Source organism: Melanotaenia boesemani, chromosome 22 (genome assembly GCF_017639745.1).
Source record: "Melanotaenia boesemani isolate fMelBoe1 chromosome 22, fMelBoe1.pri, whole genome shotgun sequence".
Lineage (NCBI taxonomy): Eukaryota > Metazoa > Chordata > Actinopteri > Atheriniformes > Melanotaeniidae > Melanotaenia > Melanotaenia boesemani.
In genome coordinates, this window is record NC_055703.1 from 1,179,967 (window position 1) to 1,252,055 (window position 72,089).

Here is a 72,089-nt window from a genome sequence, read left to right on the forward strand (position 1 = left end):
TAAGAGCTGTCCCTTTAAGTAAGCATTCTTGCTTCTACCTTTTAAAAAAACTCTGTTCTTAACAGTAAAAAATAACTAAAGTGCAAATCAGTTTTACTGTTTATGTGGGTCATGAATAAAATTTTGATTACTTATTTATTAAAATTACATTGAAAAGAGAAATGTTTGATGGGTAATCATGTTACATGGCTTTGTGATTGTACGGTAGCCTACATCATGTATCAAACCAACAGGATCAGTTTTTTTTAAAAAACAACCAACAAAATATCGAAAAAAAAAAAAAAAGTCTATCATTGTGGAACTAAACAACCGAGAATTGAAGCAAATGAAGGCAGTGGAGATACTACTGAAGCAAGTGCGAGTTGTGTGGGTAAGTGCCAAGCTAATCAGGCTGTCCTACCAGGGAAGGGGCCCACAGCAAGCTGCAATGAATGCCTGAGGAGGCGCCTGGGGTTGTGCATGTGGAAAAAGACAACTACAAAGAGGAGGGTGAATTCAGCGGAGACGAATCGGGATCAGAACTGTCAGGGGAGGGATGCCCAACAATCCGGACAGTTTCACACTTCAAGGCCAAGCAGACCTAATGTGCATGGCTTGTAATAGAAAACTCAGGTTGGGTTGGTCTGCATGCAAGCCAGGTGGGACTTTAGGACCAGGGAGGACTGGTGAAATGAGACTGGCTAAAGAATGAGGCTGTGACGCGGGTCACACCCACTGTGTACTGCTCAGGGCAAAGCAGATAGAGGCGGTGATTTTGAGGAAAATCCCATATAAAAGAGAGAATTTGTTTAACTTCAGCAGAACAAGCCCTGATTTCAATCAGGGTGGGTACAGTCAGTTCGGTGAGTTTACTGCTTGAGTTTCTGTCTTTGTTTCGGGTTATTGTTTACATTCCTAGTGTGGGGCTCTGTCGTTAGCACCTTTTCTCTACAACCAGTTGAGGCCTTGACGTGAGTCACACCCACTGTGTACTGCTCAGGTAAAGCAGATACAGGTGGTTTTAGCCAGTTGCAATCAAGCAAAGTGAGATCAGCTGTGTTGGCTCCAGGTACTTTACCACACATGGTGCGCTGAAGCGTCAGTGAGGCGTCAGCCATTGTATTAGCCCATGGTGGATTAAGACCACAAAGGGTAAAGACCTGCGAGTCTACCTGCGCGAGTCCACCAAACAAGGGCACAAGCTTACACCTCCTCACAATCAATCAACGCACAATGTGCTTCAAACCCATCCCTGTCAGATGTGGGTACAGACCAAGACGTGTCACCCATAGACACTTACTGTCTGTTAATGAGGCTACAGAAACACTCTGCTCCTCTCTCGCCTCCTCTCTGGACAAACTCTGTCCTCTGGTGTCCAAACCAGCTAGACAAAATCTTCACAGTCCATGGCTCACAGAGGTTCTTTAGAATCACAGAGCCAGACTCAGGGCTGCAGAAAGAAAGTGGCGCAAATCAAAAGAGCACACTGACTTGTCTGAGTACCAGCAAAAATTTGAAACTTTCACATCCAGCCTAAAGGCGGCTAAGATAACCTTTTATCAGAACAAGATCCGCAATGCTCCCAACACACGACATGTTCATGGTGTTTAACTCTCTTCTATCTCCACCACCTGCTCAGCCTCCCACTGTGCTGACTGCAGAAATGTTTGCTTCCTACTTCACTGAAAAGGTCGCTACCATCAGTAACCAATTCACTGAGCCTGACCAACTCAGCCTTACCAAACCAGCTACTGGTGCCTCACTCTGCTCCTTCTGCTCTCTAAATGAGGACCAAGTCTCTAAACTTCTAGTCAACTCAAAACCCACGACCTGTCCTCTTGATCCTGTTCCCTCTGACATCCTGCAGAGGATTTTACATACAAATCAAACCTGCAGAAACCCATATTATCACCTCCTCTCTTAAATCATGTGTCTTTCCTTCTGCCTTCAAACAAGCTCGGGTTACCTGCTGCTGAAGAAACCCACACTCAACCCAGCCCAGGTTGGAAACTACCGGCCAGTCTCACTGCTTCCATTCATGTCTAAACTACTAGAGCGTGCCGTCTTCAGTCAGGTCTCACAGTTCCTCCAAGACAACAACCTGTTAGATCCATATCAGTCTGGCTATAGGCAAGGCCGCTCTACTGAAACTGCTCTCCTGTCAGTTACTGATTCCCTACGGGTTGCCAGATCCGCTGGTCAATCCTCAGTCCTTATACTGCTGGACCTGTCTGCTGCCTTTGACACGGTCAACCATATATATACTGTTCTCCAAACTCTTGGAGCTTGGCATCTCAGGATCTGTCCTCTTGTGGTTTATGTCCTACCTCACAGGAAGATCCTTCAAAGTATCTTGGTGAGGGGGAGTGTCCAGATCACATGACCTGACAACAGGGGTGCCTCAGGGCTTGATGCTTGGCCCTCTTCTCTTTTCACTATACACCTCCTCACTCGGTGCAGTCATTAACTTTCAAGGTTTCTCCTACCACTGCTATGCAGATGACACTCAGCTTTTCCTTTCTTTCCCATCTGACGACACAACGTCTCAATGTGAATATCAGCATGTTGCTGATATCTCCGCATGGATGAAGGATCGCCACCTTCAGCTAAATCTGTCCAAGACGAGCTTATTGTCTGTCCAGCCAATCCTTCCTTACCGCCACAGATAAGCGTGCAGCTTGAATCCATCACGCTTGTGCCTACGTCTTCTACCAGGAATCTTGGTGTCATGGTAGACAACCAGCTGACCTTTATGGACCATGTTGCCTTGGTTGCTGGTCTTGCCGATTTGCTCTCTACAACATCAGGAGGATCAGACCCTACCTGACTGAACACACGGCCCAGCTCCTGGTCCAGACTCTGGTCATTTCACGCATTGACTACTGCAACTCCTTACTGGCTGGCCTGGCTGTATGCTCAGTTAAACCTCTGCAGATGATCCAGAACGCAGCAGCACGTCTGGTCTTCAACCAGCCCAAAAGAGCTCATGTCACTCCGCTGCTAATCGCTCTCTACTGGCTTCCAGTTGCAGCGCGTCAGATTCAAAGCTCTGCTTCTGGCTTACAAAACAATAACCCAAACGGCTCCGGTCTACCTCCACTCCTTAATCCAGAGCTACACTCCCTCTCCACAGTTACGCTCTGCCAGTGAAAGACGCCTAGTGCTCCCACCACAAGGTGGCGCCACATCAGTAGCTACACTCTTCTCCTCTGTTGTTCCCCGGTGGTGGAACGATCTACCAAACTACCTCTGATCTGCAGAGTCCTTATCCACTTTCAAAAGCAAGCTAAAGACTCAGCTGTTTAAGGAGCATTTCCACACTTAGCTTAACTCTTCTACTCAGAATGAGTTAAAAAGATTTGTCCAGCTCTTTGGCTCAACTAAGAACTGAATAAGTGTTGTTTAATAACTTCATCTGCCTCTGACATAACAAAGCAGCAACAAGCACGTTGTAAAATAATATTTGAACATGCTCAAACCAGGAGTCACATAGCAGCAACAACATACTTACAAAAGAGAAAGAAGACACTTTGGGACAGGCTTTAGTCAGTGCTCAGTCTGAACAAATAACCACATTCTTTATTCCACTGCATATAAAGAATCTAAATGCAGGGCAGCACATGGATTTGAAAGTGAAATTAACCTCGTTTCCACTGAGCAGTTCAGTTCAGGCCTGTACGGGTGTTTCCATTATGAAATGGGCCTATACAACCAAACCATACTGGACCATTTATGGACCTTCAGTTTTAGGCCCATAGGAAAATTTCTATGCTACAGTTAAGGCAGAGCTACTGGCATCACCGATAAAATCCACTGACTGGTGGACAGAAAAAAGTCACTGCTCATGACAAAAGCAAGCGCATTACAAACAATGCTGCTGTTCAGTTCATGGTTCAGTTGCACGTTGTATTTGGATGTTGGAGAGATAATAGGAAAAGGATGCCTGCAAACAACAGAAAGTTCTGATCGGTTCTGGAACTACAAACTTTCATGGCTACTAGTGATGTGCCATGCGCGAAAGTTTTTTGCTTTTGCTGTGTGCTTAGCTCTGTGCTCAGCCCCAGCTCTTCCCACGGCACTGCTTTGTTTGGATTGGCCGCATGGACAGGCGGCCAATCACATGTGAGGATATAGGATCATACCACTAGAGTATGTGAGTGAGTGCCCACCCTACTCACAGAGAGGAGAAACCGGATAGGCCATCCAAGATGAGGCATCTTATTTTTCTGAATGCCGACCTGCACTGAGGACATTAATGCTGCTTTCTTGAGTTTGGTTCTCGTTCTGTTTTGTGGATTTGTTTGCTGTTTTCTGTTCATTTGTGCAATGTAAGATTTTTGTTGAAATAGTAAACAAAAGTAAGTGGTTTTGTATCAGAATAAATGCAAAAAAGGAGGCAAATATAAGGCTTCTTGTAACAATGCTGAACACAAAAGGGTTTTCAAAACACAATTCGATCATTTTTGAGAGGTTAAGATAAATTATGGGGCTAAAAAAGCTAAATGCTAAATTAAGAGCCAAAAGTGCCGACTCTCTGAAGAGCGCCGAACATCCCATCACTTCTGGCTATAGTTTGGGTTTTTTAGATAAAAGTTGTTTGACTAGTACCTCTTTTGTGCATTTCTTATTTCTAGTAAGTAAAAAATTAAATCAATTGTGAATTTAATATTTTTACAATAATTTGTAATTATATATATATTGTAAAACATAAAATATAAACATTTTATTATATTTATAGAGCAAGTTATTGACTTTGCTATTGCTAAAATAACACAAGGTTCTGTCTAATCATTCCAGTTCCATTAAAGAAAGACTGTATTGCCCTGTAGAAGCAACAGTTCTGCATCTGCTAAGCTGATGTTTCGCATTCAAAAGGTTTATTAAAAATGCAAAGAAATCAACAAGGTAACAGAATTTATTAAAACAAATGATCACTTAACAGGATCTGTAGAGTCTGTGGGTGTGTCAGCTTATATGTAACACTGAAAAAGCTCATTAAGTGTTGAGGTGCTGCATCAGACCTACTTCATTCCCCTCTTCTTCAGCATCCTGGCTGTTAGCAGAACTAGCTCTTCTGCAGACATGTCCCAGTCCTGCTGCTAGTCTCCTCCATGACTTTCACAGAGATTGTGAAGAGCACAGTAAGTAAGCACCATGGATTTGACAAGTTCAATGTCACTGTCATTCCTCTTAAAAAGACATTGCCACCGACCCTTAAGTCTCCAAAATGCAACTACGACCCGGGCCCTGGATGCTTTTTCATTGTTCTGCTGTCAAGCGGGCATTTTCAGGAAATGGTTTAAAGGGCAGGCAGAGTCTCCCAGCACATAGTAGCCAACATTCACCCCCCCCCCCAGTGTTCTTTGTACAGGCCTCCCAGCCCAACCAAGTTCCACAATGTGGAAAATCGCAGAACCCGAGTCATGCAAACTCCCAGGCTTTACTGCAGTCACACAGAGCTGTCCTTTTCCATCACCAACTCCCTGGATGATGGAATGCCAGCCTTTCCTGTTAAAATAGTCGGTGTGACTCTCTTGTGGTGCTATTATTGCTATGTTTGAGCCATCAATAGCACCACCTGTGGAAGGCCCCACCTGTTTTTAAAGTACTCAGCCATGTCTTCAAACTTTTCCTGGTCTGGAAAACAATAGGTGGGTGGATGAGGTCCGCCCAGAGTTCCTTAAGGCTCTGGATTCCGTAGGGCTGTCTTGGTTGACACGCCTCTGCGGCATCGCGTGGACATCGGGGGCAGTCCCCCTGGACTGGCAGACTGGGGTGGTGGTACCCCTCTTCAAAAAGGGGGACCGGAGGGTGTGCTCCAACTACAGGGGGATCACACTCCTCAGCCTCCCCGGTAAGGTCTATTCAGGGGTGCTGCAGAGGAGGGTCCGTCGGATAGTCGAACCTCGAATTGAGGAGGAGCAGTGTGGTTTTCGTCCCGGTCGTGGAACAGTGGACCAGCTCTACACCCTCTTTGGGGTCCTCGAGGGGGCATGGGAGTTTGCCCAACCAATCTACATGTGTTTTGTGGATTTGGAGAAGGCATTTGACCGTGTTCCCCGGGGACTCCTGTGGGGGGTACTCCGGGAGTATGGAGTGCCGGACTCGCTTGTAAGAGCTGTCCGGTCCCTGTACGACCGGTGTCAGAGCTTGGTCCGCATTGCCGGCAGTAAATCAGAATCGTTTCCATTGCGGGTTGGACTCCGCCAAGGCTGTCCTTTGTCACCGATTCTGTTCATAACTTTTATGGATAGAATTTCTAGGCGCAGCCGAGGTGTCGAGGGGATCCGGTTCGGTGGCCTCAGGATTGGGTCTCTGCTCTTTGCAGATGACGTGGTTCTGTTGGCTTCATCGGAACGTGATCTTCAGCTCGCACTGGAGCGATTCGGAGCCGAGTGTGAAGCGGCTGGGATGAGAATCAGCACCTCCAAATCCGAGACCATGGTCCTCAGCTGGAAAAGGGTGGAGTGCTCTCTCCGGGTCTGCGATGGGGTCCTGCCCCAAGTGGAGGAGTTTACATATCTCGGGGTCTTGTTCACGAGTGAGGGAAGGATGGAGCGAGAGATCGACAGGCGGATCGGTGCGGCGTCCGCAGTGATGCGGGCTCTGCATCGGTCTGTCGTGGTGAAGAGAGAGCTGAGCCGAAAGGCAAAGCTCTCGATTTACCGGTCGATCTACGTTCCTACCCTCACCTATGGTCATGAGCTGTGGGTAATGACTTAAAGAACGAGATCTCGAATACAAGCGGCCAAAATGAGTTTCCTCCGCAGGGTGGCCGGGCTCTCCCTTAGAGATAGGGTGAGAAGCTCGGTGATCCGGGAGGGGCTCAGAGTAGAGCCGCTTCTCCTCCACATCGAGAGGAGCCAGATGAGGTGGCTCGGGCATCTGGTTAGGATGCCTCCTGGACGCCTCCCTGGTGAGGTGTTCCGGGCACGTCCCACCGGAAGGAGGCCCCGGGGCAGACCCAGGACACGCTGGACAGACTACATCTCTCGGCTGGCCTGGGAACGCCTCGGGATCTCTTCGGATGAGCTGGTGAATGTGGCCGGGGAGAGGGAAGTCTGGGTTTCCCTGCTTAGGCAGCTGCCCCCGCGACCCGACTCCGGATAAGCGGAAGAGAATGGATGGATGGATGGATGGAAAACAATAATTTCAGAAACTAACAATGTGCAGGCAGCCTTGCAAAAGTCTTGTACACCAACACACTGATGATTTACTGACACCAAAAAGATGACTATACCTCTGTATTCATGGTTGGTCACCAGCTTCCACAGTGCAATGGCAACTTGTTTCCTCAGGGGCAAACAGGCTCTGAAGTTGGTGTTTTGCTTCTCCATCGCTGGACGTAGCTGTGCACAAAGTATGAAACTGCATGTGTGTGAACCCGGGACTGTCCAATCCCACCACTTAGTGACCCGGCTGAGAGCCCAAATGATTGGTCGGCGGCGCTGCTTCAACAAAAGGAGAAGCATCTAAAAGAAGAAAAAAGAAAAAGAAACACAACTTAATACACTATTAAGTCAAATGTAATACAGCATAATATACTTTACACAAACAAATAGCATCATGTATAAAAGGGAGCAACATAAATGTGCTATTTAACATAGATATATGTGCATCGTGTATCTATGTGAAATCATGTATATCCTTCCCAACTTATATTCTTTTGCTTTTATTGTTTTTATTTTTTTTATATATCTTATGTTTTTATAAATATGAGAAGTAAACAAAAGACTGCAGCACTGAAAACAGAGGAGTTGGAGAACATGTCCAGGGACACGTACGTCTTCTTTTCATTAAAGCGCTGCAGTGCAGTTCATATTTTAGTTACCTGTGTAATATTTTTGGGGTTCAGAGGTCACTTTGTACAAGTTAGATGAGTACAGCTTCATGACAAACATGATAACATGGCAAAAGTTGCTTACCTTTGCCACACAAAGGCGTATCTCTCATTCAGACTCAAGACCCAAGCCAGAAGTTTTCTTCTCTTTTCTGCTGTGTTTCTCTCTGCCACCCACAACCTTCTCTCGTACGATGTGGTGTGTAAGGTTTGTACAAAGAACCACACTCTAAGCAGAACGAAAAAAAAACTGCTGAATGGCCTCCACTGTAGCATCACATTTGTTGTTGGCATTTGGTCTAAATCCCGCCTCTCCAGTGGCCGTCCGACTTGCAGTAGCAATGCTCACATGATTTATCTGGACCATTCAACAGCATACCGGCCCAAACCGGCCTGAGCCGAACCGCTCAGTGGAAACGAGGCAATTGATTGCCAGGTGTGAAACGGACTTGATATGGGCAGAGTACTGCATTCTAATGTTGCATATGCAAACATACAAAAGCACATTTCAGTAGAAATGAAAAGAAAAGCGAATTTGACCGAACTGTGGAGTGTGCACCAAATCTTAGCCTTTTGCTGGACGAGTCTACTAGTTTAAATAAGAAAAGCACACCTAACATTTACATCTACCAATGTGGACAAAGCAAGTAACATAGTTACTGAACTGGTTGAAATATATAATTTCTTTTCAGAAGCCATTGTTCGTGATTTGTCATCTACACTGGAGCGCGTGCATTTGATCAAGGAGTTTTTGTTTAAAACTCAGTGGACTTACATGTGATGATGCGTCTGTTAAGTTAGGATGAAAAACAGTAGACCTGAGGCCAATTTGCCTCACATTATGATGTGGTACTGCTCAGCCCACAGTCTTGAGCTTGCGGTAAATGATGTAGTGAAAGAGATGAGGACAGTCAATCATTTTAAAATACTAATGGACAAGCTGTATTCTCTTTATAACACATCGAACAAGAACCACATGGGGGGTGGAGATGAGGGCCTGTATATTTAACAAGAGCTTGCTGGTTGGTGTGCATTCCCTCGGTTCTGGGTGGCCCTGGTGGACCTCTAGCCGTCATGGCATTCATCATTTTCTCTGTTGCGTTAAAATCGAAACCGCCACAGCCTTGCCACCTTGCCACACAAAGTTGGTTGGATATTAGACACAAGGTGGGTGGCCTCCTGTTTTAAGGCAGTGGAAGCAGTTTGGAACAACTACCCAGCACTTCATAGGCATTTTAAGTCTGCATCAGAAGATCCCACCCATGATGGCATGACTAAGCAAACGTACAATGGTCTTGCGCTACGCCTGAGTTCCCGTGTTCTTTTGAACAATCTGGGTGTGTGTGACGCACTGCAGGAGTTATCTGAACTATCACTGGAGCTGCAAAAAAGAAACACTACAATAATTTCGGCTCATGAAACTATTTGTCGTGCAGTCAGAGTATTTGAAGCAACATTGGAGTAACTTTGCACATTTCTGAACTGAATGAGAGGAACTCAGACCTAGAAAAGAACAACTCTTTTTACGCTTACTGAGACAAAGCGTTAAATATTAGGCCGTTTTTTCTAAGTGTGGCCAAAGACTTAGAGCAGTGCTTGTGCCATGGGGGTGCCTGTCCGACATGAGTAGCTCTGATCAGTTTATCGAGGAGCTGCAGGGGCTTTATCCATAGTACTGGCCTGAAGACGGAGGTGTACTCTATGGACAGTTGCTCTGTCTGCACTTCAACATAGACTGTTTCTGTGCAGTGATCCGTGCCCATAGAGAATGCTTGGAATCAGGAGGAAAAGATATTTGTGATGAACTGAAAGAACTGTGAATGCCATCCCCACGTCAAACACAGAATGTCAACAGGGCTTTTTCCAGATGAATCTGATATAAAACCCCAAACCAAGCTTCTTTACCAACTACCAGCATCTCTGACCTGCTCTTTCTCCATATTGTCGGACCTCCTTTGACCAAGTTCAGTTTGGTCCCTTATGTGAGGTTGTGGGTGGCTAAACGAAACTGGACTGCTACTGAGTCACGTATGAAGAGGATGAGGAGATGCACCTGGCCATGGTTGGGATATACTAAACAACTAGTAAGGTAAGAAATGATCCTGCTCTTATAACTCACACGTAAGCGTTTAAAAGTTATATATAAATGTGAATTAGCTTGGTAATTTGATATTTGTGTGCCTAAGCGTTGCGTTGTGGTATTGGTGTTGGCCTCAGTGAACTCTGCTCTCCTTTGATTTACACTGAGCATGACTGGCCTCTACTTTGTAAAACAATTAATACTCATAATTCTTTTCTTTTTTTTGTAATTAAAAATCATAAACAGTCATAAGTTAGTCAAGTAATGGCTGTTTTTGGCAGGAACTTGCTGAGTAATCAGTTTGGAACAGGACACAATGAGAGGCAGCGAACAACTCATCTGACATTATCTCATGCAGCTGCTTCGACATGAAGAGGAGATGACTGTTTCTGTTCCTACGGGATCCATGACAACAAGAATTCAGCCTGTCTGAGAGCAGCAGGGACCTTCCAAAGGGACAGTGCTTTTCTAATAAAATCAAGAATATTTGGGAGTGTTTGGCATTTTAATTACACAGTAGAGATGGATCTTTATCCCTGAAGTTGTTACCATCCATACTTTCATTAAAAATCCTCATATTATTGGTTGTGTATGAAGATGTCAGTCAGTGTGTGTTTGATAACAAGTAATCCTGTTAGAGCTGCGTCATTTTCAGGGCAAAGAAGGAATTCATTAAAAACTTTTAATAACAGCTTATTTGTTACATGGATTAGAGTTTAGCTGAAACTAACAGGATTTAGTCATAATGCTTCTAGTTTCTGCTCAGTTGAATGCCAGGGAAGGTCTCTGGGGAACAACCAGTTCTTAATGAAGTCGTGTTCTCATTCAGCTTCATTTTCCATGGGTCACTCCTGGTGCGATGCAGTTGCATACTGGAATCTCTTCTCACAAGTTCATACTTTGAATAGATATTTTATTGCTTGGACATTTATTTATTATCTGCTTGCTGGACATTTTCTCTTCTTTAGATCATTCTCTGGAGACCCTGGAAATACTCAGACCAACAACCATGTCACGTTCAAAGTCTCTTAAATCCTCTTTTTTCCTCATTCTGATGCTCAGTTTGAACTTCAGCAAGTCATCTTCACTATGTCTGTGCGACCACAGGTAAGTGAATCACTGATCATTGAGCAGCATGAGCACACTACTAGCTGATGCATGGCTGCTTAGGACTTATACGGCTGATAATGCAGCAACACATAATGTTAAACAACCACATGATGTAGTGAAAAGACAAATGTTTAGGAAATTTAAACAAAGGTTGACTTGTTTGTCTGTAACCTGCAAAAGGACAACAGAGTCAAATTAACAATAATAACAATAAAAAAAGATAAATGAGAATAAACAATATGAAAATAAAATGGTTCAGGCCAATCAGGAAGTGCTGAACATCCATCAGGGAGGGATTAAGGAGATAAATATTGATCATGTTGATATTTTCTTTGTGTTTTGTTTGACTATAATTTTTAAGTAAGCATTATAAGCTAACTGTTGGGTTTTGTTTTGTGTGGCTGGTTGGATCTGACTGTATTTACATCCCTTTTCTTTCTTCTTTGTATGGTCCATTCTGTGTTGCTTGAGCCGTTAGTGTGAGGCTACTGTGTTTTGTTAAGCTACTATCATTTAATCTCTTTTAACAGACCTGTGTGTTGCATTTTTGGGCAAAAAAAACCCACTTTTTCTGAAACTCCCACTATGTCCTCATGCCTAACCAGCTCACAGTATGAAAACAAAGAAGCATCAGTAAAAAATGTGGCACAAAATAATTAAGAAACACTTATGAACTGTCTCAAAACGGATGTGCAGGATGTGAATTGCTACAGAAAAAGACAATGCTGCTATGAATTAAGAATCTGTAGCATGAGAGGCAAAAGTTTAGGCTGCAGATGGTAATGAAAATCTCAGAATTCAGACTGTTCTGTCTTTTTAATTATTGCATTGTGAGGGACTAAGCTGGTGGGAGGAATCCCACATGGATTTTATGAAAAGAAGGTTCTCATTTTGCATGAATGCAAATTTATACAATCTTCTAATTAAATTTGCTCCATGGATCATGTTTTAATTTCCTGTTTTAGTCTCTTAACGTGCACAAGTATGAAAAAACTGGCATAATTGCCTAGCTCTGTGTTGCATTCAGAACTGTAGAACAAAATAATCAAAATAACACTTTTAATGTTTTACAAAGTTTAGTTTTTGTTCCATATCTCCCATCATGTGGCCCAGGACTGAATTCAGTAGAATTTAATGAGCCGTCTGCAGCATCACTGCCTCAGGGAAAAGCATCGGGCTGTGTGGTGTATCCTGGTACAGTGATGAAAATATCTTCCCTGCACTTTCATTCATGTGGACAGGGAGTCTGCAAGTTCAGGTGCTGTAAAGGGAATGCCTTAAAACCCAACATACTTGTTGAACATCCAGAGAGGTAGTATCATTCACTGGAATAACTGAGGCGCCATCTTGATAGCTCATATCTCCAAGCCCTATAAAGAAAAGCAGAGGATCTACAATTAGTCTCCAAATGCACAACAAAATCATTAAGCTGACTGAAAACAACACTTCTCACTATACTGGTTTATTCCCAGCAACACTGCATGTGTCCCACAGGGGTCATGTTTACCCTGTATATAGTTTGTGGTGGGATTGACTTTGATTTTATCAATGTGCCCCCTGCCCTCCTCCCTCTCTGTTCCTCCAACACCACCTCCCACTGGCATGCTGACGTGGAGGTGCATGCTAAAATGAGACGGGAATGAGAGGTAGTTTGGAAAACTGGTTGGAGAAGAAATTACAGAATAATTTTTGAGGATTTTTTTTATCTTTTTTTTTTTTTCTCATGCTTCCTTGCCCAGATTTCTTCCTGAGTGCTTGCCCACCTCGCTCAATGCAAAACCCACCTCTGCCTTTGGGATATGTTGCAAACACTTTTATGCAGATGATGTACAGCTGTACCTTACATTCAAGACAAGGGAGTCGTCTAAACTCACCAGAGTCCTTGGTTATGTTGAAACAATTAAAGCCTGATGGTGATAACTTCCTGACTGAGGTTCTAGTCGTGGCTCCAGGTAACACGGTTCCTAAAACAAGACAGAATCTCAGGCCTTTGTCATCCACAGTTTGCTGAAGTTTGATTACTGACAGAATCCTAGTTTTTCCACCTTTGTAACATCAGTAAATGGAGGGCCATGGTCTCCCATGCAGTTAATGCTCATTCATTCCTTCATTTCATCCTGTGTATGAAATTCATATGAAGACAGCAGCGCTCTGTTTGCATCAGTAAATAAAAGAGCAGAATGCTGCTGCTAGCTTACTCCCCAAGTCACCCACAGTTCAAAGTACAAACCATCACAGGACAAGCACCCACATAATGGATTAGATTTTATTTAGCGCTTTTTCTAGGCACTTAAAGCGCTTTACATTGTATTCATTATTCATCCACTCCTCACTCACACCTGCTGGTGCTAAGCTACATGCCATGTCTTTGTCTTTCAGTTAACCACAGCTATCTCTACACTTAGTCAAACCTTGGTACAAATGATGCAATGCCTGGGCAACCCCATTATCACATCCTGACAGCAACAAAAGTCAGAGAATCTCTGTGTCTGGGTAAGAAAAAATAAAGTCTAGAAGTGAGGAATGGCAGATCATGTTAGTGGCGGTTAGATTGTGACTTTATTTTGTCTCAGGCTCCCTGTTTCTGCCCCAGTCCCCCTTTTTACCACTTCTTTACAAATAACTTCCAAAAAATGTTAACATGTGACAAATCGCAAGAAAGGAGAGTAAAACGAAGCATGGATGATGATAACCGACTCCAGGCTGAAGGCTGCTGTGCGGCCTCCAAAGTACAGCTCAGAGCGGCATCTTGGTGTGAAAGGGTCGCCGGTGTTTCCTTCATGCACCAGCATTCATCTGCTATACACATCACCATCAATGCAACAGGATCACATGTATTATTTATGTTACATAGTTATAATATTTATTGCTAATCTTATTAACAACATTTATATTATCTATCTTTAATTATCTTCTAGAGGTTATTTGAACATAAAGGTTAAAAAAGGAAACCAAGCTAAAAAAAAACAAAAAAAAAAAACATTTGCAAATAACACAAATGTCGTTGTTTAAAAGGAGCTGGAAGAAGCTGCTTATTTAAACTCACCCAAATAAGTTAGAACAAAATACTATCATTATCATAGTCACCATACATACGGCAGTCACATTAATCATTAGTAAAGCAACACATGACAACATCCTTATAAACATCACATGAATCTGTTCACTAATCATGATGCAATGATGACAATTAAAATATCTGTATAATATAAACATGCTTGTACTCAAAAAACTGATTCAAATCTCTTAAAGGTGAAACATTTGGATTTGATTTATTTAACTTACACTTAGCACTTTAACATTAATAAGAATTTATTATTAGTTTTGATTTTGGGTCCACCCCATGAGCATGAAGGCTGCGTGATATCAGAGCAAGTATCGCTTTGCCTTTTAGAATGACAACACGCAACATTTCAAATATGCACCTCCACACTTTGCAGCCTGATCATCACCAACAAGCCAGCAAGGTCTCTGTGGCGGCATCCTGGTGATGGTAAGTGACACATTTTCTCCTCATAAGAGTTCATGTTGAGCAGCATCATTTTAGCTTCAGACTAATCGTCTGCTTTTTTCTTTTTAGGCTGATGAATGTGGACATGACAACGATGCAGTTTGGAGTTACCTTGCAGGTATTTGTTAGACCGGCTCATGGTGCTGCGAACCAGTTTTTGCTTCCACGTCCATACACAGATCACCCGTTACTACATGGTAAGTTATGAAATCACACCTGCAAAGATAATTGGAAACTGAAAATTCAAAGTGGGCTGAATCAACTACATTTCAGTGTCATATGTGCTCATACATGACACATGGAAATTGATGAGATGTTATTGATATCAATGCCATTATCTATTGATCCAGTTCTTTATCGATTCCCTTATCAATTCCTGGCCCCAGTTTTTTTTTAAGAAGAAACAAGTATCTAACTAGATACTTAACTTTTTACGATGTCAAAAATGGTCAGACTGTTTCATGTCTAAACTGAGTAAACTGAATCTTTGTCAACTCCACACAAACAATGTAAAGAAAATGAATCAGATCAATAATATCTTCAGACTGATCTGGATTTCAAAGCTACAGATCTGCTGCATCACTTCATATAAAAACTGTAGAAGTTTACATGAAGTCAACCAAGAAGTCAGTAAAATAAACAGACTGCTCCATTGTGACTAGAATTTCTAGAATTTTCACCCCCCAGGTTTAAACTGTGCATTCTCATGGATTATGAAGAGGATTGAGTTTTATTTCAACATTTTATAGCACTAAAGTGCAGCACGTATTCTTCATGTATGTAAAGAAGTAGATATGTTGGCATTTCTAAACAAAACTAAGTTCATCTAACAAATATTAATTTAATGTAATTATTGAAAGAAACAGGTCTCGAGTTAATTGAATTTGTTTGAGTTAGTTTAACATGAATGACTTAACAAAGGTCACTAACTTGGCGCTGGTGTAATGACTTCCAGACGACAGCAGAGGGGAACCTACATAACTTTATGAGTATGTGGTCGGGCTCGGTTTGAGGATGGATGGGGTTCAAGAACTCCTGTAATCCGACTGCAGATGCTCTACTTTGAAGAGTAGTGTCTCATTAAAGTAAGTTGGGAACAGAAAGTCGGAGCTGAAGGATGTATGTGCTGCAAATATAAAATATTACATAGGTTTGTCTGAAATCTGACTTAGGACAAAACAGAAAACTGTTATCAAGAGTTCATTTTATTACATATATATATATATAATAAAATGAATGAATATATTATATATATTTATATTATTTACTTTAGGGATGCACCGATATGAAAATTTTGGCCGATACAGATATCCGATATTAATATTGTTGTTATGGGCGATAACCGATATTTACCGATGTCGATATATATATTTTGTTATAAAAGGTTTAAGATTATCAAATTCTGTACAAAGTGAAAATATGGCAAACATTAGGGGCTTTAGCTTCCCACCATTGTTTGTGAAGTTCTGGATGAAAGTTTTTCAGATGACATATCAAATTTGTGGTGCTGAACGGGTTGACACGGCATCCTCCTCGCATTACTTCCACTTTGCAGATATTGCATACTGCTTTTCGAGTACCTTCCTTTTACACTGTAAAAATTACCACGCAGCTGAAATTGCTTCTTGCTTCAGTTACATCCCACAATGTAGTGCTGCATCACTGTCACATGTCCAAACATGGCTGCATGGCCAAACCTTCCGACACACGTACACAATCAGCAATTATACGAAAATAAATATCGGCTGTTAATATCGGCCCAGTTTTGCTTATCGGACCGATACCGATATGTTAAAAAATTACTAACATCGGCCGATACCGATATTAATGCTGATATATCGTGTATCCCTAATTTATTTAGATAATCCCTCTAGCAAGCAGAAAACAGTACAGAGACCATCAACGGGGCTGCTGCTGCTGCTGATGATGATGATGATGCTTGACCAGTGTTAAGAGACACTGAAGCTCAGATGTGTGTTTTGTCTAGTGTGTGTATTGGATGGGAGCTGGTAGAGGCTACATTTAAGAAACAGCTGAAACATACGCAGACATGGTAATTTCATTAGTTACAGAGCCGAGTCCTTGGCTAGACAAGACTCACACACATTCAAGCAGCGGGAAGGCGTCCAGTCTGCACCCTCCCAGGAGGTCTGCACCCTCCCAGGAGGTCTGCACCCTCCCAGGAGGTCTGCACTGCACACTGCGAGTCAAACTACTGGAAAATCACATGTGTGACCAGCCTTGGATGCTGCTTCCTGACAGCTTCAGAGACCGCCACTCTGTAATTTCACTAATTGTCAGAAAGTGACGGATGAAGCAGGTGCCATAAAGAGCACAATGAAATCCCACACTCAAAGTATTACTGCCAAGAAAAGACTGATTTAAATAGATGTGGTTTGTTTTATTTTTAGTGCAGTGTCTTACACTCATTCTCACTGAGAATGAGAATAGTTTTGTTTTATAAATAATCTTTTACCTGTTTTCTTAAAGTTGGAAAGTGCTTTCCAAAAAGGGATAAGGTGAGTTTGATCAGATGGCTGTTCACAAAAACCCAGTAAAAAGTGTGATCTATGTTTCTTAGAAAAGTTTTAGTGAAGGATCTGAAGATGGAGATGTTGTCTTTTAGTTTAGTGGACCAAGTGCTCCGTAAGACGGGGGCTCTAATGGACAAAAAGCCCAGGCTCCAGTCATTTATTACAAACGCTCCATTTATTACCCTGCCTCCTGGTTGTTTGTTTCCTGCCTTCTTTGTAAAGCTTGTAGTTCACTCGTCCAGCTTCTGTTCCTTACCTCTGTAGGTTTGTCGCCCAGTTTCTTTATGTCCTTGTTTGTGCGTAACATTTAAATTTATATACTTAATATTTGGTTTATGCCGTTTCCTGACAGACATGTAAGAGTATCAGGAAAGAGGGTTAGGGTAAACATACGGCTGTAGCTCAGGAGGAACAGCCGCTGTCTACTAAATGGAAAATTGGTGGATCGATTCCAGGCTTCCACATATTCTATGCCGAAGTGCCCTTGGGCAAGACACTGACCCCATGTTACCTCCTGATGTGTCAGTCAGGGTGTAAATGTGTGTGATAGTAGAAAGCACTTAGTTTTTATGTACTTCGTATTCTCCCTAGGAGTGATTGTGAGTGGTTGTTGGCTTGCGGTAAACTGGCCTGTCCTGGATATACCAGCCTGTTAACTGCTGGGATAGAAAATTAATATACATACATATATATATATATATATATATATATATATATATATATATATATATATACACTTGTTTTCTGGAAAACCTGAGTGATAATTAAGTGGTTCAGTGCAACAACTACAAGGACGACCAAGCTACTGAAGGGCAGGAAGATTAAAGTAATTACTTCATCAAACTCATTTTTAGGCTTGATAATGGTTGTTATTTTAAACTAATCTTTTTTATCTTGCATTTTTATTCAAAATATATAAATAAATAACAATAATAAATAGAAACAAATATCTGGTGGTCCTGTCTGAAATTTATTGCAGCGGTTACAAATCTTTATGCACTGGAGGCAAACCCTGAAGCGGGACAAAGGAAACAACCCAAAAGGCAGGGTTTGTCACTGATTTCCAGAGGAAAGTACAATTCCCTGTCAACTCATACATGAACACTCGTGGACACAAGGTGTTTTAGAAGACTGCTCTAGGTTTCATTTTCAAAAAAGAAAATAAGTAAAACACAAATGTGCCAAATTAATTATAGTATTATTTGCTATTACAAATCAAAGAATAAATATGAGAAAATACTAATAACTGTGAGGATTAAAAATTACTGTATGACTAATAGTTGTTCCCTCAATTAGTGGTTCACAAACTTATTAAGCCACGATCCCCAAGATAGCATAATAATGATATAATAACAATGCCAAACTAAAGCCAAATTCTTATTTTCAATATGGCATGAGTAATAACTGTGTTGTGCCATATTGAAATTAAGAATTTTGCAACATCTTAGCGAGAGTAGCTGATTTTGGATATTTAGGTGCTTTGTTACAGTAAAATGGTCTGTATTTATACAGCGCTTTACTGTACCTGGAATTATATCCAAAGCGCTTTGCATTATACATCACATTCACCCATTCACACACGTTGATGGTGGAAGCTGCCATGCAAGGCGCTAACCATGACCCAACAGAAGCAATTTGCTTGGTGTCTTGCTCAGAGACATTTCGAAATGGGCTTGACATGCCGAGGATCGAACCTGCAACCCTCAGGCTATAAGATGACCACTCTACCCACTGAGCCACACCGCCCAGTGAAGAACCATCCATCCATCCATCCATCCATCCATCCGTCCGTACATCCATCGTCTGTCGCTTATCCAGGGTCGCGGGGGCAGCAGCCTAAGTAGGGAAACCCAGACTTCCCTCTCCCCGGCCACATTCACCAGCTCATCCGCGGGATCCTGAGTCATTCCCAAGCCAGCCGAGAGATGTAGTTTGTCCAGCGCGCCCTGGGTCTTCTCCAGGGCCTCTTTCCATTGGGATATATCTGGAACACCCCACCAGGGAGGTGTCCAGGAGGCATTCTGACCAGATGCCTGAGCCACCTCATCTGGTTCCTCTCGATGTGGAGGAGCAGCGACTCTGAGCTCCTCCTGGATCACCAAGCTTCTCACCCTATCTCTAAGGGAGAGCCCGGCCACCCTGCGGAGAAAACTCATTTTGGCCGCATGTATTCCCTATGTTGTTCTTTCGGTCACTACCCACAGCTCGTGACCATATGTGAGGGTAGGAACGGAGATCGACCAGTAAATCAAGACCTTTCCCTTTTGGCTCAGCTCCCTCTTCACCACGACAGACCGATGCAGAGTCCGCATCACTGCAGATGGCGCACCGATCCGCCTGTCGATCTCCCGCTCCATCCTTCCCTCACTCGTGAGCAAGACCCCAAGATACGTGAACTCCTTCACTTGGAGCAGGACCTCATTGCTGACCTGGAGAAGGCACTCCAACCTTTTCCGGCCTTGGCGGAGTCCAACCCTCAATGGAAACGATTCTGATTGACTTCCGGCTATGCGGACCAAGCTCTGACACTGGTCGTACAGGGACCGGACAGCTCCATACTCCCCGAGTACCCCCAACAGGAGTCCCGAGAGGACACGGTTGAACACCTTCCCCATGTCCACAAAACACATGTAGACTGGTTGAGCTAACTCCCATGCCCCCTCCAAGACCCTGAAGAGAGTGTAGAGCTGGTCCACTGTTCCACAACCGGGACGAAAACCACACTGCCCTTCTCAATCCAAGGTTCGACTATCCGACGGACTCTCCTCTCCAGCACCCCTGAATAGGCCTTAGCAGGGAGACTGAGGAGTGTGATCCCCCTGTAGTTGGAGCACACCCTCCGGTCCCCTTTTTTGAAGAGGGGGACCACCACCCCAGTCTGCCAGTCCAGGGGAACTGTCCCAGATGTCCACGTGATGCTGCAGAGGCGTGTCAGCCAAGACAGCCCTACAGCATCCAGAGCCTTAAGGAACTCTGGGCGGACCTCATCCGCCCCCAGGGCCCTGCCTTTTTAACCACTTCAGCAACCTCAGCCCCAGAGATGGGAGAGCCAACACCAGGATCCCCAGACTCTGCTTCCTCATCGGAAGAAGTGTTGGTGGGATTGAAAAGGTCTTTGAAGTATTCCCTCCACCGCCTCACAACGTCCCGGCAGCCCACTGTACACAGTGTTGATGGAGCACTGCTTTCCCCTCCTGAGCTCTCCAAACTCTGTATGCTGAACAGTGTGTTTTGACCTGGTCCCTCCTTCGGGTCAGTCCTCAACTATCATCATGGCTTCAGATTTGTTTGTGTTGACCTCATAGCCCAAGACTTTACTGCACTCATTAAGATCATGCAGGAGAGCAGGAACAGAGGTAATAGGATTTTTCAAAAATATTAATATCATCTCCAAAAAGTGCCAATTTGTGCTGATGATTTTCCTCATCAGGTATTTCCTGTATGAGGGGATCAGATCTTATAAGTTTGACTAACAATGCTGAGAGTGAACAGAGAGGGTGACAGAGCATCTCCTTGACATGTACCATATCCCAGCAGGAAACTTCTGAGCAGTGAGCAGTTACTCTAACCCTGGATCCGGGGTTTTCTACAAGTACACACAGGAGGCTGATCGGGTGGTGAGATATAGATAGAGTCGGGTCTTTATTATCTTTATGAATAACGCTTATCACTGTATTTGACCATGAGTCAGGGGGATGTCCTTCTGCTAGGGCGTAATTACAGACTCTCAATAGAACTTAATTTAACAAAATTTTAAAATATTTTCCAGGAGGGCCATCTACCCTTGGAGATTTGTTATTTTTAAGTCTAACAATATTTTCTTAAAGTTCTTCTGTAATATGGTGTCATTGTTACTGCCTCATCTACTGTTAATCTGGTTAAGTAGATTGAGTCAAGGAAGGATTCAGTCCTTTCTTTTTTATTGGGTTGTACCTCCTCTGTATACAACTTTCGATAATAAGTAGCAAATGCCTCCAAGATATCCTTTGGCTGGGTTAACATCTGGTTAGTATTTGGGCATTTTATTTTATTTACTACTTTGTTCGATGGAGCTTTGTGCAGCTGGAAGGCCGGCAAGCAGCTCGCCCTGTTACCAATTTCATAATATTTCCTATTTATAAATCACAGTGCTCCCTCTGCCTTGTAAGTCAACATGTAATCCAGCTTGTCTCTTCTCCTTTAGTAGTACCAATTTGTTTTTTGTTTTTTTTGTTTTGTTTTTTTTTATTGTTGATACTGTGTCTCTAATTTCTTGATTTCCCTCTCTAGTTCAACTTGCTGAGGTAGTCTTTGCTTTTTCAGCCTGGATGCGATAGAAATAATATTAGACAGAGGGGAACACTGTCTTATTGTCACAATGTTCCAAATAGTCTGTTACATTTTTACATATTTCTTGTTGAATTGCTTCATTGTTTAACAATGATTCATTCAGTCTCCAGAATTTAAACTGTTTATTTGGGCCAATCTGTATCTTTACAGCTGCATGGTCCGATATAGTTATTGCTTCTGTGTTTCATTCCCTGGTCCTGTGGATATCTGTTCCTGATATCAAAAACATGCCATGTACCTGGGGCAGTATAGAAAGTATAGACTATGAAAGACTATGAAAAACTATGAAGACTATGAAAATATAGTCTTTTTCTCCAGGGTGCAGGTGGGGCCAGACATCCACCAGGTCCAGTTCATCCACCAGTGCAAGAAGAGTTATAGATTTTTTGGACATGGGGCCCACTCCTGCTGGGATCTCCAGACTGCAGAGTGCAGTAAAGTGTCCTCCTTTTGAGAGAGTTTCCTCTGCTTTTTCTGCTAATAGAGACGCTATCACCTTAAAGAAATACGGACAGTCCTTGTTTAGGGCATAAAAATAAACCAATCTGACTTTTGCCCATCCAAAATTGCCTATCATTACCACGTATCTACCCTCTTTATCCTTGATAAAGCAGACACAAGACATGTGGGGCGTCTCCGTGTTTTTCCTCTTTCGACTGCAGTTCTGATTTGAAACACTAGGTGTCGATGCTACCTATTTTGCCTTTAATGTCAAGTAAATATTTTCATCATCAGCCGTGAAAATCTTTAGCTGTGCTAGATAGCTGCATGTGGTCTTGATGTTTTCTGCTTTAGCTGTTGGATTACACCCCGTCTCTGGGCTGTCTTTCTTTGCAGCTCCGGAGAGTATGGTCAAAAAGTATCGGCTCTGCTTTGTAGAGGATCTGCGTTTGACTCCATGCTAGTCTTAGAACCACATCCTTCACAGAATAATTCAGAAATTTGACAATCAGTGAACTTGGAGCAGCGGAGGGATTCTCTGACTTGGCTGTAGAGATCAGTGCACTCTATATATTCGTATATTTACTTCAGGCATCGGCTGGAGGACTGACTGAATTAGATCCTTCACAAAGGCCTTGGCATCATATCCTTCACTCCCTTCGGATATTCAGTATATTCTTAAATGATTCCGTCTTGATCCTTTCTGCAGATCTTTACACCTGGCCGTCCGGTCCATCTCTCTGTGTAACAGGTACCATATTGTTCTCTGGTGCCTCTGCCCGATATCCTCCATAGCACTGATCCATCCCTCAGCTTCCACCATTTTTTTCAAGTTTAATTGTCTCGCCTTTGAGTTCTTGCATTCAGGATTCAAGTTTTGTCAGCGATACTCTAGTCTGCATGAGTATGTCTAGGTTTTCTTTCCTAAGCTTCTCCGGCTCAGCTAATATTTTGGATGCTAGCATCTGGCGCATCACTTGGAGTCTGGTTTAAGTAAGCTGTTTCAGATTTTTGTTTTTGTTCTTCATGTGGTCCTGTTTCGTGCCTTTTCCTCTAACAGAGGTTGCCATGTCGAGTTTGTGTAGATTTGTCATTAGGATATGAACAATTAAACTGACAGAGCTCAGTTTTTGGCTGCTGTCTCCAACATGGCATCACCAGAAGTCCATAACTACCATTATAATGAAATATTTGTGTTCTTGGATATTTATCTATCCAAACCTTATTTCAGTAATTCTCTCAGTTCTGTCGTGTCTCTAAAACTCTCTGTGTATAATTTTCCTCCAGGCAATATGCAGCTATTAAATGCCACTTTGGACATAATTAACAGCCCGTACTTCGTTCAGATTTGTTGGAACTTCATATATTCTGCTGTGATCATCTTAACTTGTTTGTATGAAATCATTTCAGGGACATTACTGCCCAGTTTCTTTCATTATGTTCCACAAGACTGGCTCTGTCCTCAGGGGTAAACGCTTTCAGCAAGAACCAGCAAGTTTCTGTTTGTGCTTTAAATTCGATAAGTGGATCAGAAAAGCATTACATATTAATGATTCATTTCACTATGTGAGACAGAAAAGAGAAATCACAGGATCAAACTTGCTTGAATGAAACAGAATGACTCCATGCTGAGAAAAGGTGCAGCAGAGCTGCTCCTGCATGTCAATGGACTGTTTTCAGCCATCAGTAGCTTCTAATGGATTGATGCTCCCTGGATTTCATCCGGCACACTTTTTTCCTAATGGCCTTCCACATCAGTTACAGATGATGACCAGAGGTTTTCAGGGACTTGTTTTCCTCACATACACAGTTAAAAGAAAATTACATTTTATTGTAACGTGGATTTTTCATTTACTTGTGCTGGTTATATCTGTAGTCATCAGGATAATTGCTGGGATGTGTATATATATATATATATATATGGTAATATTATAAAACTTTGTTCCGAATTTTCCGCTTTGGCAGCTAACGAAATAACGAGGCTCTTCTACAATTCTTCTACTGGCCCCATCATCAGAGGTTAAATTTAGATTTGTTATGTGGGGAAGCTTTGTGGTCTGAAATGGGTTTTCATAGACCAGAAAATCTGACTGATTTTATTTGAGAACAAGAAACACCTCCTTCTGGTCTGCTCGCCAATCAGTCCTTACAGACTCAATCCAGCTGTGCACAGCTGATGATGGCTTATTATAAACTCATTGTGTAGAGATATTGCTGAGGGAACCTCTGACTGAACACACTTTGATCGCTGTCTAACATCGGTGTGCAGTGTTGTTATTATGTTGGTTGAACAGTTGGTTAAGTTTAGTAATTCAGCACAGCAGCTGGTAGGATCGGCAGGCTTGTGGAAAACACTGTAAATAAATGTTTCTTCTTCAACTGGAGTTGTACATTGTACAAACTGGGTTACAAGATATTTCCAGTTTGTACTATTTTCAATGTAAAAATGATCAGTGTATTTAGTGCACAGCAAGCACTGTCATCATTTTATTACTCTAACTCGATTAAATAACAAGAATAGTTTATGTTGCCATAACATTTTCCAAATTTGTTAACCACAAAATTATTGATTTTCTTTATTACTTAATGACATTAGAGTGAGGGGAAAAAAGCCTACAAACTCACACAGTGGTGGAAGAAAATAAACATGGTAACTATCATGAAAGCAAATGAGAGAAAACATAAAACCACAGCAATTCCTATATGTGTGTGTCATGAGACTGTTTCTGATTGACACATCACAGATGTCCGGCAAATGCTAGCCTAGCTAGCAGAGTGAAACGGTGACAATGCTGACTACGCACAAATAAATAATCATTATGTAATAATATGACACTAACTGAAAGTGTGCTGTGGTCCAGGATGAAATGAACAGTTCCAGTTGAATTAGGTACCGTTTTTTACAGTGTTATCCAGACACTATAGATAGCAACTTGAATGGAGACAAAGCAATCTGATCACTCATTCCCTGCCTGTGATTGGTTGGAAGTGATCTAATTTATAATGCAGCACCAAACAGAGTGAGTGGCAGACACCAGAGAGGGAAACGATGAATAAAGAGCACATGAAGTTTTATGCTTGTGCATCTGCTCTGTCAGGAGCAAACATGGAAATTAATTTCCAGTGCACAGGATTTATTTTTGCTTCCTTAGATTGTTGTTCTTTTGAAATAACAACTCTCCACTCAAAATGTAACTGATATGCTTTTCTGCTTGCTCAGGAATGTGGAACAATGTGGACAACTGCTGTCGACAAGCCGTCCCAAATCATCTTCCATCTGCCGCCTCCGAACCAGAGAGACGGGTTCAAATACGTATTGTTAAAGACATGTAAAGCAATTTTTCCACAAAGAAAAACCCTTCTTCACTTATTTCCACTGCCAGACACATGTAACATAAATAAATGCATTTTTTGTTTTGCAGGACTAATGACTTTATCATTTACAAGAGTGATTTCTTCTTCTTTCTCTCTCTTTTTTTCCACCCACTCAAGGTGGATCTCTTTGCTCTCATGTGGCGTCTGAACTCTTTTTGGCAGGAAAAACGATCCATCATCCTCGAGCCATTCTGAGCGATCGGGATACAAGCAGCGAGAACTTACGGTGGAATGGGAGAGTGGGTGGAGCGCGTGAGAGTGGGGTCTGCAGCTGAATGAAAGTCTCTGCAGGATGAGGCTATACTGCAGAGCAGCATGAAGTAAAAGTTGTTATGAGTTGCTGTTTGATGCCTGATGCAGCAGCAGCTGAGACTGCAGATACTGACAGTTCCACTTCATAAAGGACGCCACTAATCCCTGGCCTTGCTCTCTGGGACTGAATTCAAACGTCTGCCCTGTGGACCTGCAGACTTTCAACTGTTAGCAGAATATGGTGGAAGGTTGCTTGTTGGACGCATCAAAATAATTTAAACAGTCATGTTTTATTCTTGGCTTGAAAAGTCAACATGTACAGAGCTGACCTTTTTCTTTATTACTTTTGCAGCCCACTCATACAGAGAAAAAAGTGCTCAAAGAAAAGCGTGATGAAGGTTGCAGTGAAATGATGATGTGATGTGGTATCTTTTAGGTGCAGCAGATTCTGTGCATGGAAGAACATTTTTATACGAAGCACTGATGGCTGTACGGTTTGCTGTTAGATACAACTCAAAGCTCTCGTGTGACCTGGTCTGTCCCTGTCCTGATGATACAGTATGACACCAAAATTATAGTGGCCAACAATTTTACATCAGGACCAGAGATTCAACATTCATCACAAAGAAGTTCTCTGGAATTTCTCTCCTTTTGCTCTGCAGTAAGTCCCTTCACTGGTGGTTTCTTTCCTTTCTCTTTACATTTCTTTGGTGATACATATGTACCAAAGCTGGTTGACTAAGTTAGAAAATTAGATACCTGCATAAGATTAAGAAGCACAATCCACTCCTCACGAGCCATCTGTGTGTCACTTAGTGGCTGAAACAATGGGCTCTTTTCACTGAGTCTACATTGATATGTAAATGTTTCCAGAAACAGAACATGGCTGCATGATTCTCTGGAGACTGAGCTGCTTGAATTGTTTTTCTCAGGCAATATCGAGCAAGATTTCTTCCCTCCCATGAGAGGGCAGAGGCTCACTTCTGCTCTGGCTTTATCCGCTCTGCTCCAAGAGAACACGAGCATGTTGTAACGGATAAACAATTAGGCAAAATTTTGTTTATTCTCAATTTACTGCAGGCTGCTGGTTTTCATATGTTCAGTAAAAATATGCTTTGGGGAGGAGAAAGGTAGTAAAATCTTTGAATGAAACTCTTACTGGCTTAACATTTTATTGTTCACAGCACAAACTGCCTGGTAGGCAAAAGCTTCATGATCTCCTGATCTTCACATATATGAAAACTGTCCTTCCTTTTTATGTGCAATGCATGAATAAGAAAAGGATACATTAGATCACATATGTCAAACTGGTCCAGCAAAGGGCCGTGTGGCTGCAGGTTTTTGTTCCAACCAAGCAGCAGCACACCAGATTTGACTGATTCAATCAACTGATCTCAGTCTTCAGACAGCTGATTGGTCAAACTGTGTGCTCTTGGCTGGCTGGAACAAAAACCTGCAGCCACACGGCCCTTTGCTGGACCAGTTTGACATGCCTGCATTAGATTATTGTTTTTATTGTATGTGCTGGGTTTCCGTGGTGGAATTAGGTTGTGCTGTCAGAATAAGGACGGAGTGTTGGAGCAGCTCGGACGGAGTTCTGCTGACGCGTCATCATGGGATCAGGGTGAACTGCCTGCACTCAGGTATTACTGCAGCAGATGTATAAAATCAGAAGGCCGTGGACCTCTGAGGCTCTGCAGAGGAAGTCAGCATGTCAGTTTGAATTTTTATGAACATGTCTCTTTCACTGCCCTAAGTACAGGACTGTATGTCTAACAAAGTAAAAAGCTGTTTATGCCTAATTCAGAACAGTACAACCAAATCCTGCTCTGTGTTCGACGGTTTCATGGGGACTAGTCTCACCAACAAACAGTGAAAACTCATAATAGTTAACGAGCTCCAGGAAAGTGGGAATCAGGTGAAGCAATTTGTTGGAATGTGTAAATAAAAATGGAAGTAAGACAGAAACAGTTTTCACAATTTCTCTTGAGCTTAAAAGTAATTTTTGGAGGAGCTTTTGTGTTAAGACAGCCTGAACCCTCTGAGACTAGTCCTCAGGAACAGTTCTCCAGACTCCCTGAAGGGCCTGCATAAAACTGTTTCTGCCTTCTGCTCCATTCTCTGTCCAGATGTTTCCCACACGGCTTCATTAATGTTGAGGTCCGGGTTCTGAGGAGGATCCATCCTTTTCGTTGATATCAATACAGATATTGACGCTTCTTGGTCCTTAAAGGAAAATCATGATTGTATAGTGTGCATTAATATCTTTACTGAAACGGCAATATGAGATATAAGTAAACTCAAGAACATCAGTAGTTAAAAGAAATGTTTTTTTTAAACAATAATAGTGCTGATGAGTAAATACAACAAAAATAAGAAAAATTTATCATAAAAAAATAAAATAATACAGAATATATAAGACTATTCAAATCTATTAAATGTAAAGACTAAATGTAACAGTAATATGAGAAAAGAATACTCTGGCTGGGCTTCACCCTCGCTTTTAGTGCCTAAAACTCTCAGAAGTGAAAACCAGGGGCATGTCTTGTATCAGCAGAGTGGTATATCGATAAAAGTATCAAAGCCGATATTTTGACTGGTTGATGTTAAAGCAGCTGTTCTTCAACTCAGCCTCACTTCAGTAGAGCAGTCCTTCCACAACCTCCACCTTCGCCTCAACTCCAGTAAAACAAAGTGCATCCTTTTTAGTCGGAAAACTGGTGCCGACACCCTACCAATACTCACCTGTTTAGACGGCACGGCTTTGGATTATGTCAATTCCTATAAATACCTGGGCATCTGGCTGGATTCATCTCTGTCATTCATCACCCACATCAATAATCTTCAAGCCAAAATAAAAGCCAGACTAGCCTTTCTTTTCCATAATAAAGCCTCTTTCACCCACGCAACCAAATGCACTTTAGTCAAACTGACTTTACTTCCAATTTTTGACTATGGTGACATCATTTATAAAATGGCAACAAGCACAGCCCTTAAAAAATTAGACTCTCTACCACTCAGCCATACGCTTTGCCACAAACGCCCCTTTCCACACCCACCACTGTGATCTCTATAAATTGGTGGGCTGGCCCTCCCTTCACACCCGGCGACTCCATCATTGGTTTCTTTTTATTTACAAGTCAGTCTTATACAAGACACCTTCTATCTGTCATCTCTTCTCCACTTCGCTCACAGCACTTATCACACCAGGTCAACCGAATTTATTAAGCTCATCAATCCCAAAACTTCCACTGTTTTCGGCCGTAACACCTTCCACTTTTCTGCTGCAAATGACTGGAACACACTGCAGAACACTCTTAAACTTCCATCTCTGATATCTGTTTCTTTGTTCAGACAGAGACTTCAACAGATTATTGTCGACACTTGTTCCTGCTGACGATGCTGACTCTCACTTATGCTTATCTTTTCACATAGATCTGTCCCATATACTGAGACCGACTCCCTCCCCCTTTCATTTTTATATATTTGTACTTGCTCTGCGTTGTTAGGTGTATTTTTGTATTGTTGTATTGTGGTTCTTGTGTATGCACAGTTGTATGTTTGTATGTATGTATGTTATTTATTCCTGCTGGGGCCTCTTGGCCAGGTCATGTTTGCAAATGAGAACTGGTTCTCAAACATTTTTTTACCTGGTTAAATAAAGGTTAAATAAATAAATAAAAAGTATCAAAGCCGATATTTTGACTGGCTGATGTTCAAGTATCGGCTCCGGAGTATCGATCCACCTTCCCCCAGTTACAGATGCATCCACCTGCAATCATCATCAGTGGAGTATTTCTAGTTATTCTGATGTTTGCTGGGTGTTGTTCTGGATTCCGCTCATACCTAGATGTGGATTTTTAATATTCATGTTAGCCAAACAAATTTCGTGTCTTTTTTCCATGCCTCTGTCTTTGGTCAGTGCTGTCAGCCATCTTTTAAAACTGAATCCTTGGTCTGTGCTTCCAAACAGCTGTCCCACCAGTCAGTGACATACGTCCTCTGCAGTTCATGCGGTACGCTACCCTTTTATTTCAGCAAGCTAACAGTAACTGGGCCACCACTACAGTTTGTAGTGTTTCTGCCTCCTGGCCAACATGAGTACAGCTTTTTTTGAGTGAAGCTCTCAGTTTGGGCTTTTATAGATAAGCTGAAAACACAGAAATGATAAGCAAGTCAATTCTGGATTTAGTCTGAGAAATAATTAGCTGGCAGTGAGCTCAGAGATTTATTTTTGCTAATAGGAGTTGGATCTTATGGCCAACTTGCTCTCCTGGACAGTGTGTGTGGGTTCAAGGGCAGATGCCTTCACCACCAGTTTAACTGCGGTAAAACATTCTGCTTGTCATCCTATGCAGCCTCTTTTTCATTTGAAGCTGCTCATTAAATCATTGTCATCCTGAGACGGAGCCAGCATGAAGTTTTTTAAATCTAGGGACAATATATTTGGCTTCATTGCTGACTAACTCAAGCATAGCTGCTATATTTGCTGCTAGCTCAGCTAGGAGCTCCTCATGCCTCTTTGCTTTAAATGGTGGGCAAAGCAGAGGCAGCACTGTAAAGATCATATTCTCTGATTTTGTGGGTGGGTTTAACATCTATCGCTTGTGTTGTTATGTGAGAAACACCAGATCCAGGTGGATGCCTCCACATCTACCTGGATTATTACTTACCTGACAGACTGGAGGACTGTATGTGTGAGAAGGTGGTCAGCAGCACAGGAGGACCTCAGGGTTTCCTCAGTCCTTCTCTCATCAGGTTCCCCGAGCAGCTGGAAGTCCTGTCACCTGTAGAGATTTTTTTTTTTTTAGATTTTTGAGATTGAGTATTTTTTATTTTGTGCTGTTTTTTTTCACCACTATCAAGCATTTCAGATACAGAAGTATTATCGTTGCTGTGGCGACCAGCCCCATGCCTAGCATTAAGTGTGCAGAAGTTCTTCATTCAGATTACAGTTCCCATGAGAACCGTGCTGTTTACATGAACCTGAAAATGTTCCAGCCATGACATGTGTTTCCATGCACGCTGTTTGCCAGCATGGTGACCTGTAAAGCCCTGACACGATGATGTGAAGTGGCGCTATACAGATGAAGCTGGACTGCACTGAACTGAATCACACGTTTAACAGAATAAATCATTTTGACATGCCGAACCGCACCACTGTCTGACTTTTCGGAAACAACAGTCGAAATAGTAACTGTGATTTCTGGTATAGTTGCCAGACTGGTGACATAATACCTGGTCCTCCTGATCTCAGCCTACCTCTGTAACCACGAGGCGACTGCTGCCCATCACTGCCCACGTCAGCATCAGTCAGAAAATAAACTCCTACAAAGTGCTGGCAAATGAAATAGTTTTAAGATCCAGTTTACCAGACCTAAGGTTTGGATCAGGGCTACTCAGTTCAGTTTTCCATGTTTCCCTGCTCCAAAGCAGCTGATTCGAATTAATTACTAGCTCTATTCATTAGGAAAACATATCCATTTACTTCTAGACACGGCCAAAAATACACCCTCTAATCTGGTGTGGGATTATGTCGAGGTCATTGCATATCAGTGTGTGAATTGTTGTTTTCAGTAAGAAATCGTTTTGGAGGTTTTGGAGAGATCCAGAGACTAAATCTATGAGTATGAACCATCATGTGAAACCGCATGAGATGCTTTGTCTTCTCCTGCAACGTGTTTACAATAAGAGACTGATTGACAGCGGAGAAGAGCAGCTGTTTGGTCAAACATGAGGACAATCAATAGGGACTCTCTGTTTTGTTTGGCAAACTGTGTCCCACAGTGCTTCTGTAAAACTTAGTATAATATTTGATGTGCTAATATTGTTTTGAGTGATCATCATTTCCCACTAGGACCACATAAGTGGGCAAACAAATATGAATTATGTGTACAGTACAAACACTTTGGAAGGCCCTCCGGAGGCTCCAGCGACAGATTATGCATCTACATGCTGCCACTTAGCTTCTCAGGCACTTTAGATGGATTTTCGGCTGACCTTTGTGATGGAGGAGCTGTAGGCACATTAAACAAAGCCTGACTGACTCTTTGGTAATAAATGATTTAACAGCTCGTTGTTCTTCTTTTTATCATTCTTCATCAGAAACATACAATTGGGCACATATTTGACGCATTCAGGTACAATCTGTCTTCAGATTTATTACTGGCTCATTCTAAGTGGTGAGGTATGGAAGCCCAATCCTGCCATTAAATTAACCCTTTAGGCACCAAAGTGTTTAAACAGTAAATGAGAGAAAAACGTTGCTTCTGAACCAGAGTTGATGATGGCAGTAACATTACTCACAGGTAAAGACCATGGCCGATGGTTGATGGCTGATTCACACGTCTGCCATCTAGTGGTGGAAAATGGTTCTCCGGGAGATGTTCTGGTGATTGTCGCAGTTTTGCTAATTTGGTCCCTAAAAGGTTAAATCTTCCCAAAGTACCTCATGATATTAAAATAAAAAGTCATATTTATGAGATTCAAAGTCATAATTAAGAGATAAAAAGTTATAATTATAAGATAAATTTCGTGTGGCTTCTGCATTTCCCCCAGTGGGCAAAATAAATGTTGGCTGGGCAGAAACAAATACCCTCATTTAAGTCTTTGGGTGTGAAATTTTATCTCATATTTATTACTTAACATTTTAAAATTATGACTTTGAATCTTATAATTATGATTTTTTAATCTAATGTTTATTACTTTTTATTTAATATTTATGATTTTGTGTCTTGCAGTTGTGACTTTGAATCACTTAATTGTCTTTAAATCTCATAATTATGATCTAGAATCTCAATATAATGATTTTAAATCTCATAATTATGAGATATTTTGTGGCGATTATTCATTTCCACGTGGTGGGAATGGCCTTAGGTGCTCAGGGTCTTTCTGTCATTTCTCTACGTGATTTTGAACCTGTAACAGGGTTTAGGGTTAGTTCCTATCGGTAGGTTGAAGTTTGAGCAAACTGTTTCTCTGCAGACAACATTTCATTATGGATTTATCATCAAGCTGCTGAGAATCCGTATTTCAGCTTATTATGGGTTTAAAATTCAAAACAGCCTGGATTTAGATCTCAGATTCGAGTCACCTGGAAGCTTCTGTCCTCCGTCGGAGGAAAAGTTTCCCCTGAGAGTTAAATGATCTTCGTAAATTTCTGCAATATATCAAGAAGATGAATTTGGTGCCACAGGCTATGAATAAGTAAGAGAATGTGCTTCTACATATAAACATTTATCAGTTTATCTACTAAATACTACTTTCCCTCGTACTATAAAAGGAATATTATCCAGGGCCGCATTGTGGTCTTTGTTTGTTTGGATGTTTCCATAAATCCAGGATTCATAAGCAGAACCAGAGGGTGTGAAGTGTTTATCAAAATAGCACATCTGAGTCTGAAGAGTGTTTTCTCCAAGATTTAATCAGTATCACCAACACTTTGCAGATATATGATGAATGTAACTTCATATAGCAGAAACCGTTCGTTGTGGACTGTAACAAGGGGCCATCCTGTCAGAGGTAGATGATTCATTCAGAATTTGGTGAAAATCCAGTGCTGGCGTGCAGCCATAGCAGCTGTCTGGTGCTCCATCTGACTGCAGAGTCCAGCTGCTGGAGGTGCTGTCCGGTGGCTGACATCAATCTCCGTGCCGGCCTCTGTGAGGATATCACACTGATGAGATTTGAAGCAGACTTAGTCATCTAGAACTGATGTACAGGTGTGCCTGGAAGCAGGACGCTGCAATTCCCAACCCCCACAACCCCAAAAATTCAGCTCATCAGATTAGCTGAGATAATAAACACTTACACACAGACACAATGCCGCAGGAAAATAAGCAGCCTGAAGACGAGGTGCTCTTGTCATCAGCGGCTTCATCAGATCACTTGTCTGACGAGGAAGAACACTTTTGGTTTTTGTGGGCAGGAGCCTTCATTAATCATCCTCAACAGAAATACCACTTCACCACAACTCCACATGAGGACCCTCGTCTCTGCTGCACTTTATCTGGAGCAAAGCTCAGAAAAGAAAAAATAGAGATAAGAATTCATGTTCTTTTCCAATCAGTCCAATCAGCTATGGTCACCTTAAGTAATCAAGAGTTTCATTGTTCAAATGAAGAAAACATACCAGCATGTGATTGTTGGTTGTTTCATTTTCCCTGTTTTTCTAACAAGACCTTTTAATTGTTGTCTTTTAACTCACAGATGTACGAGAAACTCAGGTTTTCCTTTTCCTGGAGATAAACATAGAAATGACCTTGAGACCTTCATTGTGACAGTCATGACGGTCATTCTTTTGTGTTTTCTTTTCCTTTTCTTACGTGAATGAGATCTTAAATAAGATGACAGGTCAGTCTGAAATCTGATTGGACACCATAGGCGATTGACAGGTGATATACACTACCGTTCAAAAGTTTGGGGTCACTTTGCCATGGGATTCAATAGGGAAGTGACCCCAAACTTTTGAACGGTAGTGTATATATATATGTACACATAATTAGTCCTGTCCAGCATGGTAGCAGGAGGATGATGATCTGGCTACTGTGTTGTGCCAAACAACAGGAACAAAGCTGACAATCATCACAACAAAAATAAATAAATAAAAATATGTATCAAAACCTGAACCAAAGCATCTCTTAGTGTATGGATGAGGAATGAGGAGGGATCAGAGATGAGTGTGATCCTGCAAATGTGACCACGCCTCTACGGAGGCTAGAGGCAGACTAGGGCGGCCCAGAGACCCGGGCCAACAGCAGTAATCCCAGAGCACCAACCCAAACCCCCCCAAGCTGGTTACCGGCCATCCAGGGCAACCAGAGCACAGGGCCCAGGGCCCAGGGCCCCAAGAATCCAGAGGTAGTAAGATAAGAAATTAGAATAAATAGAAAAAGGTCCTGTTGGAAGTCGCTGTTGTCCAGTCTAATGTCTGTGGGGACCAAGGATCTCCTGGACCTCTCAGTCCTGCAGCCTCTCACTGCAGCTGCCTCTCTGTCCTGTCAGGGTGTTATGGAGAGTGTTTATTATTACCCATAATACCCTCCAGTTTCCTCCTCATCTTTTGCTCCACCACTGTTCTCACAGGGTCCAGCTCCTTACCCAGCTCAGAACTGGCTTTTTTTTACCAGTTTGTCCTGACGTCCACAGTCTTTGTCCGTAGTGCTGCTCCCCCAGCAGACAACAGCATAGAACACCTGCAATGGCGGTGTGATAGAACATCTGCAGCATGTCACTGCAGGCACTGAAGGACCTGAACCACTGAGGAAGGAAAGGCTACTCTGTCCCTTCCTATATGCTGTGTCTGTGTTGGAAGACCACTCCAGCTTCTGGTCTAGAACTACCCCCAGGTATCTGTAGTTCTGACTGGCTGACTAGGTGTTTTAGAATTCTGGAAATCCACCACCAGCTCCTTAGTCTTTGTGGTGTCAGGAGAGGACAGTTCTTTCTATTGCAGTCTAAGAAGGCCTCCACCAGGCCTCTGTACTCCCCTCCTGACCACCTTCCACACATGCCTCAACAGCTGCATCTGCTGAAAACTTCTGTGTGTGGCAGGACTCTGAGTTGTAGCTAAAGTCTGATGTGTAGAGCGTGAAAAGAAAGAGAGCTAAAACGTTGGAAGATGAATGTAAGATGGAAGAGAAATAGAAGATGTTTAGCTATGCGCCGCAACCAGACTGAAAATCAAATGTGAATACTCAAAGCGGCCACTGGTCCACCTGGCTTGTATGGTCAGATATGGCCATGCTGGGGCGGCATGGCTCAGTGGGTAGAGTGGTTGTCCTTTAGCCCAAGGGGTGCCAGCTCAATCCCGGCGTGGAGAGCTCATTTCCAGGTGTCCCTGAGAAAGACACTGAACCCCTAATTGCTCCTGATGGGTCGTGGTTGAGCGGCTTGCATGGCAGCTTCCGCCATCAGTGTGTGAATGTGTGTGTGAATGGGTGAATGTACATGTAAAGCACTGTCGGTAAAAGCTGGTTACCGGTAAAAGCGCTATATAAGTACAGACCATTCATATTAATGTCTGTTACTGTTGACAAAAACATTTTAAAAGTTAAAAATATTTTCTGTAACATTCTGTAGATTTTATTAAAAAAGGCCTGGGCACTTTGAGTTATTATTGCTTTAATGCAATAATTAATCAACACCAACATTTATTGTATCACACAATTTATTTTTGTCAAAGTGTGTTCCTCACTGACTCTAACTACCCAGACATACCACAGGTCACAGAAGGAGGGTACTCGCTGATTATGGTGGTACTTGCTGAGGATGGTGGTAGTCACTGGGGAAGGTTTCTGAGTTTTCTTAAAGCATAACCTGCGATTGTGTCAAAACCGTAAAAGATATGAAAATCTCCTTTTAGCCAGTCAAAGTTTCATATTTTGTTTAAACTTTGAAGGATGTTTCTAGGTGAAAGTAAGCCTAAGCTGTAAGTTTCCAAAGAAGGCTGTTAACCAAAATTCTCCCTACTCTAGCATTAATGCTAAATCTAGCCCAAGCGTGTCTCACACACCGAGTTATCAATGTCACCCAACACACAATTAATATATGCTAATGAAAAAAAAACTAATAAAGTAAAAAACAACACAACAAAATGCAAAAAGAAAAAAAAAAAAAAAAGGACAACTACACCGTATTAGTCCATTAAACACAGGTTGTAGTCTAGGAGACTCACTAATAGTCCAGCCGTGTGCTTGGTCCAGATGAGGCTGGAGTCCAGTGGGGAGGATGTCAGCTGCAGATGATATGAGCCGACGCAGCGAGAGGACCAGGTTGTCTCCCAATAAACAGGCTGTGCAGAACAAAAAGAAAAAAAAAAACAGGACAAGACAGCAGAGCGGAATGCCCCACGGTGCACAGCCAACCCACGTGTCTACAAACACACAAAATTAGGTGAGTTTATTCATATTTAAAGAACATGTGGCATTAAAGGCTAGATGTTCCACCGATGAGTGAAGCCTCCCCTACCTGAAGAAGGAAAGGAACCGCAGCCAGACTCCAAACTCCTGGATGATGGAGACAGCAGTTTGGCCTGATGCCAAGTTACTGCAGCAGAAACCAGTTAACAGGCAGAAGCTACTCAACAACACTGCACTGGGAAACAGAAGCTCTGGTGTTACCAGTTTGGACCGTTACCCCGACTCTTGTGGCCGTTGACTATGAACGAGACCTCGATTAAGGATGCTTATAGACTGGAAAGACCAGTGAAGTGAGGGAGAGGCTCAGGGTTCCTAAATGCCTCAGCAGTGTTGGACTCTACAGCGATGAGCCCGTGTCACTGCCAATTTCCAGTCTGGTTGAATAGTTCAAGTGTGCCAAGATGAAGCTGGACATGTCCCTTGTTCGCTCCCAGGACCCTGGGGTAAGAGGTGCCACTCCTACCCTAGCAAAATGGAAACTTTGGCAGCAGACTGGTCCCTTACTTCCCAATACCAGATTCCTAAAGTTACCAGCCATTAAAGTTACCGCCAGAGAAGGTTTTTTTTCAAGAAAATGAACCTGTTAACTGCCTGCTTTTCATTTGATAGACACAAACTTTCAGTTACTATAATGAATCTTAAAAAATGTAAGTACTTTTTTTTGCTCCAAATATGCAGATAGTACAAGGCTTCCTGATTATTACAAATTGTTTGCAAAGCATAATATAGATTAAAGAAAAAACACATACACACACAAACACACACATACACACACACACACACACACACACACACACACACACACACACACACACATATATATGTATATATAGTGCTGGGCAAAGATTAAAATGTAATTTTCCTCTAAAAACAGGCCTACTGCTATATGGAGTAAATTCTGGTTTACAAACACTAAATCTAGGGTGTTCAACCTGCGGCTCCGGAGCAGCAAGTGGGTCTCTGGACCTTCCACAGTGGCTGTTAATACACGGCTAAACATGAAAAAGAGCTAACTCATATTTTAAAATGTAGATATAATAACACATGCAGGATATTTGCAAATTTTCAGTTTTTTTATGGAATAATTGCGTTGAATTTCCACAACATGAGGACACTAAAAGTACCAGGAATATTTTTTAATCTATCTTTTTTAGGTTGGAAAAGAACAAAGTAAAGAGTTTTTAATGATAGACTTCACCTTTGTGGACTTTTTACATTACTGAAATAACAAGAAGAATTTGCTCTGTCCAACTTTTTACTCAGTATTTGAACTGAAGTCAAAGATGGATGAAGGAGAAAAAATGAATCTGTTCGTGGCTCCCTGTCTGAAGGTTGAGCATCGTTTTAGGATAACATCTCCATATAAATCAAAATGAGATGGTTAGAAAAAACTGCATGTGAAAAAACAAAATGTTTTGCACCTTTTTACATAATTCCTGACTAAAATGGAAAGACATTCCAGGACGGATGGGGCTGTGCACTGTGAACATACAGTACAGATTAATAACAACATGGAGGCCCGCTGTGAATCCTGACAGCTGAAGGAGGAAGTCAATGTGTTTGTGTTTATGGTGATGGTTGGATCAATAGCAAGACATGTTTGGCTCAGAGGGAGACTTGTTCAGACTCAGCTTAAGGTGACTGGGACACGGTTGTGGAGATGAGGCAAACATGTAAACCCGACACGTTCGTATGAGATGAGCATTGAGTGTGTCTGGGTTACATGCATTGTTTAGTCCCAGTAAAAACCTCTTTAACCTGTTTCTATTCAGACTCTGATGTGACATTCAGCTTGTTTATTTGTCACGGTAAAGCTTGTTCCCATTACAAAACAAAATCACGCACATTCTCCGTCAGTGCTATGGCCTTTTCTTTTGATTGCACCATTTCCAACAAGAACTAGTGAAAATGGTAATCATCAACTAAGCAGAGGCCTGAGGGGCCCTGAATAAAACGTAGCTTTCAGCTATACTTTTCTCAGCTTGCACAGCGCGCCAGCAAATATTGATCAGCAAAATGCATGCACACCCGCTCTCAGCTCAAGGTTTTTTCTTTTGTGTTTGCTCCAGGAACAGATTTATTTCACAGAGAGGTTTTCAGTGAGGCAAAAACCTGATTAAAATTACACCTCAACACAACCCCGAATCTTCTAAAGAGAGAACAAACACACTAATTCCTTAAAGAGAAATTGCCCTCTCACATAGTCTGAGAAAAAATTCTTAAGATCCTCTGGCTGGTGATCTCTGTTTTTCCTGTTTTATCAGAAAAATGTGCAAAATCCTGGTGCAAACAGTGAGCCACCGCTGACCTTGAGTCCAGCTATTACTGCTTCATCCCAGCCGCACATAGCCCATGTTTATCAGGCAATAGCTGCTTCATATTCATGGCACACAGCAATCCTCTGCACATAAATGAGGCATTCCTATAAAAAACTGCAATAATATCCAGCTTCCATTTTGGCCAAACCTCACCCCATGTGACCTCTGTAAAGAGTTCAGCTTGTCTGTGGATCGTTTCCATGCATAAACAGGAGGAGGCATCTACCACCCACTGCATGCTAGTACTTATGATTTTCATCACATTAAAAAAAGAGAAGAAAGTGAAGAATTTGCTGCTGAGAACAGAAAGCGTGGAAGATTTTACTGAATAGCAAACACTTTGTTCTGAGGGAGCAGCTTTCAGGAAGCAAAGAAATGATTTTTTTACAAGCATTTTTCTGTTTACAAGATTCTTTCTGTTGCTTCTGTATTATGTTTTTATGCAACAGACATTCAGAGTGAAGATGTAGCTGAAAGACAGCCCAAAGGCAGTCAGACCCGTCGCCAGACCTTTGTCTTGAGTGGGGCATATCAAATGCATGGGGGGGGCAAAATTATTACTATACATAATCCTTTATCTGCGCAGCACTGATGCAAGTTAAAAATAGCCAACAGCACATCCAGCAAAAACCCACACCAGTCTTCATATTTTAAAGTAAAATATTACGTAAAGAAATATCCAAAAAACATATTTAACACCAGAAGCATCTCAGGTTGAGTAAACACCGAGGCGGGCGCGTTTCAAAACAGACGGATACATTTTCTGTACACGCACAGACGCACACACACAGACTTTCAACCTACTTTCAGTGGAGGCAGCGCTGTCATCTCTCCAGTCAGTACAGCGGGAGGCGGCGTTTCTCTTTGCTGAACCTTCTCATCAGTGCATCCTTCCGGCTTTTTAAACCACTTACGTATATCCATATTTTCGAATAAAGCACAAGAAATCTCTTCCTCTCTCACACATCACATTGCGCGGTAACTTGCACGGCAACGTTGACGTAGGCTACGTCATGTAGCTAATAGTCTACGTGCAGCAGTAATAGCTCCCATAAGAGAAAACTACACTTGTTTGTTTATATTTTAAATGTCTTAGTGATGAAGATTGCAACATTAGTGGTTAAAATTATAATAATGATAGTAAAAAATTAGAGATTGTTTTTAGAGATCTGGCCAGGGCCTCCAGCAGGGGGCGGGCACAAGCACTAACTAAGGGGGGCCGGGCCCTCTATGGCCCGCCCATAACGACGGGTCTGAAGGCAGTGACCATGGCCCCCGAAAAACAGGCTGCAGAGCACCAAACAGGACCAGGATACAGGCTGAACAACGAGGCAGGTACAGCAACTTGGAGCTCCACAACCAAGCTGCAGCAGTTTACAGGAGCATTTGTTTTCAAAGTCCTAAACTCAAGATGGGAGTCGCCTCCAAGGGTGGAGGAGACTACACAGAGAAGATCCGGTAGGACTGGTAGACTGGTGATGGCTAACCAACTGGATGTCCTGGTGGTCAACAAAACGGAGACAGCAGCAATTATAGATGTAAGACAGCTACACGAGAAAGGTCAAAAATACCAGCAGCTGAAGGCAGACGTGTAAACGCCCAGGTCTTTGCTACCAGCACCAGTGTTGGTGAGTGTGTGTGAATTGTAGCCTCAGTTTCCTGTTCTTAGCTGGCAGGAGGCACCCGGTGTGTCTTCTGCTGCATCCTGGTCCAGAAAACTGCTGCTGTGGATGTTTTCTCTTCTTCAGACCATCTCTGGAAACCCCGGAGATGGTTGCGGGTGGAAATCCCAGTAAATATCAAAACTAGATGCTTTATTTTGAAACCATATTCTAACTACATGAACTTGCATTAAGTGGTTTTAATTTCAGAAATACAATGAATATTTGTGGTGAGCACTGAAGCTAATAACAGTCTAAAAAATGAAACTGTGTAATAATATAACCTTTCTATGGCATTTTTTATTGGATATTTTTTCTGTCTTAGGGAAAACGGTGTGACACAAATCCTAAATCCTCAGCAGGAGAGTTAAATGAAGCTCGAATCGGATGGTGACGCTGGAATGAGGACTTTTATGGATCAGCAGCATAAATGAAGATCCACATGCTTACAGAGTCAGTAAAAATGCAGACATCTTCCTTTTTTGAGTTGTGCACTGAAGCAAAGTTGCATCTGCTGAAAACCAACCAGAAACCTTTAAAGTTTTTTACTCTTTCAGACATTTAAATATTTAAAAGTTATGAATGCATTTCCATTGGGAGGGAAATGCCACGAGGCACTGATTTAAATTTCAAATTTAAATGACAAAACATTTCAATGCTGAGACGCTGATTAAAGTTGTAGTTTTATCCATCTGAATTTCCTGCACACTCAGCAAAGCATGCCTCTTTCTTTGATGTAGGTGAAACAACAGATAAGATGGTTTATTAGAATATGTCATAGTACCTGTCACATTACGGGCTTCCAAATTTAACTTATTTCAAAATGAATCCCCTGCTGAAGCAAGGAAAAGAAAGACCCTATCTGAAGTCTAATGTTTTAAACAAAACCCCAGTTTTTCCTTGGTAACGGAAGCCACAACAAAATCAATTTAGATCCCACTGTTTTTATCCAACCTACCATTTTTAAGTAAAATCAAGGAAAAAGTTGATTTTATTCAGTTAAATGAGTTTTTGGATAAAATCAATACCTGGGAAAAATATCAGTCTGGTTTTAGGACGACCCACAGAACCGAGACTGCCTTTTAAAGATGGTTAATAACCTCAGGTGGAACTTGGACGCACGGAAACTTTCAGTCCTGGTTCTGCTGGATCTAAGCGTCGCCTTGGATACAGCAGATTACAAGAGTTTACTAGACAGACTCAGAAGTCTGGTGGGCCACTCAGGTGCTGTCATTAATTGGTTTTAGTCCTATCGCACAGATCAACAGTTTTATTTAAGTATGGATACCTGCTCCTCAAAGACCACCTCTAGGCCCACCCTCTTTTTAATCTGTCCATGTTGCCTCTTGGGGATGTCATCAGGAGACCCGGCATTGGTTTCCACAGCTATGCTGATGAAACGCAGCAGCAGAGTTCTGATGAGGAGCAGAGGAACACATCACACCAGCTTTAAAATCGCTGCATCGGCTCCCTGTGGGTTTCGGGATTGATTCCAAGGTTTTTACAGTTCTTTATAAATGTCTTGATGGTCTTGGACCGTCTTATTTATCAGACCTGCTTTTAGATTAGGAACCCTCGTGGACCCTGAGGTCCTCAGGTCCCGGCCTCTTAGTTGTTCATAGTCAGAACCAAAACTTCTGGTGAGGCCTCGGTCCACCACTGCGGGCCTGGACTGGACCAGCCTGCCAGAGAACGTCAGAGACTGTTGCTGTTTTTAAAAACAGGCTGAAGACCTTTTTAGCTTAGCTTAAAGCTGAACTTCATTTGACTTTATTTTAGATTTTCACTTGTTTAAACACGTTTTTCTACTCATGTGGCTCTATGTTTTATTGTTTTGTTTTACCCAAGTACACAGTTTTTATAAACGCCTTCATTTTGCTTTATCATTTTCCTGAATGCCGTTATCTGTATTTTTATTCTTGGCACTCTTATCAGCTCTTATTATTTTTAAGTTTATGTTTTTACTGTTTAACTCCAGTGTTTCTGGGGATCCGCCACACCGGTAGCTCTACCTGCTCTGTCTGCAGGGTTGTTGTCATGGTGACTGCCCTTGTCTGGGTGGCTGGGGCTTCCGGTGGAACTGGATTCCTAAACCCCGTTTCCTCACAGCAGCGTCGAGCCAGAAGTTTTCATTCTGTGGATGATTTTATACTTACATTCAGTTAGGAAACAGTAACCAGGGATGGAGCTCATGTTGGTAGAGGATGGGGTGTGGGCGGGTGGGGGGGGGGGGGGTACATGCGTTTTGTTTGTATGTGTGTGAGTGCATGTGTGTGAGATTGTCTGTGAACTACTAAGAGGTGTGATTTAATTTCCTGGTATATAGTTTGGTGTGTGAAGGCTTTTACATTTTTTTTATATGCAGAATTTGTTTTTATTACATAAAGAACTCTGTGTTGCTTTGTGCATGAAAAGCACTCTATAAAAAAATTTGATTTGCTTTGATTCCTTTCTTCCACCTTCACTGTTTCACACCACATATGACTCATTTGGTCCTCGGTCCGCTTTGTCCCTGACATGAACACACGGGATTCACCATGTAGTCTCTGTTTTATGTCACAGCACAGTGCAGGTTCCAAAGCCACCATGACAAACTCTGTCTGCATCGTCTCTTCACATATGAAGACATGGGATCAAACGCAGTTTTCTTTTCTTTTTACATTTAAGTTTAATATAAAGACCAATGAAATATGTAACACAGAAAGTGTAAACTATAAAACTATACCTCTACAATAACTCTCTCTCTCTCTCTCTATATATATATATATATATATGTATATATACTGTAAATACTACTTCTACTTTGTAAAGAAGATGATCATATTAAAGATGACGTGATAATGAGAATGTGAGAGGAAGAGAATAAACTATTAATAGATATGAATCTTTCCAATTCCAACTTCCCAACACCACAGCCTGTGTTTTACCTTTCTCTCTGAGATAACTTGAGTTCAGCACATCATTAAAGTAGCATTTTAAAAAGATAACTGGACTTGTTTGACACTAATTTACCAAATGCTGGCATTAATGTCATTAGTTCATGTTGTTTTCTCTCATTTTGATATAAGTTATCATTACCCAGTATCTAAAATTCCTTTCTTCTTATTAGAGACATTTCATTTAAAATAATCTAGATTTGATGTGTTTTCATTTGTTGAATCACCATGTTGTTGTCTATGCTGATGTAGCAGCCAAAGCAGATGGATTTGCTGCACTATCCATGTTCCATAAGGCTGGTACCATGTGTTACCTGAGCAGGAGTGAACGGGCAGGCAGGGGAGACGACTGCGGAAGAAGGTTTCATGAATAATAATGAATTGCTGGGCCCTGAACAGTGGCTATAAGGGTTTCAGTGGTACGGGATGAATCCATACTGTAAGTGTCATATTGCTTCCCAAAGCTGGCATCACCACTAATAACTGATAGATGCAAAGCACAGAACAATCCAAGTGTGCTGGTGTCTACAAGCTGCCTCGCACATGCTCTGTATAAATGACCAAGGTGAAAAATGTCCCAATAATGACCCTCCAGAAAAAGCAGTTTCTACACATTTCTGGCGCTGACTGATGAAAGTATGTATGTCCTCATCAGATGGCTGTGAGTTCTGGTGACCTTTTGCATTTGTGCATATTTACACATTTATTTGGACAGGGAAGTAAAGTAGGGTGTTTTGTCAGTGTTCCCAAATGAACAGACCTTCCCATGCGGTAAAATCAGCCTTCAGGATGCATTTTAAAATTTCCATAAACAAAGTAAAATCACAGAAAAACATCAACTTAAAATATTTCGTCAGCAAGGCACCAAGTCCTCTCCAAGAGCGATTTTAATTATTTATTCTCCTCCAACCTTGGGATGTGTTTTTTGTTTTGTTTTTTCCACTTCTGAAGAAGTTCAATTTATAAATCAACATTTTACTGAGGCCCTCATGTCACGTCTCGGCTTGGTTGTTGCAGCAACGTTTCTTTTAGTAGCTGTCTTGGTTACGTATACGATGAATATAATCCAGAATCTACAGAACAGTACGAATGGTAAACAAACATAAGAGGCTGTATTATGCTTTTCTGAGCCTCTGCAGTGTTATACTGTTAAATTCTCATCAGACAAGACTCAAAACTCTGTCTCTCCAGTGGTCCCGAGACAGAGGGATGTATAAAATGGCAACCTTTGGAGACAAAGGGACAAGCCAGAGAAGAAGAAGAGGATCAGGAAGGGAGCAAAGATGCAGAAGAAGAATGACGAACACTGTAGAAATTGTGTGAGCGTTTGAAGAAAGACTACATGTGAGTTTTTAGGGTGTGTTGGGTGTTTGGAAACAACTTTATAGCGACGCATTACCATCGCCCAACGGTGTCTGAATCTGACGTCGGCTCGTGGAGTGAAGTCTGAACTCAGCACTGCCCACTAGTGGAGGAACTGGCTTAACAACCATGGCGACGCATGGAAGTATGAGGACGGCGACGCATGGAAGTATGAGGACGGCGACGCATGATAGCATTTGAAACAGAAGTTGCTGTTTACATATGTAAGAGAGCAGAAATGGACCTCTACAAACACCAAACCTTCCAGATATGCTCGTTTCTTTTTTCAGAGTTTTTACTGAACCAGGTATTTTATTTAATTTCTCCATCACAGCCTGATTTATAGAACATTTCATCCAAAGAAATATGGCAAAAATGTAGATTTTTCTTGTAACTGAGTGTTTTCTTAATTATGAAATGATAAATAGAGATATCTAAAATCCCCTTTTAAAAACTTTTGGTTCTAATATGTTAAGAAAATGCAAAAAGAACTTTGGATCTGATTTAATCCAGCGCTCAGATTATTTTCCTAGAAATAATTCCGAATGAGTGCTTTTTTGGCCATATAATACCTAATTTGCATAAACATAAAATTTCAGAAAACTTGAAGTACAAAACATAATATTCTTAATGTGAGGGAAAAATCAGCAAAGTTTCATGATGATACCAGTTAGTTATAAATGTTGACCTATTCACCTGTTGTGTGTCACCTTAATCAGACCTGAGCTCCTTTAATATCAGGACTTTATCAGTCTATTTTTTAATTCACCAGGGATCAAATATCTACTCTCTCTTAAAAGCACAGAAAGCTCCTTTAGTCACAGATTTTGTTGATCCTCACATTAGGTGGTTTTCATTAGTGGTTTTCAAACTGGGGGCTCGGCTCCCCTGGGTGGGACAGCACAGGATTGAAAAATGGAGCAGAGGAACCAACGTTTTAACAGCTCAGGCTCTTGGAAACATTCTGGTCCAGACCTCTTGGTGGCAGTAATGCAACAATTCATTTTTGTTAACCACCAAAAACACATGAAGAAGAACAACAACAACTGTGGGACAAAAATCAGGGTTTACCAAAGCAAACCACATCAAAGAGAGAGAGAGAGAGAGAGAGAGAGAGAAAGAGAGAGAGAGAGAAAGAGAGAGAGAGAGAGAGAGAGAGAGAGAGAGAGAGAGAGAGGTATCTGATGAAAATTCCAATATCTTTCTTGGTTTTACAGAAAATGCGTAAAAAGACATTTTATGATTACATCCCCTCAGGTCCAGTGTTAAAGATGAAAAGCTTCCTGGTTCCCACCAGCAGGAAACGCAGCTAAATAAAACGTCATGTTAGCCTGAGCTAGAGGAGATGAGGAATGATGTTAAACTGGCTCCTCTCAGCCACGTAGCTGCAAAGCTGAATGGATTAAATCTCCAGCTTCCAGCACGTTTCCAGTTACACGGTTCACCTGAACTCAGGCCTCATGGACCCGTTATGATCATTAACAAACAACGGGTCACCCACACTACTCTCTCAACCAAATCTGGACCCAAACCGTTGAAATTTAACCCGCAACTCGAACTGTGATGCGCATATAACACAGTACTGATCTTTGGAGGTAGTTCATTATCAGCTTAACAAATTTAATATAACTTGCATCAAATTGCAGAGTCACATAACCTCTCTGAAATGTTGCTGCTCACAGTGACATTTGGGAAAATTTACTCCTCCACAAGGGGGTCATGGCAGCAAAACAACCACTTCATTAGGGATACTAATCCCAATCACTATCTGACCTTTGCTGCACACTTAACTGTTTTAAAATTGATCAAAACTAATCAATATTTTAATGATCAAAAATTATTTGACAAAAACACACACACACACACACACACATAAAATAAATAGATCATATATATATATATATATATATATATATATATATATATATATATATATATATATATATATATGTATATATATATATATATATATATATATATGTAGCTATATATATATATATATATATATGTAGCTATATATATATATATAGCTACATATATATATATATATATGTAGCTATATATATATATATATGTAGCTATATATATATATATAGCTACATATATATATACATGAAATCACTGTTAGCGCCCCCTGGTGGTCTCACACCTCCACAGAAAACTGGCAACAGTACCAGTTTCCTGCATCTGCCTAGAAAAGGAAAATAATTTAATCTGGTGGAATCCAGTACAAATGTCACGACTTCTCTTCCAAATAAAATTCTGACATTGTAGAAAGTCTAATTTAAGCGTTTTGCTCCATTTGTTTTGTAATAACTGCAAGATTAGAAAAAATGTTTTGATGAAAGCTAAAAGGGAGTATGTGATGCTACATAAAAAATAAGACAAAAGAAACTTTTCTTCTAACCTCCGAATCCCCACCAAAGCCCCACCCCCCTCATAAATATCAATAATTCAAGCTTCAAGTTGTTTATTTGTCACATGCACAAGCAAGATGGCCGTGAAATTCATGATGTGTGTCCTTTTAGAAAATAATAATAATTCTAATAATTAAACTGGCATCTTAAAATATTTAAATGTTTAATATTTTTGAGCTGGTCTGAAGTTGGTCATGTTATTCCTGAACAAGAACATTTTTGCCACAAGGGTCCCCAGAAGGAGCATCTGACACTGCATAAAAATAAATAAAGATATAATTAAATAAATAAAGTGATTCAAGTAATCCAACTGGGATTTAAAAGGTTAAAATCCTAAAAGCAGTTATTGAATGTTTGTTAGTTTTAGGCAGGTCTGAAGTTGTTTGAGAGATTTATGAAAAAAAGGGAAAAATATTGATTCATGATGATTTTACAAGTACGTGGACCATTTTTGGCCACAAAAGCTACTCAATATGAGGCTGCGTGGGTTAAAAACCAACAAGACATATTCCCTTCTGTCAAAGTAAACACAGTCTTTGTTTCAGCTCACAGTCTTTACACAGTTTTTATTTACAGCAGGTCAGAAACACTGCGGTGCATCACACGGGAGGACGGGAGGGAATCAGAAGGCATGCTTTTAAAAGCATGGGTACTTTAAATGCATCATATTAACTCAGCTAATGTAACAGTTCTGTTGTAGGTGGGAAGAATAATTATTTTATCCGTAACGGGAGGACATGTCCTTTCTGTCCGCCTTTCAAATTCTCTTTGTGTAGGCTACCACTTCTTTTCCAAATAACATATGTGCCCTCTGCAATCCTTCTAATAATAGAGGCGTCTGTTAACCTCGATCCAGCCACCAACCTTTGTTGTTCAGGATTTCTCTGGTATTATTATGACGTATTCGGCAGCTTAGTTTCTGTCTGACTGTCAGCGACATAACTCAAAAAGTTATGGACAGATTTTAATGAAATTTTCAGGAAATCTCAGAAATAAAACGAAAATACAAGTGATTAGACTTTGGGGGTGATCCGGATCACTGTCTGGATCCAGGAAGTTTTAAAAAGATTCCTTACTACGGGGGAGGGAGGAAAAGGGATATTTTTTTAATTAGAGCTTCTAACTCAAAGATAATACCTGGAAAAAATATACGATGGCCTGGCAGAGGTCTGACTGCTTCTAGTTATTTTATTTTTATGATTTATGACTCACTGTTTCTAACAACTTCTCTCCTGCTGTTGTACTGTACCCAGCTGAGGGACGACTAAAGGTGTACTATCTATGGCGCTGTGAACTGGTGATGTATAAATAAAGCTGAATTGAATTGCATTGAATCAAAATTAATTTATTACAGCTCATAAATGCCAGCTGCCAAGATTTTAAAGGTCATCTGGTTCTGATTCCGATTTGGGTTTTCTTTCCTGTTCCTGGTTCAGATGGAGATTCCCTTCCTGGTTCTGGTTCTGATGGAGGTTTTCCTTCCTGTTCCTGGTTCAGATGGAGATTCCCTTCCCGGTTCTGGTTCTGATGGAGGTTTTCCTTTCTTGTCCTGGTTCTGATGGTTCGGTTAGAGTAATTTGGATTATGACGACTTAGACTGAACTGGACTCTAATAGGACTGAATCTTTACAAGTGCATGAGATGACTGCTGTGAGTTGGTGTTATACCATCACTTTGTTTAATTCAGTAGATCCTAAACCCAACTTAAAACAAACAATAGTTTAAGTTAGGTTCAAGAAAATAAATTAAATGACTGATACAAGTGTCTGCCATAGAAAAAAGGAAAATTGATCATTAATGTGGATTTCTTTCTTTTTCTGTCAGAAAACAGGCAAATTATCTTTAGAATTTCATGGGTTTGACCACTGACTCAGATTAACTTACCTTTAATAGCCACATTAATGTTTAAACCTTGTATTTTTAACCATTTGTCATAGATGCATATTAATAATTCAACATGATAGGAAACAGTCTGATGTTTGATACCTAATCTTAACTGGTTATCTCCCTCCACTTGTGTCACTTGTGTCAGAAGATGTGGCCCATTTCTACCTTACCTTATTAGATAATGTAATTATCTCATTTCTGGATGATACACAGAAAACTAAAGCAACTGAAAATTTAACTGGTCAGGTTTGGAGATTAGAATTCTTTTTTCTTGGCATTTATATACCACAGAGAAAGGCCATGCCCTCTCTTGAAGGAAGTTCATCCAAATTCATGCTTGTGACGTAAAAAAGGTTGAATTCTGAAGTGGCATTTTGCACAGGCCTGCCTTCAAACGATACTCCGTGACCTTCTTGACCCTGACGAGATCAGCCACTGGCCTCTGTCAAGGCAGCCGGGCTGATTTATGCAGCATCAAAATAATGTGGAGCCTCTGACGACTGGGCTGGGACAAAGCTGCTGATAGGTGTAACAGATATCCTCCTCATAAGCTTCACCAGACCTCACAGAAGCCATTAGTGTTGTTTGGAGCTTTTAGCCCATACATGTTAAAAGATATGCACTTTCAAGGGTGGGCAGCTACATTTTAGGTAGTGACAGGACATATTTTCCCCTGGAAGCTTGACAGATGGAGAAAGCGAAAATAGAGCGAGTGTTGGGGGTACAACTACAACTATTTTGTCTGCCTGAGTGCTGCTGCTTGCTTGTTGATGTGTCAAATTCCTCAGAGCTGTCTACCTGTCTGACCATTTAACTCTGTTCCATAGGCAAGAAAGTCATGCAGACCAATCTGCACATAACTGAGATTTTATCTTAGGTCCAAGATGTTTTTTGGTTTTGATATCCTGCATTAAGACAGTTATGTTGATTTGCCTCAAGGTTCTATTAAGGAATATCTTTGCTTTAAAGACAATTTGACTCATTTCAGCTTTATTTGCATTGAACTACCTCTAGATCAACGTCATCTGAAATGTTTTATAATGCTGTATTTGGGGATTCAGCAGGTTGGGTTCATGATGTCTTAGATACAAGAGCGTAGGCTTGATTTTTGACAATAAAATGACCAACAGATGTCTCTGGAAGACAAGTGCTTTGTTACACTTATGATCGATTTCATCTACAGCATCATGTAATTGAGTGGATAGAAAATCTGAACAAGCAGAAGTTTATAATTCTAAATATTCTATTCAGGGATTGAAAAACTTGTTTTTGTTTTATCTTTTGGATAAACTCAATCCAGGATAATGTCTTCTGTAATTTGTTATATATGTGATTACCAACTCATTTAGACAGAACTTGTGATGTTAGAGGTAAAGTTCATTTTTACATCATTATTCTAAGTTTAATTAAAAAACATCCATCCATCCATTTTCTGCCGCTTATCCAGGGTCAGGTTGCTGGGGCAGCTGCAGGGAAACCCTGACTTCCCTCTCCCCGGCCACATTCACCAGCTCATCCGGGGGATCCCGAGGAAGTGGAACGGGCCCGGAACACCTCACCAGGGAGACGTCCAGGAGGCATCCTGACCAGATGCCCAAGCCACCTCATCTGGCTTCTCTCGATGTGGAGGAGCAGCAGCTCTACTCTGAGTCCCTCCCGGATCACCGAGCCTAGTTAGTCTAAACAATATTGTTTGAAGGTTAGGTGAATGATTCAGTATGACATATTATGACTGAATAAATTTCAGTTAATTTAATTTTAATTTATTTAATCTTAGCTGTGCAGCTCTGTAGAATCATGATAATATGTTGGAATATGAGGGTCCCATCATATCTTTATGGTAGAGCTTTCTCAGCCAATGATCTGACCTCTGTCTTCAGGTGTTCCCCAGGGTTCTGTTCTAGGCCCACTACTAGTTTCCTTATACATGTTTACCAGGGTAATTTGATGAGAATTTTTAAAGTGCATCCTACCATTGCAATGCGGCTAACATTCAGTTACATGTTTCTTTTTAACCTGAGGATTTCTCTAAAACATCTGTCCTGTTAAGCTGCATAAAGTCCATACATGGCTGGATGGCCGACAACTTCCTTAAACTAGTCACAGCTAAAACTAAGGCCCTGGTCTCTGTTCCAAGTTGCATAGATATTTACATGTTTGATCCTTTGCAGTGAAACCCATTTTGTGTAATCTTGGTGTCTTTGTGAGTCAGAGTTTGAGTTTGGAACAAAATGTAAACTTTGTTCACTCTTTCGTTTCTTTCATTTTTCAGCTCAGAAATGTTGCCAAGATAAGGCCAGTTGTTACTTCAGTGAAAATGAAAATAATCGTCCATGATTGCATATCGTCGTTTCTAGATTATTATAATTATCTTTGTATGTCAGAACAGTTCATCTCTGAACCGCTTGCAGGTGCTGCAGGATGCAGCTGCCACTGTTGACGAGGACACACATAAGATTTAACATCACTCCAGTTATGTTTTCCCTACATTAGCTGCCCACCAGGTTCAGAATCCAGTAGTTCTTACTTTCAGAGCTGTGTATGGTTCATCTCATGTTTATATCAAAGCTCTACTGCATCATCAGAGCAGCAGAACTCTGAGATCATCTGATCAATTTTAAAAAGGCGCTTAAGACCCATTTATTTAAACCAGCTTTTTTGTAATATATATATATAGATATATATATCTATATATATATATATCTCCTCCCTGAGCCGCCTCATTATCCGGGTGGAGGAGTTTGTGCGTCTTGACGATCCTGGCGGCTATGTTGTTGGGGCCTTCATGCCCCTGGTAGGGTCACCTATGGCAAACAGGTGTCTAGGGGAGGGACCAGACAAATCACCCCTATGATGATGACAAAGTAAGGACCGGGATTTCCCTTGCCCGGACGTGGGTCACTGGGGCCTCCCTCTGGAGCCAGGCTTGGAGGTGGGGCACTGAGGCGAGCACTTGGTGGCTGGGCCTTTGTCCATGGGGCACGATCGGGCTCAGCCCGAAAGGGTGACATGGACCTCCCCTCCCTTAGGCTCACCACCTGCAGTAGGGGCCATCGGGTTCGGGTGCAGTGTGAGCTGGATAGCTGCCGGAGGCGGGGACCCTAGTGGTCTGATCCTTGGCTGCAAAAGCTATCTCTAGGGACGTGGAATGTGACCTCTCTGGTGGGGAAGGAGCCTGAGCTGGTGCGCGAGGTTGAGCAGTTCCGGCTAGATATAGTTGGACTCACCTTGACGCATGGCTTGTGCTCTAGAACCACTGTCCTTGAGAGGGGCTGGACCCTCTTCCATTCTGGAGTTGCTCCCGGTGAGAGGCGACGAGCAGGTGTGGGCATGCTCATTGCCCCCTGACTTGGTGCCTGTACATTGAGGTTTACCCCGGTGGACAAAAGGGTAGCCTCCCTCCTCCTTCAGGTGGGGGGACGGGTCCTGACTGTTGTTTGTGCTTATGCACCAAACAGCAGTTCAGAGTACCCACCCTTTTTGGAGTCCCGGGAGGGGGTGTTGGAGAGCACTCCTTCTGGGGACTCCCTCGTTTTGCTGGGGGACTTCAATGCCCACGTGGGCAATGACAGTGAGACCTGGAGGGGCATGATTGGGAGGAACGGCCCACGGATCTGAATCCGTGTGGGGTTTTGTTGCTGGACTTCTGTGCTCATCATGGATTATCCATAACGAACACCTTGCTCAGGCATAAGAGTGTGCACTTGGCACCATGACACTCAAGGCTGCAGTTTGATGATCAACTTTGTAGTCGTGTCGTCGGACTTGCGGCCATATGTTCTGAACACTCGGGTGAAGAGAGGGGTGGAGGATGCCGGTCACGCCTGGCAGACCCAAGCGTGTTGTGAGGGTCTGCTGGGAATGTCTGGCGGAGTCCCCTGTCAGAAAGAGTTTCAACTCCAATCTCCGGCAAAGCTTCAACCATTGAATCCGAGTGGGCTGTGTTCCAAGGTCGTCGGTGTCTGTCGTGGCGGTAACCCCCGAACACGTTGGTAGACACCAGCAATAAGGGATGCCGTCAAGCTGAAGAAGGAGTCGAATCAGGCCTTTTTGGCCTGTGGGACTCCAGAGGCAGCTGATGGGTATCGGCGGGCTAAGCGGAGCGCAGCTTCAGCGGTCGCTAAGGCAAAAACTCAGGCGTGGGAGGAGTTTGGCGAGGCCATGGAGAAATGACTTCCAGACAGCTTCGAGGAGATTCTGGTCCACCATCAGGAGGAGCACGGGAGGGAAAAGCAGTGCTCCATCAACACTGTGTACAGTGGGGATGGGGGCTGCTGACCACAACTCGGTACGTTGTGAGGTGGTGGAGGGAATACTTCGAAGACCTTCACAATCCCACCAACACATCTCCGATGAGGAAGCAAAGACTGGGGTAGCTAGTGCTGGCTCTCCCATCTCTGGGGCTGAGGTCGCTGAGGTAATTAAAAAGCTCTTCGGTGGCAGGGCCCCGGGGGTGGATGAGGTCCGCCCAGGGTTCCTTAAGGCTCTGGATGCGGTAGGGCTGTCTTGGCTGACACGCCTCTGCAGCATTGCGTGGACATCAGGGACAGTCCCCTGGACTGGCAGACTGGGGTGGGGGTCCCACTCTTAAGAAAGGGGGACCAGAGGGTGTGCTCCAATTACAGGGGGATCACACTCATCAGCCTCTCTGGTAAGGTCTATTCAGGGGTGCTGGAGAGATGGGTCCGTCGGATAGTCGAACCTCAGATTGAGGAGGAGCAGTGTGGTTTTCGTCCCAGTTGTGGAACAGTGGACCAGCTCTACACCCCCTTCGGGGTCTTTGAGGATGCATGGGAGTTTGCTCAACCAATCTACATGTGCTTTGTATACTTGGAGAAGGCATACGGCCGTGTCCCCCGGCGATTCCTGTGGGGGGTTCTCCAGGAGTGTGGAGTGCCGGACCCGCCTGTACGAGCTGTCCGGTCTCTGTACGACTGGTGTCAGAGCTTGGTCCGCATTGCCGGCAGTAAATCAGAATCGTTTCCATTGCGGGTTGGACTCCGCCAAGCCTGCCCTCTGTCACCGATTCTGTTCATAACTTTTATGGACAGAATGTCTAGGTGCAGCCGAGGTGTTGAGGGGATCCGGTTCAGTGGCCTCAGGATTGGGTCTCTGCTCTTTGCAGATGATGTTGTTCTGTTAGCTTAATCGGGTTGTGATCTTCAGCTCTCACTGGAGCGATTCGCAGCCGAGTGTGAAGCAGCTGGGATGAGAATCAGCACCTCCAAAACCGAGACCATGGTCGCCAGCCGGAAAAGGGTGCAGTGCTCTCTCTGGGTCTGCAATAGGGTCCTGCCCCAAGTGGAGGAGTTCTTGTATCTCGGGATCTTGTTCACGAGTGAGGATGGAGCAGGAGATCGACAGGCAGATCGGTGCCGCGTCTGCAGTGATGCGGATGCTGCATCGGTCTGTCTTGGTGAAGAAGGAGCTGAGCCAAAAGGCAAAGCTCCTGATTTACCGGCCGATCTATGTTTCCACCCTCACCTATGGCCACAAGCTGTGGGTAGTGACCAAGAAAACAAGATCGCGAATACAAACGGTCAAAATGAGTTTTCTCCTCAGGGTGGTCGGGCTCTCCCTTAGAGATAGGGTGAGTAGCTCGGTGATCCGGGAGGGGCTCACAGTAGAGCCGCTGCTCCTCATTATCGAGAGGAACCAGATGAGGTGGCTCGGCTATCTGGTCAGGAGGCCTCCTGGACGCCTCCCTGGTGAGGTGTTCCCGGCACTTCCCACCGGAAAGAAGTCCCGGGGAAGACCCAGGACACACTGGATGGACTACATCTCTCCGCTGGCCTCAGGATGCCTCGGGATCCCTCCATATGAGCTGGTGAATGTGGCTGGGGAGAGGGAAGTCTGGGTTTCCCTGCTTAGGCAGCTGTCCCCACAACCCGAATCGATAAGCGATGGTTGGGTGGATGGATATATATATATATATATATATATATATATATATATATACAAAATTTCAGATTTTGTCATTAAGTTTACCCCCACTGGGGCTTAAGAGATTAAACCATGATACTGTTTTATTTTTGAGAAAATGGCTGCAACCCTGCAGCCGTCTGTAACTAAGAGTGGGTAATGTACACTATGAAAGATGGATCAATGAGATGGTAAGAAGCTTTGTGGATCTGAGGGAAAACTGGGAAATCTGGGTGGTAATTTTACATGTCATGGTTCCCCTGACAAAACTGTCAACTAATCATAGTCTATGAAATCAGTGCAGCTTCAAAGTTTTGTGTCAAAATATCTGATGTTTATTGAGGAAATAAGTGCTGTAGATTGCATGCTTTCCAAGATTTCTCCAAACCATGCAAAATTAATGAATAGCCAGCAGAGATAACAACGCTACATTTTTAATGCAGCTTGTCACCAGCGGGTCTTCTGCAGCCTTCTCCGGAGAGCTTGGTTAGCAGGAAATGGAGTGACAGATGACACCTCTGGGGAGTGCAGGAAAAAAGACAGAGTGCTGTTGCGGCTGTTGTCCACTGAACACACTCATCAATATGTCATTAAACAATGACAGCGCCTCAGGGTGTTTAATGAAGTGTTTGCAGTGTGATTGGGATCTTAATAGCGAGGGCATTAAGGAGTATCAGGTTCTTGTTGTAGCACTAAACAGCAACCGATACCAAAACCTTGCAATGCACGATGACCGACACCGTCAGACTGGATGGCATAGATGAAACAGCCGAGTCGGCAAAGCTGAGAGCAATACGAAAACAGGAAAAGAGGCAAAACTGCTTCAGCTTCAATTACCCACTATTAATATATTAATTATAGGCAGGTAGCAGCTGTTCAGAGCATACCTGCTGGAAATGCAGCAAAACAAGCACAAAAAGAAAGAAAAAAACCCTCTTGTATTTTGCTGGTCACACAACAGGACTTTGACTTTGGGCCAACATTTCAAGGTCCACATAAAGGCATAATAAACAATGTGTGTAGGTGTTTTATTAAATGGAGTATGTATCAAGATAAGGTGTGTGTTTCAGGAGCAAAAAGATTAGTTTCATGTGTAAAGGCTGAACACTGGTCCGTGCACCTGGTGAGAGAAATGGAAAAGCTAAACTAAAGGGTGGAATAAGGTGTTTCTTTGGAGATAAGGGACTGTTTAGCTAAAACTGCATGTGTGGATTCCTGCGTTGATGATTGATGTGTGCTTTCCATATGCTTTCATTAGTCTTTTTGTATGAGGCAGTTCATGGTCCTGAAGCGTTGCATCAATTTACTGAAAATAACACACGCAGAAAAAAGAGAAAATCTGAAGATAAACAGAAATAACACCATCAGACTGGTACATTAGGCTGCAGTAGGACTTAATATCAGATATCATTTCATTTGTTTTTACACTACTGATCTAATAAAGTTGCATCTCTGACCAACGTAGAGATATCTGAAATTAATTTGGTGCCTCTCCACTTTTTTTCTAATGTGCTGATGAAATTCATTTCTGGAGCCAGTGCTAAGCCCCCCATCGTTAATACAATCAGCTCTGGTTCATCATTCCTGCAGCTCAAACTGGAGAACTCTCAGTCAGTTTACCTGGAGTCCACCTGCACCTGAACTCGCCCCAGTTCCTCAGTTCTTCTCCACCAGCTGCACATCCACACAGCACCAAGGAAAACTGCTCCCACCAGATCCAACAATAAACTGATAGATGTTGATCCAGCGGCAGAAACAATTTCCTTCAGTGAGCTTTACGTTATTTGTCTGACCCTAAAGTTTCATTCTGTTTCCATGGCAATGTGTGTTTCGATTGTTGATAACTTGAGATGTGTAAAGCATTCACATACAACTGCTTGCACATCATCATCGTTATTAAGTATGGAATCTAGAACAAGTACAAAATATGAATTCATGAAAGTTAAAATGCCATTTATCATTTATTAGACTTTTTTTTAAAATATATATATTTGTGTCCTTTGATGAAAAAGATCTGATCAGCTGATTTTCATACAGCTGCAACTTTACAAGAAATATTCTACCTGCTGCTGTGTGATGAGAAAACTACTGTTATTCATCTAAAGGGTTTGAAAACACTTTGTGGTTTTAAACTGCATGTTTTTGTTTTTTTCTCTATAATTAGTCTCGATTAAACACACACGCACAAATTTATATATATATATGTACAGTATATATGTATATATATATATATATATATATATATATATATATATATATATATATATATATATATATATATCGGAGTTTGCATGTTCTCCCCGTGTATGCATGGGTTCTCTCCGGGTTCTCCGGCTTCCTCCCACCGTCCAAAGACATGCATGTTAGGTTAATTGGACACTCTAAATTCTCCCTAGGAGTGAGTGTGTGTGTGCATGGTTGTTTGTCTCTATCTGTGTTGGCCCTGCGACAGACTGGTGACCTGTCCATGGTGTACCCTGCCTCTCACCTGTTAAAATGCTGGGATAGGCTCCAGCTCACCCGCGACCCGACATGGAATAAGCGGTCAAGATAATGGATGGATATATATATATCAGATCTTCTTTGAGGGTGTTATTGTTGTATAAATGTTTGTCAGTTGACACTTTCTTCCGTTCTACTCATCAGCAGTGCTCGTGATAAAAAGGTTAAAGATGTAAAGCTGGTGATGATCATCAGGTAATGCGGGGGAGTGCTGTGTTTTGTCAAAGTTGCATTAAAGTTGCTGTGATTGAACAAAATTGTGCAGAATTAGTGAACATTGTCTGACTTGCAGCATCCCGGGTTCCTGGAGGGTCTGATTGATGGTGCAGGTTTAGAAATTATATATAGAGATTTGTTTTTAATTCACTTATTTCATCAAAAGGTAACCATTAAATACTCCATCTTTTAGAATAAATAATAATCATGTGAATCTGGATTTTAAGAATAAACTGATATCAGTTTTGTGAATTTGGATTTTTAGCAGCAGAAATGGGTCTGAAGAGACGGACTGATAACACACCACTTGGTGTTTGATAAACTGGGGGTTTATTTTTCAGCCTTGCATTAAGTTACACATGCAGTTAATCAGCAGGAAGAGGCTGACAGCATAATTAACCACTTCCTTTAGCTCCACAAATAAACAATCATTACTCATGTTTGTATCTGGATGTGCAAATGCTGGCCAAAAACATCACCACCCAGAAAAAAGAACTCCAAAGACCAACATTTTTAGGAAACTGAGTTCAACTGTTCACATGACATGAGGACAGGCAGCATTGATCCAGTACAGCTGGTTCCTGTGGAACAACAGTCTGCTTGCTTCACTTCAGCCAAGCTAAACAGCAAACAGCATGTAAGCAGGCTGAGACTGGGAAGCTTGCTCCCACTTTGTCCTCTAAAACTGGGAATGGTCTCATTTGCTGTACAAGTTTACATTTCTACCAACTGTCTCGTCACAATTAGCAAACACTAACAAGCTGCTTATCTCTGCTCTCCAACTACATTTTCTGCTTATCCTTATTTTCATAAATGGCAATAAACAGGGAAGTGGAAAGGAAGAGCATCTCCTGGGAATTCATACGCCACAACACGTACATCAAATGTACGTATGAAGCACCATATACTGTATGTGAAACAAAGAGCATAATTTCCTTCAGCGATTAATGATTCATTAATGTGCCAAGCTGGTGCAGAAGATAGAACTTTAAATCACAAGCTGTCAGCCTGTTGCTTGCTGGACATCGTCCAGTTAATCACCAGTAACGTGAGCGTGTTTATGCAGCTGATGAGTTTAGTCCAGTGTGTGGGTCATCACATTTCTTTTCAACCACAAACTAACCTTTTCATTTAGGAAACTGTAACACAATGCTAGCGGCTAGTGGTTTAATGTGGGATGGTATGTGGTTGGTATGCTTAAGGAAAAATGATAACACGTGCAACAAACATTGTCAGGAGTATTTCATACTCCTTCAGCTTCCTTGGTATCATTTCATACTTTGCATGACTTCTGTCTATTTTTGTGTGCTTGAGGGTTGCCTTCCTGCAGCAGACCTGGCCTGTCAGCATCTTGGTTTGGCTTCCTGCCCTTGCCTGTTCTGTCAGGAAACCCCACGGTCCAGTCCAGATGTCCACTAACCCCGACAGCTCATTTTCTGCAGGTCTCTCCAGCTATGAAAATGTCTTTAATCATTTAGTAAGCTTACTCTGACTGTTTGTGTCAGGTATAAACATCTTTGAAGGTTTATCTTTTGATAAAACTCGGCTGTAATATGTAACCGAGGTAACTAGGAGCACCATCAGCTGTTCTTTTTTATGTAAAAATGGATTCCACTGTGAATTTTACAAGAAATAAAATTTGTGAAGTGGAAAGATTTAATGCACCATTCAGTGTATCAGGTCAATTTGTTCAATTACTAATCAGCCAATCAGATGGCAGCATTTTAATGCATTAAGTCTTGTAGATGGCTTACTCTCTTACGGAGACTGAATCCATTTATTCTATAGAACCAAATTGTCAGATAATATTAAACAAACAAACAGATCATTAATGACTCCTGAACCTGGACAGCAGCCTGCAGTCCGGTCCAAGAACGCATCAGGACCAACGTCCTGGTGGTGATGCCATCCTGCAGTCCGGTCCAAGAACGCATCAGGACCAACGTCCTGGTTGTGACGGCATCCTGCTTACAGTCCAGTCCATATGTGCATCAGGACCGACGTCCTGCAGTCCAGTCCATGAATATACCAGGACCGACGTCCTGGTAGTGACGGCGTCCCGCAGTCCATGAACACATAATTGTGCTTTAAACAGACTTCAACCCAAACCGAGTGGGTATCTTCTTCCACCTACCACAGCTCACAGAAACTGCTGAGGAAATAACAGATTTCATTTAGTATTAAATAAAAGGGCATACCCATGAATGTGGGCTAACTCAGGTTTAAATTGTTTGCCACTAAACTTCAGAATGCAGTTTTGCTTAAAACAAGAATGTGTGTTTTTCCAACCTTTAAATGCTTCAGTGTGTCAGTACAATGAGGTTTTTCTGTATAAAAATGTCTTAGTGTTCATATCACTGGGTTAGGACATCTGGTGCTGTTTTGTGGTGCTGGCAACTCCCACAAATCCCTCTTTTTAAAACCATATTTGTGGTTTACACCCGAGACTGCGCTTTGAACTTGTCACACCAGTAAAAACATCCTCAAATGTTTATTTGGGGTTAATTAAAAGAGATTTGTAGAGAAACTCAGCTGAGTTGTACAGTTTGGACCACCCTCTTCCAGCCTTTCACAGCCCTTCAGTCATGTTTTCTATTTTCTTCAGTGAAGATCAAATGCTCATTAAGCACTGTATTCACACTTTGTATCCTTTGACAAATAACACTGATCACATTGCAAAAGGTCTCATTTGGCACTTTGGAGAATCTGGATGATTGCCTGTAATGATGGCTGAAAGGAAAAGTTGCCTCTTTTTAGTGCAATCCTCAGCATTGAAGGGATTGTAATTTAACCCTCATGCCAGATATAACTTCCTTAGAGTATGCCTACGGTGGAATAAACAACTTTTCTGAAATGGTTCTCCAACTTGTGAGCCTTTCAATTGAATAAAATGGGAGGGGGTACAGCATGGAGGATGGCAGCAGGAGATGCTAGATGCATCTCAGCTGCTTTTACTGCCATTAACAACTCCTAAAAGAAGAGCAAAAGTTTTGTGGATCCAGTCCGGGTCACTGACTTGCCGTGCATTGTCTCCAGCATTTCACTCTGATTGTTCAGCTTGCTTTTTCTTTCCTTGGCCTGACCACTAATGCCCGTGTTCATTTTTTATAAGTCTAATGGACTCCTACACTGCCTCTTCCTTTGTCGATATTACCCTCTGTACCTCCTGTCTTATTTATAGACATCTGTTGTTTTCACTAATGTCCATTGTCTTTCTGGAGAAGCACGCAAACAGCAGAAGATCAGCAAGAGGCCAAAGCCTCCCTTTCCCCTCCTCCTTCTTTCTCAGCACTGGTTCAGTTTTTCCATCTTCTAAGTCACAACCACACCACTTTTGGCTCCTTCCAACAAAACACCCACAAGTCATCCAGAATGTCGCCGCTCTGGCTTTCCATCATGGCTGACCATATGAAAACACATTTAGGACTTGTAAACTGACCTCAGCGGAGCTTTTGGAGCACATGAAAGCTTGACTGGATGCAGTATTTTCACCCATCCGCTGCTCTCAGTTCAGTGGTTTCACAGTTGTTCTTTGTACAATTTTGCAAGTGTTTAGATTATAATCTCTCAGGCAGAAATGTTTCTGACTTTATCTACTACTACTTTTAAACCTTCAGCTTTAGTTTCATTATATCTCCATGCCTCCACAACAACAAACCTATTATTTACTACAAACTCAGCAGAAATGCTAATACAGCTTCTTTTACCCATAAAACTCCACTAGATCGCTGGTGCTGCCGAGCGTTATCTCTTCTACCATCATCAGCGTCTCAGGAGCGGTGGTGTGTTCCTCTGTGGGGTAAATGTGATGGATATTTAACCCTTTAGCTGATCTACGGAGGTTTTCCAGGCATTTCTATCCCGTCCAGGAGGTTTACAATCCAGCCACTAAATGTAGTTTTATTCAGAGACTCTATCTGGTAAATCCACAATGATCCATGATAACAGCATTATTTATCACATTTCACCATAAAAACATCACCATCACTACTATGTTGCTAAGAGACCTCTATTTAGACCTGGACATGATGATGAAGCCACTTCCTGTCAGACTTTCCACCAATCAGAGAGCTTAGATTGACGGTAACGTCCAATCAGGAGCAGCCAAAGATCAACCAGTGAGCAGAAAGTTCTATGTGTGTGTGTGAAAAGAAGAAAAATAATGCTCCTCTATGGCTGGAATAAAGCCAAGAAGACGTTTCTGATGCACGGTGGCGCCACAAAGCAGCTGAGCTGGAGTTGGTTTAGTGAGGATAGCAGGTAAATAGTAGCAGGAATAACTGGAAATGAGGAAAAAGTGGAAACATGGAAATAGTTTCTGTTGTGTGTTTGTTTCAATAACAATATTTTTTCTCCTGAAAGCCAAGACTTGAGAGAACGATGAGATGAGAAAAGGTTTGGTCACTGTTGATCTGTGTGTTATTTCTACAAAGTTCTGTTAGTAATAAATTCTGCTTTCTTCTTCTGGTCGACCTTTATGCTGCTTTATCTATTCATACATTCATTTTACATCATTTTACCTCCCAGTCTGACAGCTGCTACACACTGGTTTATACTGGGATTAAAAGCTGCTACAGACTGGTTTATACTGGGATTAAAAGCTGCTACACACTGGTTTATACTGGGATTAAAAGCTGCTACAGACTGGTTTATACTGGGATTAAAAGCTGCTACACACTGGTTTATACTGGGATTAAAAGCTGCTACAGACTGGTTTATACTGGGATTAAAAGCTGCTACACACTGGTTTATACTGGGATTAAAAGCTGCTACAGACTGGTTTATACTGGGATTAAAAGCTGCTACACACTGGTTTATACTGGGATTAAAAGCTGCTACAGACTGGTTTATACTGGGATTAACAGCTGTTACAGACTGGTTTATACTGGGATTAAAAGCTGCTACAGACTGGTTTATACTGGGATTAAAAGCTGCTACAGACTGGTTTATACTGGGATTAAAAGCTGCTACAGACTGGTTTATACTGGGATTAAAAGCTGCTACACACTGGTTTATACTGGGATTAAAAGCTGCTACACACTGGTTTATACTGGGATTAAAAGCTGCTACAGACTGGTTTATACTGGGATTAAAAGCTGCTACAGACTGGTTTATACTGGGATTAAAAGCTTCTACAGACTGGTTTATACTGGGATTAAAAGCTGCTACAAACTGGTTTATACTGGGATTAAAAGCTTCTACAGACTGGTTTATACTGGGATTAAAAGCTGCTACAGACTGGTTTATACTGGGATTAAAAGCTTCTACAGACTGGTTTATACTGGGATTAAAAGCTGTTACAGACTGGTTTATACTGGGATTAAAAGCTTCTACAGACTGGTTTATACTGGGATTAAAAGCTGCTGCTACAGACTGGTTTATACTGGGATTAAAAGCTGCTACAGACTGGTTTATACTGGGATTAAAAGCTGCTACAGACTGGTTTATACTGGGATTAAAAGCTGTTACACACTGGTTTATACTGGGATTAAAAGCTGTTACACACTGGTTTATACTGGGATTAAAAGCTGCTACAGACTGGTTTATACTGGGATTAAAAGCTGCTACAGACTGGTTTATACTGGGATTAAAAGCTGTTACAGACTGGTTTATACTGGGATTAAAAGCTGCTACACACTGGTTTATACTGGGATTAAAAGCTGCTACACACTGGTTTATACTGGGATTAAAAGCTGCTACAGACTGGTTTATACTGGGATTAAAAGCTGCTACAAACTGGTTTATACTGGGATTAAAAGCTTCTACAGACTGGTTTATACTGGGATTAAAAGCTGCTACAAACTGGTTTATACTGGGATTAAAAGCTTCTACAGACTGGTTTATACTGGGATTAAAAGCTGCTACAGACTGGTTTATACTGGGATTAAAAGCTGCTACAGACTGGTTTATTCTGGGATTAAAAGCTGTTACACACTGGTTTATACTGGGATTAAAAGCTGCTACACACTGGTTTATACTGGGATTAAAAGCTGCTACAAACTGGTTTATACTGGGATTAAAAGCTTCTACAGACTGGTTTATACTGGGATTAAAAGCTGCTACACACTGGTTTATACTGGGATTAAAAGCTGCTACAGACTGGTTTATACTGGGATTAAAAGCTGCTACACACTGGTTTATACTGGGATTAAAAGCTGCTACAGACTGGTTTATACTGGGATTAAAAACTGCTACAGACTGGTTTATACTGGGATTAAAAGCTGCTACAGACTGGTTTATACTGGGATTAACAGCTGTTACAGACTGGTTTATACTGGGATTAAAAGCTGCTACAGACTGGTTTATACTGGGATTAAAAGCTGCTACAGACTGGTTTATACTGGGATTAAAAGCTGCTACAGACTGGTTTATACTGGGATTAAAAGCTGCTACACACTGGTTTATACTGGGATTAAAAGCTGCTACACACTGGTTTATACTGGGATTAAAAGCTGCTACAGACTGGTTTATACTGGGATTAAAAGCTGCTACAGACTGGTTTATACTGGGATTAAAAGCTTCTACAGACTGGTTTATACTGGGATTAAAAGCTGCTACAAACTGGTTTATACTGGGATTAAAAGCTTCTACAGACTGGTTTATACTGGGATTAAAAGCTGCTACAGACTGGTTTATACTGGGATTAAAAGCTTCTACAGACTGGTTTATACTGGGATTAAAAGCTGTTACAGACTGGTTTATACTGGGATTAAAAGCTTCTACAGACTGGTTTATACTGGGATTAAAAGCTGCTACAGACTGGTTTATACTGGGATTAAAAGCTGCTACAGACTGGTTTATACTGGGATTAAAAGCTGCTACAGACTGGTTTATACTGGGATTAAAAGCTGTTACACACTGGTTTATACTGGGATTAAAAGCTGCTACAGACTGGTTTATACTGGGATTAAAAGCTGCTACAGACTGGTTTATACTGGGATTAAAAGCTGCTACAGACTGGTTTATACTGGGATTAAAAGCTGTTACAGACTGGTTTATACTGGGATTAAAAGCTGCTACACACTGGTTTATACTGGGATTAAAAGCTGCTACACACTGGTTTATACTGGGATTAAAAGCTGCTACAGACTGGTTTATACTGGGATTAAAAGCTGCTACAAACTGGTTTATACTGGGATTAAAAGCTTCTACAGACTGGTTTATACTGGGATTAAAAGCTGCTACAAACTGGTTTATACTGGGATTAAAAGCTTCTACAGACTGGTTTATACTGGGATTAAAAGCTGCTACAGACTGGTTTATACTGGGATTAAAAGCTGCTACAGACTGGTTTATACTGGGATTAAAAGCTGTTACAGACTGGTTTATACTGGGATTAAAAGCTGCTACACACTGGTTTATACTGGGATTAAAAGCTGCTACACACTGGTTTATACTGGGATTAAAAGCTGCTACAGACTGGTTTATACTGGGATTAAAAGCTGCTACAAACTGGTTTATACTGGGATTAAAAGCTTCTACAGACTGGTTTATACTGGGATTAAAAGCTGCTACAAACTGGTTTATACTGGGATTAAAAGCTTCTACAGACTGGTTTATACTGGGATTAAAAGCTGCTACAGACTGGTTTATACTGGGATTAAAAGCTGCTACAGACGTGTTTATTCTGGGATTAAAAGCTGTTACACACTGGTTTATACTGGGATTAAAAGCTGCTACACACTGGTTTATACTGGGATTAAAAGCTGCTACAAACTGGTTTATACTGGGATTAAAAGCTTCTACAGACTGGTTTATACTGGGATTAAAAGCTGCTACACACTGGTTTATACTGGGATTAAAAGCTGCTACAGACTGGTTTATACTGGGATTAAAAGCAGCTACAGACTGGTTTATACTGGGATTAAAAGCCGCTACAGACTGGTTTATACTGGGATTAAAAGCCGCTACAGACTGGTTTATACTGGGATTAAAAGCTGCTACAGACTGGTTTATACTGGGATTAAAAGCTGCTACAGACTGGTTTATACTGGGATTAAAAGCTGCTACAGACTGGTTTATACTGGGATTAAAAGCCGCTACAGACTGGTTTATACTGGGATTAGAAGCTTCTACAAACTGGTTTATACTGGGATTAAAAGCTGCTACAGACTGGTTTATACTGGGATTAAAAGCTGCTACAGACTGGTTTATACTGGGATTAAAAGCTGCTACAGACTGGTTTATACTGGGATTAAAAGCTTCTACAGACTGGTTTATACTGGGATTAAAAGGGTAAAGAGATTTTACGTGCACTTTTAAAAATAAAAATACGTGGACCAAAAATTGCAAAAAAAAAAAAAAAAATGGTGTTTTCAGGGTTAAACCATCTGTAAAGATTTCCCTGGACATTATCTGCCTCTTTCTTGACATGTTTTTTTCTTTTGTTCTTCCGGAAGCTGCAAGGCTGCAGACTGTCTGCTGTCCGATCAGGCTCAGCTCTGTGCTTCTTTTATCCCACCTCTCATCCTCATCAAGGATTCCGTCTGCATCCACCCTGCCCTTGCCCTCCCACGTTCCTATAACCCCTCCAGTTAAGGTTCAGCGGCTTTAAACGAGGCATTCTCTACCAGGACTCTCTATCGATCCAAATCACACAGGAGACATGGCCGTCTCTTTACTCAGCAGCAATGGCTTTTTAAACTGTTTGCGTTTGGCAACGAGGTCGTCAAAGCAGACTTGTCAAGGAGGGGAGCCATGATATCCTGATTCTTCTGTATAATGGTTGTGCAGCTTTTCTTTTTTCTCTCTGTTTTATTACATGTATCTACTAACGTAATTATCTGCACTGGCAGGCTTGGATGCATGCACGCTGGCCTGCCGCACAGTAAACCCACACCACACTGCACTCACGTTACAATGCATCTAGATTCAAAACATCCACGTCCTCAATGTGTGAAATCATAAGAGATTAATCGTCATTTTGGATCCATCTGTTCCCGCTGTTCTCATTTCTGTTAAATTTAAATTGCTTCAGCTTCATAAGCATTAAAAGAGTCTATGCACAGCCTCGACACCAGCTGAAGCTACTGTAAGAGCTACTTTTTGCTTGGCCAGGTGTTCCGGTGAGAACATCTGGCAGCTAGTTAGGGAGGGATCACCTAGTCTCTCAGATGGAGTCGTCTTTCCTCATCTGCACTGAGAGAAAGGCATCATTCTCATTTTGCATCCCTTAAACTATCACAACTCCAGGTTTTCATCAGTTTTTAGGCAATAAATGATTCAGAACTTTCAACTGACCTGTGGTTGGATGACCTCGTCAAATAAATTTATCAATCTTTTCTTTCTTGCTCATAACTGGATCACTCAGCCTAATTCCACACATAGAATAAATTTAAGAGCTCAAAGAACATGTCAAAGGTTCTGAGGGGGGCAATCTCCCCCAGTCTATGTTCATTTGAAGTCAGTAAGTACAATTTATTTATACACCAGTGTTCAGTTTTTTGTCTGTTACAGTACAAAATAAATAAAAACACAACATACAAGGATGTAAAGATCATTAAAAAGCTGGTTTAAATAAATGGGTCTTAAGCTCCTTTTTAAAATTGATCAGAGGATCTCTGAGTTCTGCTGCTCTGATGATGCAGTAGAGCTTTGATATAAACATGAGATGAACCATACACAGCTCTGAAAGTAAGAACTACTGGATTCTGAACCTGGTGGGCAGCTAATGTAGGGAAAACATAACTGGAGTGATGTTAAATCTTCTGTGTGTCCTCGTCAACAGTGGCAGCTGCATCCTGCAGCACCTGCAAGAGGTTCAGAGATGAACTGCTCTGACATACAAAGATAATTATAATAATCTAGAAACGACGATATGCAATCATGGACGATTATTTCCATTTTCACTTAAGCAACAACTGGCCTTATCTTGGCAACATTTCTTAGCTGAAAAACAAAAGAAATGAAAGAGTGAACAAAGTTTACATTTTGTTCCAAACTCAAACTCTGACTCACAAAGACACCAAGATTACACAAAATGGGTTTCACTGCAAAGGATCAAACATGTAAATATCTATGCAACTTGGAACAGAAACCAGGGCCTCAGTTTTAGCTGTGATTAGTTTAAGGAAGTTGTCGGCCATCCAGCCAAGTATGGACTTTATGCAGCTTAACAGGACATGATTTACAGGACATAGCAATAGTAGGATGCACCTTTGAAAATTCTCATCAAATTACCTAGAGGAAACATGTATAAGGAAACTAATAGTGGGCCCAGAACAGAACCCTGGGGAACACCTGAAGACAAAGGTTCAGAGGACGATGTGAAGCTGCCATCATTGACCTAAAGACTGAAAGGCACAATGAGAGCCTAATAGTCCAAGAAATTAATATGATTCTACAGTGCTGAATGCAGAGCTGAGATCAAGTACTGCCAGAACAGAACGGTCTTCAACATAATCTCAGTCTAGTCTAAACCTTTCATGAGTTCTGGATCAGGATTTAGAATGTGCACCACTTACAGTAGCAGAAAGTTTTTATATGTTTCAGTCTGACTTAAACTGTCCTCATAGTCGCACCGAACCTTAAGAGGGGAGAGTGATAAAACCCTGACACATTTCATTGCCTGCAGCATCTGAGGACATACAGATGTCCTAAGTACACTTCCTGCAACATGCTCTAAATCATACCTTCTTCTCTTGAGTCTGGCTAAAGTAATGACAGGGTTCCACCCAAGGTGAAGGACATACTAATTCACTCTGGCATGGCATTGTTTTGATGTAGAGATAGCTGCAGTCAGAGGTGAGCGATGGAGCTGTCCAACAGGAATGAGAAGAGGCTGGACCCTCTGTCACAGCAGGATAGACAGATGGGGCATCATGGGAAACATGCCTTAGATCATAAAGGACTCCACAGGACATAATGAGAGACTTTGGGGTGGGAGGGGGGGACTCCCAGGAAGACATCATTTAATGGCTGTTAAAAAAACCAACTCCTGATGGGTGATTGATTTTCATTTAGCTTGTGATCTCTGTATCTGCTGCCTCATGCTTATGCTTCTGACAGACATGCACCCTGTAAGACCTTCAGACTACTGGCAAGTAAAACAGGCTCCTTTTGTCTTTGATTTGCGTAAATGACATCTTTACGAGGCTCCAGCACAGACGGATGGCCCGCCACAGCACATCCATCAGCAGCAGAGCCAGCGAGGATTGAGCTTCCAGATTGTCCCAGTGTGTCCTGCTCTCTATCTATAACACCCCTTTATGAGTCACCTTGTCAAAGCTTCTGAAGCCAGACAACCTTATTTTACTCCATGGACATGTCTTTGTTTTCCATATTCACTGGAGGGGAAGATTTTCAAGGTCCAAGGTGAGAAAAAAAAGATAACTCATTTGAAAGGAAAGCAGGTTATTCAGAGTCAGCCCAAAAAGTAAAACAAGAGGCATTTCTCAACCACAAGTGATCAGAATCTAGCCATGAATGTAGTTTGCTCTACCTCTTATCTTAAATGCACTTTTTCCATTTTCGTATAGAGGTCCAGTTTCTATCAAGATTAACTCCCAGTCTGTGCAGAGTCCTGTGGAGAAGCTTAACATCCTCCCAGAATCTTATTTCCATCTAGATGCCCTCCTCTTAATGTTAGACCTTTTCAAAAGCACGGCAGATTTTAGGGATGGGACCTCGCTGTCATATGTTGATGAGATCATTATCAAATTAAGCACTTCTCTTATGATATATTAAAAAGCCATCTGAGATTCATGACACCCTAACAGGAGCAGGAGCCACAGGGCAATCCTCACCCCCCTCTGAACCCCTATCACTTACTTTTCTATCTGAATTTCACATTACTGCCGCTCACGCTGAAGACTGGAAAGGTCATCCATGAAATGCGCAGTGAGGGATTATTCAGCTCGCTTTTCCCTGTCTGCTGAAATTGGAATTCATATTACTCACTGTCTGCTTCTCAGTGCATCAGTACAAAATAAAAAGCAGCAGGTATGCAGGCTCGCTAACACAGACAGCATTTTCTGTCTTTAATATTTTTTTTTTTTTTATTTATGCTTTTCTATTGTCTCTGGTTTTACTTTTAATCAAGTTTAATGTAAATAAATTATCAAATTTACAAGAAATGGATCAGGCAACACAATTTTGGGAGTTTTCATGAAGTGTTTCAGGTTGGAACCCTGACTGGAGTGATCCACATCAGTCCATTTTAGAGAACCTGTGTTTATATAAACCAGTTCATAAAAGCCATTACCTAGCTAAGGAAATGCATCAGATCTTCACCTTGATTCAATCCTGAGCTGCCGCGGAGGCAGTGGAGAAAAAAAACCTCCATCAGAACCAGGAAGGGCGCCATCTGCCTGGACCAGTACAAAAGATATATGGCAAGGGGTCACCAAACCAGCCCACCCCTTTAAGTTTTATCAAATAGGAAAGTTTGAAGATGATCTGAAGGTAGAAAGGGTGTCTGCCTCCTGAAGCCAAACGGGGAGCCAGTTCCACAGAGAGAGACCTGATAATTTAGGTTCTGTCTCCTGTTCTACTTTTAGAAACCGTCTCATTTGAGGTGTCTCATGATTAAAGTCTGGAGAAGGCGAGCCAAGCCGACTTCCCCACTGTGGACAAATAAAGAATTATCTTATCTTATTTATGTTCCTTTTACACATGTATGTACATCTGTTTCTAACATTGTCAAACATCACTGCCATCATAACCTAATGCATCCCTTACGTTGGCATGGTTGTTAGACAACACATCCACCAGGCCAGTGCACAGTTCAGAGTTCACCTCTCAGTTCCAACAATAATGTCAGACGATAACAAACATGGCGACGGTGGAGATCATAATAACGTACATGCTCAGAAAGAAAGAAAGGAGACAGTGCAGCAGACAGTCTGTGTGGTCATTGCAGCTTCTTCTTCTTTGGTCCTTTTGCTGGTCTTATGTAAGCTATACTGTGCAACACTGCCCCTGCAGTGTCTGCTGGGATTGTTTCGTTTGCAACATCTGGCTATGCATCCTCAAGCTTTCTAAAAATATGCTCATAAAGGATCAACAGACAGGAGGCTCTGTCTCCATGCAAACTTGGTGGGGGTTGGAATCTTTAGGCTTTCTCATCTTCCCACCATTCAATAATTACAATTCAGATGGCTATGATGTGATGGTAAAACGATTATTGATCCACCTGAATGCATATTTTGTCCCCATGTGACTACATGACTACCGCTACTTTCCAGGTGGAAATGTGTAATGTGGTTTCGCAGATTTTTTGTGACAAACAACAAAGAAGGAAACTGGTTCATCTACTAGTTAATGCAGGACAACTTGTCAGCTTCACAGCTGCCCTGAGGCAGACTCATGGAAATGTGGCAGCCAATCCGAGCCAGCAGTCTCTCTAAACATCACCAAACACTCACACACCACTGTTACCAACACAGGAGGCAGGAGGGGTACAGTGTCTTGCCCAAGGACACAATGGTAGAATGACTGGGATGAAACCTAACTGCACTACAATTATACCAGTAACTCAGATGGATGGATGGATGGATGGATGGATGGATGGATGGAGTCAAAAGGGAAGAGAGAACGGGAGGATGGACGAAGGAGGGTGAAGGATGTTTTGGGGATTGAAAGATGAATGGATGAGGATGGGACAGAAGAATGGGGAACAAGGGAGGAAAGGATGGATGAGGAAGGATGACGGAGGACTAAGATGGGTAGGATGGGGTTGAGAGTCCAAGATGAACAGGTCTGAGTACTTGGATGAGGTATAATTAGCTCTGCAAGTGATCAGAGGTGGGGAGGAGGCGTGGCCTGAACCTGAACCAAAGTTAACAGGTTAACTTAATTTCACTCAAAACAAGGAGGATTAACTGCAACCAAATATGCCTGTTTTCATATTTCTGTCTGTTTTAGGACAAATAAGAAAATATTTTGAACCTTTTTTGAATTATCTTTAAAAACAAAAGAAAGAAAAAAAATACAAACTAGTGAAACATGTTTGAGAGGTTGGCGGTAGTTTGGGGTTGAGCATGCTAACACTGGGAGTATTTATAACCCACAACACTTAAAGGCTGTTAAAGCGACCTCCTCCTTTCCTTTGACGTTTTCTATCTAACAATTTCAAATCTAACACAAACCTTTATAGCACTTAAATAACTCATCTGATAGAAGCTCCCCAAAAAAGACTCCTACAACATTTATCATGGACTATGGTCAAGCAGAAAGACAAAAAAAGGAATTCCCATGGGAAGTCAAGCGGTATCCTATGCCAAAGTAATTACAGCCAAAGTGGGCACTCTTCCTCCAAGTGCAATGCATTAGCTCTCCAATGAAACATTTATAAATATGAAACCCACTCACCTCTGTGATTACAGTAGAATAAGAAAAAGGGAAAGGAAAGACAGAGGAGCACATCACTGCAGCTTTTTTCTCCCTGTTTTTGTAGCACAGCGGAGTAAGATGGACATGTTTAGCTCACCATCTTGACAGGTGGGATACACGGCTGAACTCAAGCCTGTAAATGTACAAGGGAAGGCTGTTCTGCTGGG

The 72,089-nt window shown here is 41.9% G+C and overlaps 1 long non-coding RNA gene across 1 annotated transcript; it reads left to right on the forward strand.

The window, feature by feature from the left end:
• The first annotated feature begins 9,658 nt into the window (after positions 1-9,658).
• LOC121633868 lies at positions 9,659-26,739 on the forward strand. The gene is made up of 5 exons (XR_006009131.1): positions 9,659-9,908; positions 14,450-14,502; positions 14,590-14,717; positions 25,045-25,153; positions 25,317-26,739. It is a non-coding gene; the product is annotated as an uncharacterized LOC121633868 (long non-coding RNA).
• Positions 26,740-72,089: the final 45,350 nt, after the last annotated feature.